Source organism: Hyla sarda, chromosome 1 (genome assembly GCF_029499605.1).
Source record: "Hyla sarda isolate aHylSar1 chromosome 1, aHylSar1.hap1, whole genome shotgun sequence".
NCBI classification, from domain to species: Eukaryota; Metazoa; Chordata; class Amphibia; order Anura; family Hylidae; genus Hyla; species Hyla sarda.
In genome coordinates, this window is record NC_079189.1 from 599,454,796 (window position 1) to 599,526,884 (window position 72,089).

General features: G+C 42.1%; 1 protein-coding gene across 1 annotated transcript; it reads right to left on the reverse strand.

Moving 5' to 3' along the window:
* Positions 1 to 30,224: 30,224 nt before the first annotated feature.
* On the reverse strand, positions 30,225 to 42,970 carry LOC130290714 (gastrula zinc finger protein XlCGF26.1-like). Its single transcript, XM_056538766.1, has 3 exons — positions 42,709 to 42,970; positions 33,485 to 33,763; positions 30,225 to 31,872 (listed from the first exon to the last, which is right to left on the reverse strand). The coding sequence occupies exons 1-3, from the start codon at positions 42,968 to 42,970 to the stop codon at positions 30,590 to 30,592; spliced, it is 1,824 nt and encodes a 607-aa protein (XP_056394741.1). The 3' UTR covers positions 30,225 to 30,589.
* Between the last annotated feature and the right edge of the window lie 29,119 nt (positions 42,971 to 72,089).

Consider the following 72,089-nt stretch of genomic DNA (forward strand, 5'->3'; position numbering starts at 1 on the left):
ACAATGCAATAGAACTTAATTTAAAAAATCTGTCTTTTTCACTCATTTTTGAGCCACAAAACGACCATTGTGCAACCCAATAAATAATGGACAGAGAAATAAAATATTTCTTGCAAAAATGCAATAGTCTGTTATAAGTTCAGGTCTCTGTGTATATATTATGGGTGCAGCGTTCTATCTTAGGCAATATTATCAGTATTATCCTCTTCGTCCATTCAGCGGTCAGGATTTCACATTAACAGAAATGTGTATTAATTATAAGAATTGGTGGAAATACCTCGCATGCCGCTGGGCAGGAAGATAAACCTTTATTAACGCAGCATGAACACTGGGACTCAAGTCCATATACTATTCTTTATCGAGGAGTCGGTTCATCGACATAAAGCATAGCAAAAGGTGGCTGAATGGCTATACGTGTATTCAGTTTAAGGGGGTGCTCACATTGACCAAAGGCACAGTTCATTTCGAAAGTCAATTCCAACAAGAAAAACGAGAAATAATGGAGCACTCACCCTGGTCTTGTAGTTTCAAAGGATGTGTTTATTCCATACTGGACATCACAAGACACGATAAGGAGCAAGGTATACAGGTGCGGACATGAGGCAGGGGTAGACAAACAAACGGAGGAGCAAAAATTGTTGCACACTTGGTTAGCGCTTCATCTGGCTCCTGACTCAAGCCCGCTCCATACTCGGCGGCCCCCGGCTGATAAAAGTTTAAAAACACCCATTAACCCCTTCCATATTAGAGGTACATTCACACGGACGGATTTATTTGCAGGTTTCCCGCTGCGTATTTGAAAGGGGGCGGTATCTTCTCTGCTGTCCGCAGCAGATTTTCCACTGCGGAATTTCCGCTGTGGAAAATTTGCCACAGACCCTTCTGACTTCAATGGGGCTTGCGGCGGATTTTCCACAGTGTAAATTCCGCCTCAGAAAATCTGCTGCGGACAGCCGAGAAGAGCCCGCCCCCTTTCAAATATGCAGCGCCCGTGTGAACATACCCTAAAAGTTCATATCACCCCCCTTTTCCATATAAAAATATGTAAACATAATAAAAATAAACATATTTGGTATTGGCACATGCATAATTGACTGAACTATTAAAAAATAACATTTTAAATCCCGTAAGGTAAATGGCGTTAACGTAAAAAAAACATACCCAATCACAGAATAGCTTTTTTATATGTTTCTAACATCATATCCCAGAAAAAATGAAGTAAAAAAGTGTTCAAAAAGTTCAATGCCAAAATGGTACCGATACAAACAGCATATTATGGCCCAAAAAATTTGCCCTCATATAGCCCAGTATACGGCAAAATACAAATATTATAGAGGTCAAGGATTTTCTTTTTTAAATAAAAAAAAATTATTATTAAAATGTGACGGAAACTAAAATTTGGTATTGGTGCAATCAGGCCGACGTAAAGTATCAAAATAATATGTAAGTTTGGCCACAGGGTGAATGGTGAAAAAAAGAAAACCTCTAAATTTGCATTTTTTTTCAATTTCACCTCACAAATATTTTTTTTTTGTTTCAGAGCATAAGTTATGGAAAAATGAAAAGATGTCATTACACAGTATGCTTCCCCGCAAAAAACAAGCCTCATACGGGTCTGTAGATGGAAAATTTGAGTTATGGCTATTATAGGACGAGGAGGAAAAAACAAAAGTGTGGAAACTAATAAAGACCCTATTTTCGAACTATTTTGGTTGAAATTATTTTATCTATCAGGACAAGTGGATTTTCTTGAGGGACAAGTAGATTGTGTTCCGCTTTAATCCCTTGGACAAGTAGTTTTTTTTTTTTTATTTCCACACCCCTGGGTTATAGGAGAAAATGCCCCCCAAAATTTGTAACCCCATCTCTTCTGAGTATGGAAGTACCCCATGTGTGGACGTCAAGTGCTCTGCGGGTGCACTACAATGCTCAGAAGAGAAGAAGTCACATTTGGCTTTTGGAAAGCAAATTTTGCTGAAATGGTTTTTGGCGGGCATGTCGCATTTAGGAAGCCCTTATGGTGCCAGAACAGCAAAAAAAAAAAAAAAAAAACACATGGCATACTATTCTGGAAACTACACACCTCGAGGAACATAACAAGGGGTCCAGTGAGCCTTAACACCCCACAGGTGTTTGACAAATTTCCGCTAAAGTTGGACAGGAAAATGAAAAATTAGATTTTTTTCACTAAACTGCTGATGTTAAATTTTTCATTTTCACAAGGGGTAATTGGAGAAAAAGCCTCTCAAAATGTGTAACCCCATTTCTTCTGGGTATGGAAATACCCCATGTGTGGATGTAAATTGCTCTGCGGACGAGCTACAATGCTCAGAAGAGAAGGAGCGCCATTGAGCGTTTGATGAGAGAATTTGGTTGGAATGGAAGTCAGGGGCCATGTGCGTTTACAAAGCCCCCCGTGGTGCCAGAACAGTGGACCATGTGGAGAGGCCACATGTGACCCCATTTTGGAAACTATACCCCTCACAGAATTTAATAAGGGGTGCAGTGAACATTTATACCCCACTGGCGTTTGACAGATCTTTGGAACAGTGGGCTGTGCAAATGAAAAATAAAATAAAATTAAACTTGTGTACTTCTTAGCAGCGCCGTACATTTACTGCGCATGTCCTTAAGGGGATAAGTGATATTTGATATTCAGGTGATTTTTCTGTTGTTCTATTATTTCTTATGGGCCTGCGGTTTGAATATCCTATTATTCTCCATCTTCCCAGGCTCAGATTTGTATTTGTGTGTATATGGATTTTTTATTATATTTATTAAATATCAGTTACCCCATCTTTATTCTAAGTAACCTGGAGGTTCAATATGACTTTTTGTATTTCATGTTATAAATTAAATAAAAATATGATGAAGAAATAATATTCCTACCTTTGCTGTCCATCATAGTGATGTCACTTGGTTCTGGATTCTCCCAGAATACATAAGGCTTCTGAGGCCGTTCTTCCTCCTCTCCATCAGCCTTTACGATTTTCCTCTCAGGTGTATCAGCCTCTCTGTCCTTCTCTTTAGACGCCATGTTATCTGTTACAGGGGAAACCGGGAGATACAGAAATCACATGAGGATTGTGGAAATCTAAAGGAGGGGTCTGTCTATATACTTAATAAAGAGGAGGGGGTCTGTCTTTATACTTAATAGAAAGGAGGGTGTCTGTCTATATACTTAATAGAAAGGAGGGGTCTGTATATATACTTAATAGAGAGGAGGGGTCTGTATATATACTTAATAGAGAGGAGGGGGGTCTGCCTATATACTTAATAGAGAGGAGGGGGTCTGCCTATATACTTAATAGAAAGGAGGGTTCTGTATATATACTTAATAGAGAGGAGGGGTCTGTTTATATACTTAATAGAGAGAAGGGGGTCTGTCTATATACTTAATAGAGAGGAGGGGGTCTGTCTATATACTTAGAGAGGAGGGGGTCTGTATATATACTTAATAGAGAGGAGGGGGCCTGACTATATAATTAATAGAGAGGAGGGGGTCTGTATATATACTTAATAGAAAGGAGGGTGTCTGTCTATATACTTAATATAGAGGAGGGGGACTGTATATATATATATATATATATATATATATACATACAATTTATCTCCCACATTCCTCTCCTGAAATACTCTGTGCTGCTGTGTACCCTGCTCCTTCTACAATGTATCTCCCACACTGATCTCCTGAAATACTCTGTGCTGCTGTGTACTCTGCTCCTTCTATAATGTATCTCCCACACTGTTCTCCTGAAATACTCTGTACTGCTGTGTACTCTGCTCCTTCTACAATGTATCTCCTATACTCCTCTCCTGAAATACTCTGTGCTGCTGTGTACTCTGCTCCTTCTATAATGTATCTCCCACACTGTTCTCCTGAAATACTCTGTACTGCTGTGTACTCTGCTCCTTCTACAATGTAACCCCCACACTCCTCTCCTGAAATGTTCTGTACTGCTGTGTACTCTGCTCCTTCTATAATGTATCTCCCACACTCCTCTCCTGAAATACTCTGTGCTGCTGTGTACTCTGCTTCTTCTACAATGTATTTCCCACACTGATCTCCTGAAATACTCTGTGCTGCTGTGTACCCTGCTCCTTCTACAATGTTTCTCCCACACTCCTCTCCTGAAATACTCTGTGCTGCTGTGTACCCTGCTCCTTCTACAATGCATCTCCCACACTCCTCTCCTGAAATACTCTGTGCTGCTGTGTACTCTGCTCCTTCTACAATGTATCTCCCACACTGATCTCCTGAAATACTCTGTGCTGCTGTGTACTCTGCTCCTTCTACAATGTAACCCCCCACACTGTTCCCCTGAAATCCTCTGTGCTGCTGGCATCCCTGTTGTGGCTTCTAACTTGTTTCCATTCCCACCATTGTCCATGCCCCATCAGTCTCTTTCCTCTTCACTTAAACACTCTGTGCTTCTGGGACTCCCTAGTAGGTTTCCTCCCTGACCTTGGCTACAGGTGCAGACAGAGCACTTACCTGTAATTTGGAATGGCGGTACATCCAAGGGAGAGCAGCGGCCGTCAGGTGGGTCTGTCCTCGCCGGACGCCCTGATCTTTCTTGGCCGTCATCTCCCCTGATCTCGTCTCTGTTCCTCTCTTCCATTTTCCCTTCTTTTTGCCTTCATTTTATAAGAAAGATGATAAAGTCTACAGAAAACGGCAGCCATGGGCGGTGAGGAGTCATGTGACTGTCCTGAGCGCTAGAGAGCCAATGAGAGATTGGAGGCGGAGTCACCTGTGGTCTGTGGTGATATCACAATGCTCCAGTGTTCTACATACGAGAGGGGAGAAGTATATGGACATATAGTAAATATACAGTATATATATATATACCTCGATGTCTACCATATATCCCATTACATCACAAAAAGATTTCCCATTTTTTTCCATATAAAACATTAAAAAGAAATGTATAAATTATGGGAGGGGTCTGCCTAAATATCATGGTGGTGGTGGTGGTGGGGGGCTATATACATAATGGGGACAGGCCTGCCTATATACATTATGGGGAGGGGGGGTCTGTATATATATCCTATGGGGAGGGGGTCTATATACATTATGGGGACAGGTCTGCCTATATACATTATGGGTAGGGGGGTCTGCATATATATATATATATATATATATATATATATATATATATCCTATGGGGGGGTGTCTGTCTTTATATATTATGGGTAGGGGGGGTCTGACTATTTACATTATGGGGAGGGGTTGGCTACTAAATTACGGCTCCCAGCATAGATATTACTGCTACTACTACTGAAGAACTACTGCTCCCAGCATAAATATTACTACTACTCATGAAGAACTACTGCTCCCAGCATAGATATTACTACTACTACTGAAGAACTACTGCTCCCAGCATAGATATTACTACTACTCATGAAGAACTATTGCTCTCAGCATAGATATTACTACTACTACTACTACTACTACTACTACTAAAGAACTACTGCTCCCAGCATAGATATTACTACTACTACTACTACTAAAGAACTACTGCCCCCAGCATAGATATTACTACTACTCATGAAGAACTACTGCATCCAGCATAGATATTACTGCTACTACTACTGAAGAACTACTGCTTCCAGAATAGATATTACTACTACTACTACTACTGAAGAACTACTGCTCCCAGCATAGATATTACTACTACTACTGAAGAACTACTGCTCCCAGCATAGATATTACTACTACTACTGAAGAACTACTGCTCCCAGCATAGATATTACTACTACTACTGAAGAACTACTGCTCCCAGCATAGATATTACTACTACTCATGAAGAACTACTGCTCCCAGCATAGATATTACTACTACTACTGAAGAACTACTGCTCCCAGCATAGATATTACTACTACTACTGAAGAACTACTGCTCCCAGCATAGATATTACTACTACTCATGAAGAACTATTGCTCTCAGCATAGATATTACTACTACTACTACTACTACTACTACTACTGAAGAACTACTGCTCCCAGCATAGATATTACTACTACTACTGAAGAACTACTGCTCCCAGCATAGATATTACTACTACTACTACTACTGAAGAACTACTGCTCCCAGCATAGATATTACTACTACTACTGAAGAACTACTGCTCCCAGCATAGATATTACTACTACTACTACTGAAGAACTACTGCTCCCAGCATAGATATTACTACTACTACTGAAGAACTACTGCTCCCAGCATAGATATTACTACTACTACTACTACTGAAGAACTACTGCTCCCAGCATAGATATTACTGCTACTACTGAAGAACTACTGCTCCCAGCATAGATATTACTACTACTACTGAAGAACTACTGCTCCCAGCATAGATATCACTACTACTACTGAAGAACTACTGCTCCCAGCATAGATATTACTAATACTACTGAAGAACTACTGCTCCCAGCATAGATATTACTACTACTACTGAAGAACTACTGCTCCCAGCATAGATATTACTACTACTACTGAAGAACTACTCCTCCCAGCATAGATATTACTAATACTACTGAAGAACTACTGCTCCCAGCTTAGATATTACTACTACTACTACTGAAGAACTACTGCTCCCAGCATAGATATTACTACTACTACTGAAGAACTACTGCTCCCAGCATAGATATCACTACTACTACTACTACTGAAGAACTACTCCTCCCAGCATAGATATTACTACTACTACTGAAGAACTACTGCTCCCAGCATAGATATTACTAATACTACTGAAGAACTACTGCTCCCAGCATAGCTGCATGAAATGGCCTAAAAGACATCCCAACTAAAAAACACCTGATGCCAAATAAATAGGGAGTAACTCCTGTGTAGGGGCAATACTGGTGGTGAATACTGTAGAGGCCGCTAATGGGAATAACTATTGTCCAGGGGCACTGATGGGGTTAATGACTGTGTGGGGCACCACTGGGGGTAACTACTGTCCAGGGGCACTGATGGGGGTAATGACTGTGTGGGGCACCACTGGGGGTAACTAGTGTGCGGGTATTACACTTTTCATACCCCCCCTCCCAGAATGTAGATGTTCTGCTCTGATACCAGTGAGATTATCAGCCTCATTTATCACAACCGTCTCCTTGTTGCCCCTAGCAACCAATCACAGCTCAGCTTTCATTTCTTAACCTCCTCTGGTAAAATGAAAGCTGTGCTGTGATTGGTTGCTATGGGCAACACAGATCCTTTTCCTATTAGACAGTTTCCATATATCTGCCCCATAGTGTGTTACCTGGAGTCCTGTGGTAACAATGAGAACCTTCTAGAAGAAGATGATGGAGGTTGTAGTTCCTCCATGGCGTCCATCAGATGGCGGTCGCTCGGTGCAGGGAGGTCCATCAGATGGCGGTCGCTCGGTGCAGGGAGGTCACTTACACTTCTCCTCTTACAGGTCATCCAGGCCCAAAATATAGGTGAGAAAGTCTATAGAAAACGGCAGCCATGGGCGGTGAGGAGTCATGTGCCTGTCCTGAGCGCTAGAGAGCCAATGAGAGATTGGAGGCCGAGTCACCTGTAGTGATGATGTCATCAGCTGTCACATGATGTCACAATGCTCCAGTGTTTTACTGGAGAGAGGGGAGAAATGTATGGACACATAGTAAATATACAGAAAAAAAAGAAAGAATATAATTATATATGTTTACAGTGCTATATACCACTCTGCCATAAACTACGGTAAATAATCAATAAATATGTTTAAAAATATGAAAAAAAATTGCCCCTATTATCCCCCAAAACTCCCCTGATTCCCCCATAACCCCACATAATAGCCCCTAAAATCCCTCCCATAATCCCCATAGCCCCCCTAAAGCCGCATGTGAGCGCCGTCAATTTTAGAAAAATACCAAATGCCAAAACACATCACATCACATGTCACAAAAGAATGGAAGAAAAGGTGATTGAAAAGTCAGATCAATGCCAAAATGGCACCAATGAAAACTACAGATTATGGCGCAAAACATAAGCCTCCTCCCCCATACAGCTTCATAGACAGAAAAATAAAAATGGAATAGGGGTAAGAAAATAGAAATGTATTATTTATGTATTTCTAAAAGTAGCAAAAAATTATAAAAATGTTACAAATTTGGTGTCATTGTAATGGAACCGATCTGAGGAATACAGATAACATGGACATTTTACTGCACATAGAAACGTGTAAAACGGAACCCCCCCCCCCCCAATCAGCATAAATGCATTATTTTTATTTTCCATTTTACCTCACAAATAATTTTTTTTGTTTGTTTCTCCAAATAATCCAAAAAATTTCTCCAAAATTTTATGATGAAATGAAAGTTGACCTTACAAAGTAGAATGAGTCCCTCATACGGGTCTGTGATGGGAAAGGGACAGATTTGGGGTTGGGTCACATGTGCCGTATTTTGCTGCGTGTTGACTTCAATAGGTAGGAAAATCCGCAGCAGCAAATACGCTGCAAAATACGGCACGTCTGACCCGACCCGAATGGGTCTTAGAAGATGAGGAGAAGAAAATGCAAAAATTTATAACTTTTAGCAATTCCCCCACAGACCCATAATAGGCTTCTTGTTTATTGTGTGACCTATTGTACTTTGTAATGACACCTTTCCTTTTACCATAAAATGTTTGGCCACAGCCTTTTAGCCTTTCTCAGTGCCATTATTAGCTCTTAAGTGGCAGAAACCTCACCTACCCTTGGGGGAATATGTCCCGCTTGCAGCAAAAGAGAAAGAAGCAACTATCTCAGCGATTATCTCAGTCTATAACTGATTTGTTTCGGACCTGGACATGCTCCAAGATGGCGCCATCTTGCTTAAGCTCTGCTGACCTCTCTGAGAAGCTCCCAGACCCTACAGACCTCACTCCTGACACCATGTTTCAGAACATCAAGCAACTCTTCCAGACCGAACTGTCTAAGGCTGCTACCAATCTTTCATCTCAGTGGCGAGAGCTGGGGCAGAGGGTAGCAGACTCTAAGGCCAAGTTTGACGACTTGGCGGACGCGATAAGAAACAACCTCCGTGTCTTGGAGGATCCCTTGACACAGCTACAGGCCCTTAAGCTGAAACCCGAGGACCTCGATAACCGCTCTAGACGAGTGAATTTGCGGATCCGTGGCTTACCGGAGGAGGTGACAGAGGTCTCTTAGACGATTTCCTCCCTGTTCTATGAGCTGGTCCCACAATTGTCTGTTTTGTCCGCATACACAGGGCCCTGGCTAGACCCAAGAATCCTGATCTACCGCGGGTCGTGATCCTAAAACTTCATTATCCTGAGGTTAGAAACCTTATTTTACAGGCTGCTAGAAATGTCCCTGCACTCCCTGGTGCCCCCCCCCCCCCCCCCAGTGCATATCTACACTGATCTAGTTCCTTCCACCCTAGCTTGGGACTTTCACCCAGTAACGTTGGTGCTACAGTGGGGAGGGGTGTGGTATAGATAGGGATTCCCCTTCTCCCTCTCCTTTCAAGTGAATGGCCACTCCCACACTGTTCGCTCCCTGACTGATGCCAAGGATGTGCTCTCCCAGGAACGCATTAAGCTAGTAGACCAACCACCTTTGCCCGAGTGTTTAGGCTGCTTGATTCGTACCTGGATACCTGTTGCTAAGGACCGGTGTTCATCTCTCCCTCCTTCGGTGGACCCTCTTCCTCCTTGAAAGCTGAATACTGACTGTATTGTTACACCCTGTTACCTCTGTTGGGACGCTGCTCTGTTTTCTTCAGCTTGGATGGACATTCCTGTAGTCTCCCGATGGACTAGTGCACTTTACACCCTGGACATGTCATTGGACTGCCCCCTCTTCCCCTCTACCCCCCCTAGTTGGTCGGTTGTGGTCACCCACTCCCTTTCTTCAGGAGTCTTGTCTGCGGTCCAGAATACTGTTTTCCACCATCCCTCACTGGGAATTAGGAAGAATGTCAGACAACTCTCTCCGGCTGCCCGTCTCTCCTATTCTATGGTTTTGTTTACATTTTGTCTTTTTTTGTGTTTTTGTTTATTTTTTGTTTATGCAGGCATGGTATTATATTGCATGGATGTTCCATTTTTATGTCCTGGGTGCATGCCACCATTATTCCTGTAGTAGTCTTTTGCATGGCATCTAGGCCTTCATTTTTCATAGGTCGTATAAAAGGTTTTACTGCTTTTCGTTCACATCTAAATGTTGCAGGGTGAGGACTCTCCTGAGTAACCCATTCCCACTCTCTGTACAACATGAATATATGGACCCTGAGGTGTTTTTTGATATTACTAGGTACTCTGTATGATAAGGTTTTATGTTTGGTTAATACATATGCTCCTACTGACTCTCCCCTGACATTTTTTGGGAAGATGTGATGACTTACGATACTTTGATTTGGGCAGGTGATTTTAACATTTAGCAAACTAGATAATTCTAACTTGGCCCCATTTCGCAGGTCAGGGGCTCAACAACGCCTGCTTTAGTAATTGTTTATAGATCATGGTCTGACGGACGTTTGGCGTGAGCATAACGGAACAGCCAGGGTTTATTCTTATTATTCCCCTGCTCAGCTACATTTCACCAGGATTGAATGGGTGTTGACCACCCGCAGGACCTTACCTTCTCTCTGTCTGTTGGCGTGGTCCGACCATGATATGGTATGTGCTGTGTTCAATTTTATGACTCCTTTCACATCCCCTTTTTGGTGGCGTTTGAATGAGTCCCTATTTGCCTAGGGTCAAACAGCAGTTGGATTCAGATCTGTCCTCCTATTTCACCTTCAATGTTGACTCTGATACTGCCCCTGAATGGGGATGGTTGGCCCACAATTCTTACATTCATGGACAAATCATATCTTTAGCCACAGGCATCAAGCACGACCGTAAAAAACGCAAGCAGCCCTTAGAGGCTAAATTGCAGAGACTTACATTTGTGGTCAGGGCTACCAACGTGAATAAGCTGCCTGAAAATAACAACAATACCTAATAATGATAACAACCATAATATTAGTAACGACAATAGTAATAACGATCATAGTTATAACCATTATAACGATACCTTATGACTATTAAATCTAACAACAACAACAAGGATAATGATAACATACTTACAGTGGTTAGAATTGTGACCAAAACCGCGACCGTGGGCATGCCTATAGAGGGCCAATAATTAAGCCGATTTCTTCTAAAGGTATGGTGTTCAGACGTACATTGTCTGAACACCATACCTTTAGAAGAAATCGGCTTAAGTATTGCCGAATACTAGGAACCCCATAATGACACCCCCCCCTGCTTTGAGGGGCAGGGGCGTACAAATGCCCGTGTCTCATCCGCTCGGCTGGTTGTAATTTATATATCCGTACTTGTATGATTGCTGTTACTTAACATGCTAAAGTATAGTAAGTCATAACCTCTACCAAGGGTCTGCCTATAAAGGGCCAAAAAATACACACAATATCCTTTTGATTCCCTACCACCACCTGAGCCAGCGATGTTATTACTCTGAAGCCGTGTCAGAACAACAAATATGCAGTGCATCCCCTTGCGGACGTGGCAGGCATAACTGGTATACTACCGCCTATGAGCCAAAATATAATTGCTCTGAAGCCGTGGCCGTAACCATGATTATGCAGTGCATCCCCCTGTGGACGTGGCAGGCATAACGGGTAAACCACAGCCTATGAGTCATGATATTATTGCTCTGAAACCGTGTCAGTAACAATACTTATGCAGTGCCTCCCCCTGCAGACGTGGCAGGCATAACAGGTATACTACCGCCTATTTGTCATGATATTATTTCTCTGAAAATGTGTCAGTAACAATAATTGCGCAGTGCAACCCCCTGCTGATGTGGCAGGCATAACAGGTATACTACTGTCTAAGTGTAGATATTATTACTCACAGGAATGAGTAATAATAATAACATAATTTGCAGTGAATCCCCCTGCAGACATGGCAGGTAAACCGGTAACATAACACCTATGTGAGGATAGCTCTGAAAACAATTTCGCAAGAAATATTACTTAGATGACTTACCAGTAGCAATAATTACACATTGCGACCACTTGCAGACATGGCAGGCATACAGAGTATACTACGAATTTGGGTTGTGAATATTGTTGCTCTAAAGACGTGCCAGTAACAATAATTACGCATGTGCATCCCCCTGCAAATGTGGCAGGCATGATGGGTATCCAACCTCCTATGAGTCATAATGTATTAATTCTGAAGACAGTTGTGAAGTAGAGGCTAAATGTAACATGACAAGTTAATCAGACTGCTAATAATGATCGTAACTGATTTTAATTGTTTTTATTGGCTGTAGTAATACATGTCTGCACCTATGTATCGCACAAATGCTATGAGCGTATCACCAGTATACAGCTGCGAATGTATGAGCCGCGTTAATTAAGCGCATGCACCCACCATAAATGCTGTGTGTATGAACAGTATAAATGCTATGAGTACACGTACAGTATAAAAACTAGAAGCGGATGTGCAGTATAAAACTAAGAGCAAATGTACAGTATAAATGCTAAAAAAGTGCAGAGCTGTAGCCAGCTCCTTTTGCGCCCAAGGCAAGCCCAGAAAACTGCAACCCCCCCCCCCCCCCCCAAAAAAGAAAAAAGGTCAAAAAGTGGTTCTGGAGTATAATACAGGATATAACTCAGGATCAGTACGGAATAAGTAATGCAATGTATGTGTTACGCCGAGCGCTCCGGGTCCCCGCTCCTCCCCGGAGCGCTCGCTACACTCTCGCTCCCGCAGCGCCCCGGTAAGATCCACTGACCGGGTGCGCTGCGATACCGCCTCCAGCCGGGATGCGATTCGCGATGCGGGTGGCGCCCGCTCGCGATGCGCACCCCGGCTCCCGTACCTGACTCGCTCTCCGTCGGTCCTGTCCCGGCGCGCGCGGCCCCGCTCCCTAGGGCGCGCGCGCGCCGGGTCTCTGCGATTTAAAGGGCCACTGCGCCGCTGATTGGCGCAGTGGTTCTAATCAGTGTGTTCACCTGTGCACTCCCTATGTATACCTCACTTCCCCTGCACTCCCTCGCCGGATCTTGTTGCCATTGTGCCAGTGAAAGCGTTCCCTTGTGTGTTCCTAGCCTGTGTTCCAGACCTCCTGCCGTTACCCCTGACTACGATCCTTGCTGCCTGCCCCGACCTTCTGCTACGTCCGACCTTGCTTCTGTCTACTCCCTTGTACCGCGCCTATCTTCAGCAGTCAGAGAGGTTGAGCCGTTGCTAGTGGATACGACCTGGTCACTACCGCCGCAGCAAGACCATCCCGCTTTGCGGCGGGCTCTGGTGAATACCAGTAGTGACTTAGAACCGGTCCACTAGCACGGTCCACGCCAATCCCTCTCTGGCACAGAGGATCCACCTCCTGCCAGCCGGCATCGTGACAGTAGATCCGGCCATGGATCCCGCTGAAGTTCCTCTGCCAGTTGTCGCCGACCTCACCACGGTGGTCGCCCAGCAGTCACAACAGATAGCGCAACAAGGCCACCAGCTGTCTCAACTGACCGTGATGCTACAGCAGCTACTACCACAGCTTCAGCAATCATCTCCTCCGCCAGCTCCTGCACCTCCTCCGCAGCGAGTGGCCGCCTCAGGCCTACGACTATCCTTGCCGGATAAATTTGATGGGGACTCTAAGTTTTGCCGTGGCTTTCTTTCACAATGTTCCCTGCACTTGGAGATGATGTCGGACCAGTTTCCTACTGAAAGGTCTAAGGTGGCTTTCGTAGTCAGCCTTCTGTCTGGAAAAGCTCTGTCATGGGCCACACCGCTCTGGGACCGCAATGACCCCGTCACTGCCTCTGTACACTCCTTCTTCTCGGAAATTCGAAGTGTCTTTGAGGAACCTGCCCGAGCCTCTTCTGCTGAGACTGCCCTGCTGAACCTGGTCCAGGGTAATTCTTCCGTTGGCGAGTACGCCGTGCAATTCCGTACTCTTGCTTCAGAACTTTCCTGGAATAATGAGGCCCTCTGCGCGACCTTTAAAAAAGGCCTATCCAGCAACATTAAAGATGTTCTGGCCGCACGAGAAATTCCTGCTAACCTACATGAACTCATTCATCTAGCCACTCGCATTGACATGCGTTTTTCCGAAAGGCGTCAGGAGCTCCGCCAGGATATGGACTTTGTTCGCACGAGGCGTTTTTTCTCCCCGGCTCCTCTCTCCTCTGGTCCTCTGCAATCCGTTCCTGTGCCTCCCGCCGTGGAGGCTATGCAAGTTGACCGGTCTCGCCTGACACCTCAAGAGAGGACACGACGCCGCATGGAGAATCTCTGCCTGTACTGTGCCGGTACCGAACACTTCCTGAAGGATTGTCCTATCCGTCCTCCCCGCCTGGAAAGACGTACGCTGACTCCGCACAAAGGTGAAACAGTCCTTGATGTCAACTCTGCTTCTCCACGTCTTACTGTGCCTGTGCGGATATCTGCCTCTACCTTCTCCTTCTCCACTAAGGCCTTCTTGGACTCCGGATCTGCAGGAAACTTTATTTTGGCCTCTCTCATCAACAGGTTCAACATCCCAGTGACCAGTCTCGCCAGACCTCTCTACATCAATTGCGTTAACAATGAAAGATTGGACTGTGCCGTGCGCTACCGCACGGAACCCCTCCTAATGTGCATCGGACCTCACCACGAAAAAATTGAGTTTTTGGTCCTCTCCAATTGCACTTCCGAAATTCTCCTTGGACTACCCTGGCTTCAACACCATTCCCCAACCCTGGATTGGTCCACAGGGGAGATCAAGAGTTGGGGTCCCTCTTGTTTCAAGGACTGCCTTAAACCGGTTACCAGTACTCCTTGCCGTGACCCTGTGGTTCCCCCTGTAACCGGTCTCCCTAAGGCCTATATGGACTTTGTGGATGTTTTTTGCAAAAAACAAGCTGAGACTCTACCTCCTCACAGGCCTTATGACTGTCCTATTGACCTCCTCCCGGGCACTACTCCACCCCGGGGCAGAATTTATCCTCTCTCTGCCCCAGAGACTCTTGCTATGTCTGAGTACATCCAGGAAAATTTAAAAAAGGGCTTTATCCGCAAATCCTCCTCTCCTGCCGGAGCCGGATTTTTCTTTGTGTCCAAAAAAGATGGCTCCCTACGTCCTTGCATTGACTACCGCGGTCTTAATAAAATCACGGTAAAGAACCGCTACCCTCTACCTCTCATCTCTGAACTCTTTGATCGCCTCCAAGGTGCCCACATCTTTACCAAACTGGACTTAAGAGGTGCTTATAATCTCATCCGCATCAGAGAGGGGGATGAATGGAAAACGGCATTTAACACTAGAGATGGACACTTTGAGTATCTGGTCATGCCCTTTGGCCTGTGCAACGCCCCTGCCGTCTTCCAAGACTTTGTTAATGAAATTTTTCGTGATCTCTTATATTCCTGTGTTGTTGTGTATCTGGACGATATCCTGATTTTTTCTGCCAACCTAGAAGAACACCGCCAGCATGTCCGCATGGTTCTTCAGAGACTTCGTGACAATCAACTTTATGCCAAAATGGAGAAATGTCTGTTTGAATGTCAATCTCTTCCTTTCCTAGGATACTTGGTCTCTGGCCAGGGACTACAAATGGATCCAGACAAACTCTCTGCCGTCTTAGATTGGCCACGCCCCTCCGGACTCCGTGCTATCCAACGTTTTTTGGGGTTCGCCAATTATTACAGACAATTTATTCCACATTTTTCCACCATTGTGGCTCCTATCGTGGCTTTAACCAAAAAAAATGCCAATCCTAAGTCATGGCCTCCTCAAGCGGAAGACGCCTTTAAACAGCTCAAGTCTGCCTTTTCTTCAGCTCCCGTGCTCTCCAGACCTGACCCATCTAAACCCTTCCTATTGGAGGTTGATGCCTCCTCAGTAGGAGCTGGAGCGGTCCTTCTACAAAAAAATTCTTCCGGGCATGCTGTTACTTGTGGTTTTTTTTCTAAGACCTTCTTTCCGGCGGAGAGGAACTACTCCATCGGGGATCGAGAGCTACTAGCCATTAAATTAGCACTTGAGGAATGGAGGCATCTGCTGGAGGGATCAAGATTTCCAGTTATTATTTACACCGATCACAAGAACCTCTCCTATCTCCAGTCTGCCCAACGGCTGAATCCTCGCCAGGCCAGGTGGTCTCTGTTCTTTGCCCGATTTAATTTTGAAATTCACTTTCGGCCTGCCGATAAGAACATTAGGGCCGATGCTCTCTCTCGTTCCTCGGATGCCTCGGAAGTAGAGCTCTCTCCGCAACACATCATTCCTCCTGACTGCCTGATCTCCACTTCTCCAGCCTCCATCAGGCAAACTCCTCCAGGGAAGACCTTCGTCTCTCCACGCCAACGCCTCGGAATCCTCAAATGGGGTCACTCCTCCCATCTCGCAGGTCATGCGGGCATCAAAAAATCCGTGCAACTCATCTCTCGTTTCTATTGGTGGCCGACTCTGGAGACGGATGTTGTGGATTTTGTGCGAGCCTGCACTGTCTGTGCCCGGGATAAGACTCCTCGCCAGAAGCCCGCTGGTCTTCTTCATCCTCTGCCTGTTCCCGAACAGCCTTGGTCTCTGATTGGTATGGACTTTATTACAGACTTACCCTCATCCCGTGGCAACACTGTTGTTTGGGTGGTCGTTGATCGATTCTCCAAGATGGCACATTTCATCCCTCTTCCTGGTCTTCCTTCTGCGCCTCAGTTGGCAAAACAATTTTTTGTACACATTTTTCGTCTTCACGGGTTGCCCACGCAGATCGTCTCGGATAGAGGCGTCCAATTCGTGTCTAAATTCTGGAGGGCTCTCTGTAAACAACTCAAGATTAAATTAAACTTTTCTTCTGCTTATCATCCTCAATCCAATGGGCAAGTAGAAAGAATTAACCAGGTCCTGGGTGATTATTTACGGCATTTTGTTTCCTCCCGCCAGGATGACTGGGCAGATCTTCTACCATGGGCCGAATTCTCGTATAACTTCAGAGTTTCTGAATCTTCTTCCAAATCCCCATTTTTCGTGGTGTACGGCCATCACCCTCTTCCCCCCCTCCCTACTCCCTTGCCCTCTGGTGTACCCGCTGTGGATGAAATAACTCGTGATCTTTCCACCATATGGAAAGAGACCCAAAATTCTCTCTTACAGGCTTCATCACGCATGAAGAAGTTTGCTGATAAGAAAAGAAGAGCTCCCCCCATTTTTTCTCCCGGAGACAAGGTATGGCTCTCCGCTAAATATGTCCGCTTCCGTGTTCCCAGCTACAAATTGGGACCACGCTATCTTGGTCCTTTCAAAATTTTGTGCCAGATTAATCCTGTCTCTTATAAACTTCTTCTCCCTCCTTCTCTTCGTATTCCTAATGCCTTTCACGTTTCTCTTCTTAAACCACTCATCATTGTTACGCCGAGCGCTCCGGGTCCCCGCTCCTCCCCGGAGCGCTCGCTTCACTCTCTCCGCTGCAGCGCTCCGGTCACGTCCTCTGACCCGGGGCGCTGCGATCCCGCTGCCAGCCGGGATGCGATTCGCGATGCGGGTAGCGCCCGCTCGCGATGCGCACCCCGGCTCCCCTACCTGACTCGCTCCCCGTCTGTTCTGTCCCGGCGCGCGCGGCCCCGCTCCCTAGGGCGCGCGCGCGCCGGGTCTCTGCGATTTAAAGGGCCACTGCGCCGCTGATTGGCGCAGTGGTTCCAATTAGGGTAATCACCTGTGCACTTCCCTATATTACCTCACTTCCCTTGCACTCCCTTGCCGGATCTTGTTGCCTTAGTGCCAGTGAAAGCGTTCCTTGTGTGTTCCTTGCCTGTGTTTCCAGACCTTCTGCCGTTGCCCCTGACTACGATCCTTGCTGCCTGCCCCGACCTTCTGCTACGTCCGACCTTGCTTCTGCCTACTCCCTTGTACCGCGCCTATCTTCAGCAGCCAGAGAGGTGAGCCGTTGCTAGTGGATACGACCTGGTCACTACCGCCGCAGCAAGACCATCCCGCTTTGCGGCGGGCTCTGGTGAAAACCAGTAGTGGCTTAGAACCGGTCCACTAGCACGGTCCACGCCAATCCCTCTCTGGCACAGAGGGTCCACTACCTGCCAGCCGGCATCGTGACAGTAGATCCGGCCATGGATCCCGCTGAAGTTCCTCTGCCAGTTGTCGCTGACCTCACCACGGTGGTCGCCCAGCAGTCACAACAGATAGCGCAACAAGGCCAACAGCTGTCTCAACTGACCGTTATGCTACAACAGTTACTACCACAGCTTCAGCAGTCATCTCCTCCGCCAGCTCCTGCACCTCCTCCGCAGCGAGTGGCCGCTCCTGGGATACGCTTATCCTTGCCGGATAAATTTGATGGGGACTCTAAGTTTTGCCGTGGCTTTCTTTCCCAATGTTCCCTGCATCTGGAGATGATGTCGGACCTGTTTCCCACTGAAAGGTCTAAGGTGGCTTTCGTAGTCAGTCTTCTGTCCGGAAAAGCCCTGTCATGGGCCACACCGCTCTGGGACCGCAATGACCCCGTCACTGCCTCTGTACACTCCTTCTTCTCGGAAATCCGAAGTGTCTTTGAGGAACCTGCCCGAGCCTCTTCTGCTGAGACTGCCCTGTTGAACCTGGTCCAGGGTAATTCTTCCGTTGGCGAGTATGCCGTACAGTTCCGTACACTTGCTTCAGAATTGTCCTGGAATAATGAGGCCCTCTGCGCGACCTTCAAAAAAGGCCTATCCAGCAACATTAAAGATGTTCTGGCCGCACGAGAAATTCCTGCTAATCTACATGAACTTATTCACCTAGCCACTCGCATTGACATGCGTTTTTCTGAAAGGCGTCAGGAACTCCGCCAAGATATGGACTCTGTTCGCACGAGGCGTTTCGTCTCCTCGGCTCCTCTCTCCTCTGGTCCCCTGCAATCTGTTCCTGTGCCTCCCGCCGTGGAGGCTATGCAGGTCGACCGGTCTCGCCTGACACCTCAAGAGAGGACACGACGCCGTATGGAGAACCTCTGCCTGTACTGTGCTAGTACCGAACACTTCCTGAGGGATTGTCCTATCCGTCCTCCCCGCCTGGAAAGACGTACGTTGACTCCGCACAAAGGTGAGACAGTCCTTGATGTCTTCTCTGCTTCTCCACGTCTTACTGTGCCTGTGCGGATGTCTGCCTCTGCCTTCTCCTTCTCTACGGTGGCCTTCTTGGACTCTGGATCTGCAGGAAATTTTATTTTGGCCTCTCTCGTCTACAGGTTCAACATCCCGGTGACCAGTCTCGCCAGACCCCTCTACATCAATTGTGTAAATAATGAAAGATTGGACTGTACCATACGTTTCCGCACGGAGCCCCTTCTTATGAGCATCGGATCTCATCATGAGAGGATTGAACTTTTGGTCCTCCCCAATTGCACCTCAGAAATTCTCCTTGGACTTCCCTGGCTTCAACTTCATTCCCCAACCCTGGATTGGTCCACTGGGGAGATCAAGAGTTGGGGGTCCTCTTGTTCCAAGAACTGTCTAAAACCGGTTCCCAGTAACCCTTGCCGTAACTCTGTGGTTCCTCCAGTAACCGGTCTCCCTAAGGCCTATATGGACTTCGCGGATGTTTTCTGCAAAAAACAAGCTGAGACTCTACCTCCTCACAGGCCTTATGATTGCCCTATCGACCTCCTCCCGGGCACTACTCCACCCCGGGGCAGAATTTATCCTCTCTCTGCCCCAGAGACTCTTGCCATGTCCGAATACGTCCAGGAGAATCTAAAAAAGGGCTTTATCCGTAAATCCTCCTCTCCTGCCGGAGCCGGATTTTTCTTTGTGTCCAAAAAAGATGGCTCCCTACGTCCTTGCATTGACTACCGCGGTCTTAATAAAATCACGGTTAAGAACCGCTACCCCTTACCCCTCATCTCTGAACTCTTTGATCGCCTCCAAGGTGCCCACATCTTCACTAAATTGGACTTAAGAGGCGCCTATAACCTCATCCGCATCAGAGAGGGGGACGAGTGGAAAACGGCATTTAACACCAGAGATGGACACTTTGAGTATCTGGTCATGCCCTTTGGACTGTGCAATGCCCCTGCCGTCTTCCAAGACTTTGTCAATGAAATTTTTCGTGATCTGTTATACTTCTGTGTTGTTGTATATCTGGACGATATCCTAATTTTTTCTGCCAATCTAGAAGAACACCGCCAGCATGTCCGTATGGTTCTTCAGAGACTTCGTGACAACCAACTCTATGCCAAAATTGAGAAATGTCTGTTTGAATGCCAATCTCTTCCTTTTCTAGGATATTTGGTCTCTGGCCAGGGACTACAGATGGATCCAGACAAACTCTCTGCCGTCTTAGATTGGCCACGCCCCTCCGGACTCCGTGCTATCCAACGCTTTTTGGGGTTCGCCAATTATTACAGGCAATTTATTCCACATTTTTCTACCATTGTGGCTCCTATCGTGGCTTTAACCAAAAAAAATGCTGATCCCAAGTCCTGGCCTCCTCAAGCAGAAGACGCCTTTAAACGACTCAAGTCTGCCTTTTCTTCGGCTCCCGTGCTCTCCAGACCTGACCCTTCCAAACCCTTCCTATTGGAGGTTGATGCCTCCTCAGTGGGAGCTGGAGCTGTTCTTCTACAAAAAAATTCTTCCGGGCATGCTGTCACTTGTGGTTTTTTCTCTAGGACCTTCTCTCCAGCGGAGAGGAACTACTCCATCGGGGATCGAGAGCTTCTAGCCATTAAATTAGCACTTGAGGAATGGAGGCATCTGCTGGAGGGATCAAGATTTCCTGTTATTATCTACACCGACCACAAGAACCTCTCCTACCTCCAGTCTGCCCAACGGCTGAATCCTCGCCAGGCCCGGTGGTCTCTGTTCTTTGCCCGATTTAATTTTGAGATTCACTTTCGTCCTGCCGATAAGAACATTAGGGCCGATGCTCTCTCTCGTTCCTCGGATGCCTCAGAAGTTGATCTCCCTCCGCAACACATCATTCCACCTGACTGCCTGATCTCCACTTCTCCTGCCTCCATCAGGCAGACTCCTCCAGGAAAGACCTTTGTTTCTCCACGCCAACGCCTCGGAATCCTCAAATGGGGTCACTCCTCCCATCTCGCAGGTCATGCGGGCATCAAGAAATCTGTGCAACTCATCTCCCGCTTCTATTGGTGGCCGACTCTGGAGACGGATGTTGGGGACTTTGTGCGAGCCTGCACTATCTGTGCCCGGGATAAGACTCCTCGCCAGAAGCCCGCTGGTTTTCTTCATCCTCTGCCTGTCCCCGAACAGCCTTGGTCTCTGATTGGTATGGATTTTATTACTGATTTACCCCCTTCCCGTGGCAACACTGTTATTTGGGTGGTCGTTGATCGATTCTCCAAAATGGCACATTTCATCCCTCTTCCTGGTCTTCCTTCTGCGCCTCAGTTGGCTAAACAATTTTTTGTACACATTTTTCGTCTTCACGGGTTGCCTACGCAGATTGTCTCGGATAGAGGTGTCCAATTCGTGTCTAAATTCTGGAGGGCTCTCTGTAAACAACTCAAGATTAAATTAAATTTTTCCTCTGCATATCATCCCCAGTCCAATGGACAAGTAGAAAGAATTAACCAGATCTTGGGTGATTATTTGCGACATTTTGTTTCCTCCCGCCAGGATGACTGGGCAGATCTCCTTCCATGGGCCGAATTCTCGTATAACTTCAGGGTCTCTGAATCTTCCTCCAAATCCCCATTTTTCGTGGTGTACGGCCGTCACCCTCTTCCCCCCCTCCCTACCCCCTTGCCCTCTGGTCTGCCCGCTGTGGATGAAATTTCTCGTGACCTTTCCATTATATGGAGAGAGACCCAAAATTCTCTCTTACAGGCTTCTTCACGCATGAAGAGGTTCGCGGATAAGAAAAGAAGAGCTCCCCCCGTTTTTTCCCCTGGAGACAAGGTATGGCTCTCCGCTAAATATGTCCGCTTCCGTGTCCCTAGCTACAAGTTGGGACCACGCTATCTTGGTCCTTTCAAAATTTTGTGTCAAATTAATCCTGTCTCTTATAAACTTCTTCTTCCTCCTTCTCTTCGTATCCCTAATGCCTTTCACGTCTCTCTTCTCAAACCACTCATCCTCAACCGTTTTTCTCCCAAATCTGTTCCTCCCACTCCTGTTTCCGGCTCCTCGGACGTCTTCTCGGTCAAGGAAATTTTGGCTGCCAAAAAGGTCAGAGGGAAAAATTTTTTTTTTAGTAGACTGGGAGGGTTGTGGTCCTGAAGAGAGATCCTGGGAACCTGAGGACAACATCCTTGACAAAAGTCTGCTCCTCAGGTTCTCAGGCTCCAAGAAGAGGGGGAGACCCAAGGGGGGGGGTACTGTTACGCCGAGCGCTCCGGGTCCCCGCTCCTCCCCGGAGCGCTCGCTTCACTCTCTCCGCTGCAGCGCTCCGGTCACGTCCTCTGACCCGGGGCGCTGCGATCCCGCTGCCAGCCGGGATGCGATTCGCGATGCGGGTAGCGCCCGCTCGCGATGCGCACCCCGGCTCCCCTACCTGACTCGCTCCCCGTCTGTTCTGTCCCGGCGCGCGCGGCCCCGCTCCCTAGGGCGCGCGCGCGCCGGGTCTCTGCGATTTAAAGGGCCACTGCGCCGCTGATTGGCGCAGTGGTTCCAATTAGGGTAATCACCTGTGCACTTCCCTATATTACCTCACTTCCCTTGCACTCCCTTGCCGGATCTTGTTGCCTTAGTGCCAGTGAAAGCGTTCCTTGTGTGTTCCTTGCCTGTGTTTCCAGACCTTCTGCCGTTGCCCCTGACTACGATCCTTGCTGCCTGCCCCGACCTTCTGCTACGTCCGACCTTGCTTCTGCCTACTCCCTTGTACCGCGCCTATCTTCAGCAGCCAGAGAGGTGAGCCGTTGCTAGTGGATACGACCTGGTCACTACCGCCGCAGCAAGACCATCCCGCTTTGCGGCGGGCTCTGGTGAAAACCAGTAGTGGCTTAGAACCGGTCCACTAGCACGGTCCACGCCAATCCCTCTCTGGCACAGAGGGTCCACTACCTGCCAGCCGGCATCGTGACAATCATCAACCGTTTCTCTCCTAAACTTATCTCTCCCACTCCTGTCTCCGGTTCTTCTGACATCTTTCCTGTAAAGGAGATACTGGCCTCCAAAAAGGTCAGAGGAAAAACCTTCTTTTTGGTTGACTGGGAGGGCTGTGGTCCTGAAGAGAGATCCTGGGAACCTGAGGACAATATCCTAGATAAAAATCTGGTCCTCAGGTTCTCAGGCTCCAAGAAGAGGGGGAGACCCAAGGGGGGGGGTACTGTTACGCCGAGCGCTCCGGGTCTATCAACCTATAGATCCCTATACATAGGAATCCAAAAAATCCCTAATTTCCCATATATATATTATCTTTATGGTGAACCCACAAGCTTTATTAAGGTAATTGTGCATAGACATATAATGAAGACTCACGTAGATTAAAAATTAAGCAGAGCGGCAGCCTCGCATATAAACTAATATCTATATACTGTGCATCAGGCCAGTGTACTCCAGCCTATTCTGATTGGCTATACTGGGGTGAAGATGCCCGGCGTGCCTGCAGTGCACGCTGAGCTATTTTCTAAGCTGCCGCCTTGCTTTCTATTAAAATTGAGTCCCTACTCTGCCCCCCTCGAGATGTTTCGCTGCCTCTGCAGCTTTATCAAGAGGTAGCGGGCATATGAGCGCGGGCGTTCTCTGAGTTATATTTATAGATTACCTGGATGTTCGTTTGATATCCTGGCAGCCTATCGCGAAGTGCCTAAATCACTATTCACATCATGATTGGACAGGGCTATGAATGGCACCTCTGATGGACCATTCAGAGGTAAGAGGATATCTACCAATCATGTAGATATCCTCGCTACACTCTCGCTCCCGCAGCGCCCCGGTCAGATCCACTGACCGGGTGCGCTGCGATACCGCCTCCAGCCGGGATGCGATTCGCGATGCGGGTGGCGCCCGCTCGCGATGCGCACCCCGGCTCCCGTACCTGACTCGCTCTCCGTCGGTCCTGTCCCGGCGCGCGCGGCCCCGCTCCCTAGGGCGCGCGCGCGCCGGGTCTCTGCGATTTAAAGGGCCACTGCGCCGCTGATTGGCGCAGTGGTTCTAATCAGTGTGTTCACCTGTGCACTCCCTATGTATACCTCACTTCCCCTGCACTCCCTCGCCGGATCTTGTTGCCATTGTGCCAGTGAAAGCGTTCCCTTGTGTGTTCCTAGCCTGTGTTCCAGACCTCCTGCCGTTACCCCTGACTACGATCCTTGCTGCCTGCCCCGACCTTCTGCTACGTCCGACCTTGCTTCTGTCTACTCCCTTGTACCGCGCCTATCTTCAGCAGTCAGAGAGGTTGAGCCGTTGCTAGTGGATACGACCTGGTCACTACCGCCGCAGCAAGACCATCCCGCTTTGCGGCGGGCTCTGGTGAATACCAGTAGTGACTTAGAACCGGTCCACTAGCACGGTCCACGCCAATCCCTCTCTGGCACAGAGGATCCACCTCCTGCCAGCCGGCATCGTGACAGTATGTACACAGTGACCTCACCAGCAGAATAGTGCATACAGCTCTGGAGTATAATACAGGATATAACTCAGGATCAGTACAGGATAAGTAATGTAATGTATGTACACAGTGACCTCACCAACAGAATAGTGAGTACAGCTCTGGGGTATAATACAGGATATAACTCAGGATAAGTACAGGAAAAGTAATGTAATGTATGTACTCAGTGACCTCACCAGCAGAATAGTGAGTACAGCTCTGGAGTACAATACAGGATATAACTCAGGATCAGTACAGGATAAGTAATGTTATGTATGTACACAGTGACCTCACCAACAGAATAGTGAGTACAGCCCTGGGAGTATATTACAGGATGAGGATGCCCATACTACATTATAGAAAAAAAAAACCTGTACTCACCTCCAGTGCTCCTATTGTGCCCATCTCCGGTCCCCCGGTGTAATCCTGAGCTGAAGAATGTTTTGGGCCCGGAGTGACATTGTGGCCCACTGTGTCATACTGCTGCTAAGCCTCCGTAGTGATATCCCACCTCGGCCAGCTAAGCAGCAGCATGGCACACTGGGTCCCGATGTCACTCTGGGCCTAAGTGTCACACTGCAGCTCAGGAAGAGGACTGCACCCGGGGACCGTAGCAGGGCACAGCGGGAGAGCTGGAGGTGAGAACAGATTTTTTTTTTATAAACCTGTAGTATGGACATTCATCTAAAATGTCCTCTGAGCTGACCAGGTCCACCGACGCAAAATTGCGGTGTCCTGATCAGTTCACACGGGGAGCGGAGGGTCCCTACCTGCCTCCGGTTTATCCTATCAGCCCCTAAATATAAATAAGCCCCTTCCCTAATTAACGTTCTGATCAGCCTCCCTTTACCCATTTTTAAAATAAAATAATGTAAATAAAAATAAACGTGGTGTCGCCTCATGCGTAAATGTCCGAACTATTAAAATATAACAATAATTAAATAAACCACACGGTCATTGGCGTAAACATAAAAAAATGCCAAAGTCCAGAATTGATGATTTTTGGTCACTTTATATAACATAAAAAAAGACAAAAATGGTAAAGCTAAAAACTACAGATCATGACACAAAAAGGGAGCCCTCGTACAATATTATAATAAGGAGGCATATTTACAAATGAGAGGACACAGTGGGCATTATTATTTATTTATACATAAGGGGACACAAAAGGGCTTATGAGGGGGCACGAGGGCATATTTAAAAAATTAGGAGGCATCGTAAATATGAGGGGGACACAGAGGGCACATTTTTATATGAGAAGAACATAAGGCAATATATATATTGCCCTCCTGTTCTTCTCATATAAAAATGTGCCCTCGGTGTCCCCCTCATATATATAATGCCCCACAGTGCACCCTCATATATATAATGCCCCACAGTGCACCCTCATATATATTTGATTGTGTGTCTTGGCCTTACCTGTTCGCACTGTTGTCTAAATTTGGTTTCTTGGGTCCCTTTATTCTGATTTTGACTAATTTGTACTCAGCGCCGACTGCATACTTGTCGCCAGCTCTTTTCGCGTTAGTGATAAAGCTTTTGGCAGAGTTGATTAGGGATCATCCTGACATCAGTTGCATGACAATTGGCTCGTCTGTGTATAAGGTGAAACTTTTTGAAGATGGCCACTTGTTGACTCTTACGAATCCCCTTGTGTCCTTGCTGAATATTTTTCAACTTTGTGATGATTTCGCCCAGTGGTTGGAGCTACGTGTAAATATAACGAAATCTGAGAAACTCTATTGTAATGTCCCGCCTCTTACACAACAGTCTATTGCCTATACATTTGGCTTTAAAGACTTTCTCTGGTTTTTCCTATTTGGGGATTAAATGGACATCCTCCCTTCAGTCCCTCTACGGGGTTAAAGGGTAACTCTCATTAAAATAAATTTTTGCTATTGCACTCCTTATGGTAAATAAAAAATATTTCTAATATACTTTGTTTAAAAAAAATTAAGTTATCTATGTTTTAATTGTGCTTAAAAAAGCCCAAGAGCACATTTTCCCGCATCTTATACACAGACTTAGGACCGAGGTCCAAACACAGAAAGTGCAGCCTGGAGTGCTGCTTTCAGCAGCCAGGGAGCCGCCGGTAATGGCCGACATCCGCAATCATGTGGATGTCCGCCATTTAAGGGGTACTCCGGTGCTTACACATCTTATCCCCTATCCAAAGGATAGGGGATAAGATACCTGACCGCGTGAGTTCCGCCGCTGGGGACAGCTATCACGCCCCCTGCCGTAGGCTTGCATTGAGTGGCAGAGCGTGACGTCACACGCCGCCGGCCGTGTGGTCGTCGGTAATCAGACATGGAGCGAACACGCTCCGGGGACTGATTACAAACGGGGGTGCGCGTGCAAGATCCCGGGGGTCTTTTGGATAGGGGATAAGATGTGTAAGCACCGGAGTATTCCTTTAACGTCAGATGCAGTGATCAATATAGATCACGGCATCTCCGGCAGTGGGGTACTTTAATTGGATGATGGGATCACCTGCAGCGGATGATTTACATTTTTATTGGGGGGAGGGGATATTTCACATTCTTTTTTAAAGCTTTAATAGTCTCCATAGGTGATTATTTGTAGAAATCATTTGATTGCTAATACTGTTCAGTGTCATGCATAGGGCATAGCACTGATCAGTGTTATCAGTCATCTTCTGCTCTGGTCTGCTCGATCTCAGACCAGAGCAGAAGACCCCAGGAGACGGACGGAGGAAGGTGAGGGAATCTCCATCCGTCTCCTGGGGTCTTCTGCTCTGGTCTGAGATCAAGCAGACTAGATCAGAAGATGACCGATAACACTGATCAGTGCTATGCCCTATGCATAGCACTGAACAGTATTAGCAATCAAATGATTGCTACAAATAGTCCCCTATGGAGACTATTATAGTGTAAAAAAAAAAAAAAAATGTGAAAAAATCCCCTCCCTCAATAAAAATGTAAATAATTAGTTTTCCCATTTTACCCCCAAAAAAGAATAAAAAATTAATTAATAAACATGTTTGGTATTGCCGCATGTGTAAAAATCTGAACTATCAAAAAATATTGTTTTCTCAATCTCATATGGTGAAAGGCGTAAATGTAAAAATATTTTATTCCCAAATTTTTTTTTATAAAAAAACTTAAATATAAACAAATGTGGTACCGATACAAACTACAGATCACAGCGCAATAAATGAGCCCTCATACCGTCCTGTATACAGTAAAATAGGAAAAGCTATAGGTGGTCAAAATAGAGCAGTTTCAAACATACTAATTTTGTTAAAGTAGTTTGAGATTTTTTTAAAGCGGTACAATTCTAAAAAGGCATATAACATGGGTATCATTTTTATTGTATTGACCCACAGAATAAAGATGTCATTTTTACTGTAAAGTGTACAGCATGAAAACTTAAAAAAAATAGAAAAATTTGCTACATTGCGGTTTTCCCACATAAACAATATTTTTTTGGTTGCGCCGTACATTTTATGGTGAAATAAGTGATATCATTATAAAGTAAAATTGGTGACGCAAAAACAAGCCCTCATATGGGTCTGTGGAAGGTAATATAATAGAGTTATGATTTTTAGAAGGCAAGTAGTTAAAAACGAAAATGAAAAAATAAAATCGGCCTTGTCCTTAAGGGGTAAGAACTGCCTCCACTGAGACCACCACTTTTGTAAAAGTGTGTGGGGCTGAAGAAATGCCAAACCGGAGGGCTACAAACTGAAAATGTTTTAAGACTCCCTTGACCTAGAATGCGATCCTCAAAAATCTTCCGGATCCAGGATGGTTGGGAATATGGAGGAAGGCTTCCTTGAGATCCAAGGTAGTCAGGAAATCTTCCGGCAAAATAAGATTGGTTACTGACTTTATAGCTTCCATCCGAAAGTGATTGTGCTTCATGTACTGATTAAAAAATCACTACGTACTGAGCCTTATGTGACCCTGCTCTAAGGATACGTTTACACATGCATATTTTTGCTGCCGTTGACCTAAATGGGTAGCAAAATCTGTTACGGCAGACCTGCAGCAGAAAATATGCACGTGTGAACGTACTCTAAAGGTCTTGTTCACATGAGCGGATTTCCTTTCAAACCTGCTGTGAGTTCGAAAGACGGCGGCTCTCCACTGGCTGCCAGCAAAAATTTGTTGGCCATTTTTGAAGTCAATAGGGTCTGTGGCGGATTTTCAACAGCGTAAACCCGCTGCTAAAAAAAATCTTCTGCTGACAGGCCACAGAGACCCCGCCCCCTTTAAAATTTGCAGCAGGAAATACAAGTTTGAAAGGAAACCCGCTTATGTGAATGAGCCATAAAGGTTGGAGTTTTTCCAGATTTACTCCTGTGCCGGGTAGTACTCTGTAAAGCTGAGGTTGGTGCTCTCAAATCACCCAAGTGCAAGTAAAAAGTGCAAACGTGTTCACACAAAAACCGTGCATGAGGATGCAGTCCATCACAAGCCCTTCACCGAAAGGAGAGAGGCCCCCCCCACCCAACAAAACCCTTAACCTCCAAGCCTTAAGGCACCTGCGAGGCTCCAGGAACAATGTCCCTTTTCGACAAAGCTACTCAGGGACCTAAAAGTGTTCCCGGGGGGCAACTAGGCGTTAACCAGGTTGCCACGAAGGAACCAATAAAACCGGTTTGGTACTCATGCCAAAGCAGGAATACCACGGGGTATGGCAGGGAGGTGACACACGTCCTCTAGATCGGCAGGAGGAACACCCAGAAGGGCAACCGCACCCTACCAAATTCTTGTGACACATAAAGAACACAAACGTGAGCACAGTGACAAAAACCATATAAATAAATAAGTGAATGTGCGCTGCGTAAAACTGCCCGGACATCCTTCCGGATCTATAGAAATTACTCTGCAGATCAAAAGCCAGAAGGCCGGAACAGTAGAGGTGAGTGCTTGGAAGAGTGAGAGATAACGTGCGTGCTTCGTGCCATCTGTCAAGTGGGGTTGCCAATACCAAATGAGTTCCGGCACCCTGGGGTCACCACTGGAGGCTCTGCTTTATTAGACTTTCTGCATGTCAAAATTAGCACAGAACAAGGAGTGCTTACAAATGCCATGGCAATTTTCTTCTGCAGGTCAGTACAATTATGGCGAAACCTAATACATATACTTTTTAGAATGGTTCATTACAGTGACACTATAAAATGTATTTTTCGTTAAAAAAAAAAAAGTTATTTTTGTGCATCTCCATGGTTTGAGAGCCATCTTTTTTCACTGACGCAACTTTTGGAAATTTTGCAATTGTTTAGATACTTTGTATGTTAGGATTGTGCCTAAATAATAATTGTGAATTGAAATTTTGTGAAAGATATTTTGTATGTAAAAATTTTACAAAAGAAAAAAAAAAGAAAAGAAAAAGAAACCTCGGCACTCAGGATTTCCTTTGAATAATCCTCTGTGTTTTATTCACATGTAAATCACAATGTAACACAGTGTTTCTAGTCAATTTACTAATTATTTGTGATTTTTTTCACACGCCCCTTCCCATAGATTTGCACTGAAGGGGTGTGGTGTGACATCTCGAAGGGTGTGGTGTGACATCTCGAGGGGCGTGGCGTGATGTCACGACCCCACAGCCCGCACCCAGCGTTTGGAACAAAATATTCTGAACACTGGGGCAGTGGAGTACCCTATTAAGTATGCGAGAAATACACAACAAACAAATAGAATACTATTGGATTTGTGTGTGTCTGCACAAAATACGGCCACTTGGGCAAATATTTTGCCCAAAAATTACTATCCACTGCATCTGCCAGAAAAGTAGACCCACACTAAGAAAGTGTGGTAGATGAAAAGTCACAAAAAAAAAACCTGCAACCATGTTCACTACGCAATAAATGCAACTTATAAACACAAAAACAAGTGTAAAGAAAATAATAAAATTCCCCCCATTTTGCTTCTTATATAACAGGCATTTTCAATCATAATTTATTCCTCTAAATGGCTTTACTGTAACAATTGTGTTAATTATTTTACTGTATTATTTGCCAATAAAAAAGTTAAATTAAAAAAGGCTGCTTCACTGCCTGAATTCTTTGGTATTTATGAAGATGTGATTTGTGGATAAAAACGTTTCCCACATTCTGGTTATTATGACTTCTTCCGTGTGTGAATTCTCTGATGTTCAACAAGATGTGATTTCTGAGTAAAGCATTTGCCACATTCTGAGCATGAATATGGCTTCTCCCCAGTGTGAGTTCTATGATGTAGAACGAGACGTGATTTCACAGCAAAACATTTCCCACATTCTTGGCATGAAAATGGCTTCTCTCCTGTGTGAATTCTATGATGTTCAACAAGCTTTCTTTTCTCCAAAAAACATTTTCCACATTCTGAGCATGAAAATGGCTTCTCGCCTGTGTGAGTTTTTTGATGTTCAACAAGCTTTGATTTCAGATAAAAACATTTCCCACATTCTGAGCATGGAAATGGTTTCTCCCCTGTGTGCGTTCTATGATATTCAACAAGCTTTCCTTTCTCCGAAAAACATTTTCCACATTCTAAGCATGAAAATGGCTTCTCGCCTGTGTGAATTCTTTGATGGCGAATCAAATCTGTTCTCTCCCTGAAACATTTTTCGCATTCTGAGCATGAAAATGGCTTCTCTCCTGTGTGAGTTTTTTGATGTTTAACAAGAGCTGATTTTGGATTCAAACATTTGCCACATTCTAAGCATGGAAATGGCTTTTCTCCTGTGTGAATCCTCTCATGGTCAAGAAGATTTTTTCTTATAGAAAAACATTTCCCACATTCTAGACATGAAAATGGCTTTTCTCCTGTGTGAGCTCTCTGATGTTCAACGAGGTTTGATTCAACTGTAAAACATTTCCCACATTCTTGGCATGAAAAAGGCTTCTCTCCTGTGTGAACTCTCAGATGTGCAACAAGCCTTAATTTCAAAGTAAAACATTTCCCACATTGAGAACATGAAAATGGCTTCTCCCCAGTGTGAATTTCTTGATGGCGAATAAGATTTACTTTCTGCCTATAACACTTCCCACATTCTTGGCATGAAAATGGTTTCTCCCCTGTGTGAATCCTCTGATGGTCAACAAGATATGATTTCATAGTAAAACATTTTCCACATTCTTGACATGGAAATGCCTTCTCCCCAGTGTGAATTCTCTGATGTTGAACAAGATGTGATTTCATAGTAAAACGTTTCCCACATTCTTGACATGAAAATGGCTTCCCCCCTGTGTGAGTTCTCACATGTCTATCAAGCTGTGATTTGAAAATAAAACATTTCCCACATTCTTGGCATGAAAATTGCTTCTCCTCTGTGTGAATTCTCTGTGTATCTTGTGTGGTATGATCATCTGCTTTATAATATGAAGATATAAGATTCTCCTCTGATCTCCTGGTACTGTCATCTGCCAAGGATAAAACAGTTTATGTTATTTATCAGTAATAGAACCTTAAACATTTTGCCCACATGTACAGTCAGTCACATGTACAGTCAGTCAGTCACATGTACAATTAGTGCTGAATTATTTCATTATTTGACATCATAGAACATTCTCACTATCTGATCTAATAATCTTCTCTCCCCCATCTCCTGCAGTAAGACTGAGATCGCAGTGATCATTTTTTCTTTTTCTTCTCGCCTTCTTAAAACCACCACTCATACCCATTCACAGACCAATACGAGGGCTTGTATTTTGCAAGACCAATTGTACTTTGTACTGACACCCTTCATGTTACCATAAAGTATACTGGAAAATTGAAAAATATGTAATTTTGGATGCTTTAGTTTTTACAATACAGTGGTCCCTCAACATACGATGGTAATCCGTTCCAAATGGACCATCAATTGTTGAAACCATTGCATGTTGAGGGATCAGTGCAATGTAAAGTATAGGACAGTGGTCTACAACCTGCGGACCTCCAGATGTTGCAAAACTACAACACCCAGCATGCCCGGACAGCCGTTGGCTGTCCGGGCATGCTGGGTGTTGTAGTTTTGCAACATCTGGAGGTCCGCAGGTTGTAGACCACTGTTAGAGGAAGTTGTACTCACTGTTAGAGGAAGTTGTACCGTCACCGCTGCCCTGGATGTCGCCGTCCATCGCTGTCGCCGCGTCCCCTAGGTGTCCCCGATGCTCCGGCAAGGCATCTGCTTCCCCGGCATCCGTGCTCTCCATCGCCGCCATCACGTTGCTACGCACGCCGCTCCTATTGGAAGACGGGACGGCGTGCGCAGCGACGTGATTATGTCGATGGAGAGCGCCGACGATGCAGGGGATCCCAAAGAGGACGCGCCGGAGCCCCGAGGACAGGTAAGAGACATCACCGGAGCTCATGGGGCACCGTAAACGGCTATCCGGTGGCAGCTGAAGCAGTCTGCGCTGCCGGATAGCCATTTATACGATGGCCCCGACATAAAAAAGCATCGTATGTTGATGCTGCCTTCAATATGACCTCTGAGAGGCCATCGCATGTTGAAATTATCGTATGTCAGGGCCATCGTAGGTCGAGGGGTCACTGTACTTTTTTTTATTCTATGTGTCAGTACAATTTCATCTATGACTTTAATCTTATCGACCCATAGAATAAAGAGGACGTCAACTTTACTCTAAAGTACAATGTAAAAACTAAAGCATCCAAAAAATGTTTTCATTTTACTACTGTTAGGATTAGCTACTGTTAGTAGTTGTTATTTAGTCTAGGATGTGCACAGGAGCTGAACCATCTATAAGTCTGCAGCTGTTGCTTATATTTCAGCAAATCTTCTATCTCTTTCTTTCTTCTATATATAATTGGAGTTAATAGCTCATTTGTCCAAAAATTGTGAAAATACTTTTTCCTCATCAGCAATGTCACATTTTTACCCATATTTTATTTATTTTTAGGCTGAATAGGAAATGTACAGAATAAAAAGTAACAGCAGATGTACACCAATTTTTTGAATTTTTTAGAAATTCCCTTTGAAACTGACTAAATAACATCTGTGACTCCACTCTGCATTTAATGGTTACTACTCACCTGGACAATAACCTGTAGGAATGTCCTCTTTATACTGTTCATCACTGCTCACATCTGTCTCCTCTTCTTCCTTTATGTCTGTAGTATTAATATAGTTCAGATCTTTCCCTGTAGGAATGACCTTCATATACTGCTCATGACCGCGCACATCTGTCTCTTCTTCTTCTTTTACCTTTATGTTTGTAGCATTAATATAGATCAGATCGTTCCTTGTAGGAATGTCCTCTTTATACTGCTGATTGCCCCTCACATCTGTCTCTTCTTCTTTTACCCTTTTGTCTGGAGTATTAATAGAGTTAAGATATTTCCCTGTAGGAATGTCCTTTTTATACTGCTCATCACCACTCACATCTGTCTCTTCTTCTTCCTTTATGTCTGTAGCATAGATAAGATCTTTCCCTGAAGGAATGTCCTTCATATACTGCTCATCACTGCTCACATCTGTCTCTTCTTCTTTCTTTATGTCTGTAGTGTTAATATAGTTCAGATCTTTCCCTGTAGGAATGTCCTCCATATACTGCTCATCACCACTCACATCTGTCTCATCTTCTTCTTTTACCCTTTTGTCTGGAGCATTAATAGAGTTAAGATCTTTCCCTGTAGGAATGTCCTCCTTTAATTGCTCATCATTGCTCACATCTGCCTTTTCTTCTTTCGTTATGTCTGTAGCAAAAATAGAGTTCAGATCTTTCCCTGTGGGAATGTCCTCCTTATACTGCTCATCACTGCTCACATCTGTCTCTTCTTCCTTTATGTCTGTAGCATTAATATGGAGCAGATCTTTCCCTCCAGGAATGTCCTCCTTATACTGCTCATCACTGATTACATCTGTCTCTTCTTCTTTTACCATTCTGTCTGGAGCATTAATATAGATCAGATCATTCCCTTGATTCAAAAGCTGTAAAAGAAATATTGTAAAAGTCATCAGACAGTAAAGTCACCTGGAATATTTTTAGGGTGAAAAAAAATTATAAAAGCACGGCTGTCTTTTGGGTAATGTATCAGGATAATCTACTTTATGTGGGAGTGTACATAAGGAGTAGCATTTTTTCAAGCCATTATATACTGTACCTTATATATTGCATGTTTCACCAGGTTTCTGCTCAATCTTAAATTTTTAGTTGTCTCTAAGCTGGTGGGTGCACCCTAGCCTCTATGATGTCTTCCATACACTGGATACACAGACAAGAGGATCCTGTTCTTCTGTCTCTTTATAGTACACACTAAAAATCAGCAGTAGCATGGAGAACATTATAGAGAAGTAGTGAGCAGTCTACGGCTAGGCTCTTTTAATAATGTCGGTGTATCTGATTAGGTCTGTGTGACTTTTCTGTCTTAACTTTAGACCAGTGTTTCCCAACCAGGGTGCCTGGCTACCCAGACATGCTGGAAGTTGTAGTTTTGCAAAACCTGGAGGCACCCTGGTTGGGAAACACTATTTTAGATAGCTGACTTAGAATGCCTTTCTCTGTACGCACATGCACCAAGAGATTCATTAGTCTTCCTCCCTAACGGAGGTCCTTTTCCTTAATATTCCTTTGTAAAAACTGAACAGAAGTATTCATTTAGACAGTCAGCTAGCCCATTTTAAATTACATTTTATTATCATAATGCCCAAAAATGACATAACAGGAGGTGTTATCTCAGCCTTATAGCTGCAGGTCTCCAAGAACAAGGGTTCTCAACCAGAGGTAAGCGTACCCCTAGGGGTATGCCAGGAGTTATGCGGGGATACAGCATTTCGCTGACAAATACCGGCCATGCATTTGCCAGTATTTGTCATCGCAGGGCGGGGATTGGACACCACAGTCACCGCGGCAGCTCACTATAGTGTACCGTGAGCTGCAGTGGCTGCTGGGCCTGATGTATGACATCCCTGACAATGTGCGGAGCCGGAAGGACAGCGCAGAAGGATGTCACTCGTCAGTGCGGCCCTCTGACTCCCGCCGAACGGCATAGACAAAGGCCTGGGAAGAATGTTAAACTAAGTGTAACACCGCAATATGGGAGGGTGTTATTGTATGTATCTCATATATTGGCCTAGGGGGATCGGAGAGGAGAATAATGGCACAAGGGAATTAATATGGGGGGGGGGTGAATAATGGCAAAAGGGGATCAGAGGGAGGGGGGAATAATGGCAAAAGGGGATCAGAGGGAGGGGGGGATAATGGCACAGGGGGATTCATATGGAGGAGGGGGATAATCCTTATCCCCCCCCCTCTCAATCTTAATCCTTTTATCCGATTATGGCAAAAGGGGATCAGAGGGAGGGTGAAATAATGGCACAAGGAGATTAAGTTTCGCATTAGAAAGGTAAGTACACGCCATTATGAAATTAAGTACTTTTATTACTTATTTTGTCCACGGGTACGCCTCGCATGTAAGTTCTGCACAAACTTACGCGAAAGGGGTACCTGCGGACATACTTTCACCCATTGGGGGTACAGTTGCGAAAAAGGTTGAGAACCACTGTCCTAGAAGCTGGAAATTAAGATAATGGATCAATAACAACCTCAGGACCCTCGTACACATGTATATCCGGCATGGCTAGACAGGCTTCAGGTTGTGTCAGTGGAGGAGATCAGAAAGAAGTCAGATCGGAAAAGGGACAAATTCCTTTGTGATAAAAGCAATTACGACACAGACGCAGTGTTCACTTGGAGAAATCAAAAACCTGCAGGAGTTAATCAAAAAGGGAGAAGGAGAAAATTTCTAAAGAAAAAACAGAAGTCCTGACTATTGGACCACAGACTCTGATACGAGTGCATCGGATGAAGCCAACAAGGAAACAACTAGGGATCAAAAGTCGAAAGATAAAAAAGATGAAGCCCCTTTAGGAGAAAGATTAGGAGGGGGAAGCATAAGAGGAGGAATGAACAGATACCAACAGAAGGGAAAGACAGTGTCGTGGCAGGAGTAACTAGTACAGACAATGTCATCAATATCGGAACAAAAAACAACAGAGCGCTTCTGTGTGCGATCTTCCAGACCAAATGGGATAATGTGGGATAATGAGGAACGCACTCACCTGGTCAGGTTGTGCATATTCCAGGCACAACGCTGATGTGGGCTTAATGTAACAACTGCTGCGGCTTCCCACGCTGGATCCACCGGCGTGTAAGAGACAGTGAAGGAGGAGGAAATCGGAAGCTGAGATCGCGCTGTTGCAGAGAAGATTCAAGGATACTGGTAGAAGTCTTAATTTCTTTTATTCTATTCACACAACGCGTTTCTGGATATTAATAATCCTTTCTTCAGGCGTGATACAAAACACAGAATGCAGGAGATATATATATAAGGGAAGTGACGTATCGCACCTGGATAACAACACGCCCACAATTCTCACACAAGTAAACATAATGGATATTATTAATGCTACATATAATCACTAAATAATAAATCCACTATATTCCACAATAGATAATAAACCTGTCCAATAACAGAAAGGATTATTTTACAAAAAAATGCAATAATGTACAAATGCATAAAAACACATTGATACATAAAAAACACACAATAAAACCTACATTAAAAGGCCGTTTTTTCTATACACTCATTTAACCCCTCGGGCCACCCGCCCTGTCCTCACCCATACCACCACGATAATACCTATTATCAGTCCGAAGCGGGACACACTACCGCATTATTTCCCACTGAAACATCGACTGTCTACAGTCACCAAATCAATAGCCACGTCATCTCTCTCTTTGATTCCACATCTGGAAATAAATTCACCAACATTAAAAAGTACAAAAAGAAAAATAGACCACGGGGATGCAGGGGGGGCCGCAAAAAAGGAAACATATTTAACATATCATCACATGTATTGGGTGATAATGAGATTTCCCTTTTAGCCAAGGGACTCTCATTTTGTCCCTCTACTGCTCCGGACCCTTTTCAGTTGTTTTTGGATTTGAATGAATATATTCGCAAATTGGCCCTCACACGTTTTTTTTGTTTTTAAGGAAAACAAAACAGGTAAACTTGAAGCAAATATTCCGACTAATGTTGATGACCATGACAATATTGATATTTTAGATGCACGTGGTAAACATATGGATGTGCACAAAAAATCCACTTTTTTTCCTCTGGGACACAGAGGCAATTTTGTGGAGACATTTTACTCATTGGTGGGGAATGATTTTAGGAACATTAATGAAACTCCCCGTTTGACTCATAAGGATAATTTATCCTTGGAAGAACGAAAAGCGCTCAAATCATTAAGAAATAATGAGAATATTATAGTGAGACCCGCTGATAAAGGGGGGGGGGGGTACAGTCATTTTAAATAGATCGGATTACATTAAGGAGGCAATGCGAATCCTTTCGGATATGAATTATTATGAAGTCCTGTCAGATGATCCCTCTGTAAAATATTTTGAGGATTTTTTATTCTTTATCAAGAATGCCTTTGACATTCAGGTGCTAAATAAAAATGAATATGCATTTTTAAAGATCAAAAATTACCAACTCCCCACCTTTTATTATTTGCCAAAGGTCCACAAGGATCAAAGTAATCCCCCCGGGAGACCAATTATCTCTGGGGTTGGTGCTATTAGTTCCCACCTATCCCATTTTGTGGACCTTTTTTTTACAGCAATATGTGTTGGAACTGCCTAGCTTTTTAAGAGACTCCACCCAGCTCATTCAAGAATTTTTTAGAAATATTGATAATAATAATTATTTATTTATAACCTTGGATGTTAGTGCTTTGTATTCCAACATTTTAAAAGAAAAAGGGCTTGGTGCAATCAGATACTATTTGGAACAAGATGCTGCTATATCTAGTGCCCAGTTGGAATTTCTTCTTTATTCCATTGATTTTATTCTTGAGCACAATATTTTTTCTTTTAATGGACACATTTTTAGACAGACCCTCGGTTGTGCGATGGGGACTCGATTTTCCCCAAGTTATGCAAATTTATATATGGGGCATTTCGAGTCCCTTCGCATTTTAAATCCGCACATCATATTTTATAAGCGTTTTATAGATGATTTATTTATACTTTGGAATGGCACTGAAGATGAAGCAACACTTTTTATTAATGAAATTAATCACAATGATTGGGGATTATTATTTACTCCAACTATTTCATCTACCAGTTGCGTGTTTTTAGATTTGGAAGTTTTTAAAAATAACACAGATGAAATACAGACACGCACACATTTCAAAAAGGTAGATGTGAATAGCTTTTTGAACTTTAATAGTTGTCATTATCCGAAATGGATTTTAAATGTCCCATATGGACAATATCAGCGTGTGCGGAAAAACTGCAGTTCTGATGCAGATTTTCTTGTGCAATCTAAAATACTGCAGGAAAGATTTTTAGAAAAGGGTTATTCCAAAAAAATAGTGTCCACTGCTTTTCAGAAAGCAAGCACCTTAGAACGCAAGGAGTTGGTACATAAAATAAATAAAAAGACAAAAGGAAGGAATGCTGTGATCCAGAATATTAATAATAAAAGGAAATTTAATTTTATTACCACTTATAACAATAATCCTGATCGGATCCGGGGGATACTGACTAAATATTGGGGAATCCTGCATGCAGATCCGATTTTAAAACAAGTTTTACCAAAGAGACCTAATTTAACATTTCGAAGGGCAAAAACCCTTAGAAATCAGTTAGCCCCAAGTAGGCTAAAAATATTGAATAATGATGTAATCTCTAGAGATATTACAAAAAATGCAAAATCAGGTACCTTTAAGTGTGGGACCTCGAGATGTCTGTGCTGCAAATGGATCCCCTGTAAGAATACATCCCTACTAACATCTTTTTCCACTCAGGAGGTAATAAAGTGCAGGGATAGTGCAAATTGTGCATCTTCTTTTGTAGTTTATTTACTAATATGTAGATGTGGGATCCAATATATTGGGCGCACAGTGCAAAGTTTGCGAGCTCGAATGAACAAACATCGCTCTAATATTGCAAAAAAATTTATGTAGCACAGTGTCTCGAGACACATAACCTTAAGTCACCCTGATAATATCGACTGTCTGTCAGTTTTTGTAATCGAACAAATTCCTGCTAATAATCCTAATCGGTATCAACAGTTAATTAACCGAGAATCGTATTGGATTTTTAGATTTAATACTATGTGGCCCGAGGGGTTAAATGAGTGTATAGAAAAAACGGCCTTTTAATGTAGGTTTTATTGTGTGTTTTTTATGTATCAATGTGTTTTTATGCATTTGTACATTATTGCATTTTTTTTGTAAAATAATCCTTTCTGTTATTGGACAGGTTTATTATCTATTGTGGAATATAGTGGATTTATTATTTAGTGATTATATGTAGCATTAATAATATCCATTATGTTTACTTGTGTGAGAATTGTGGGCGTGTTGTTATCCAGGTGCGATACATCACTTCCCTTATATATATCTCCTGCATTCTGTGTTTTGTATCACGCCTGAAGAAAGGATTATTAATATCCAGAAACGCGTTGTGTGAATAGAATAAAAGAAATTAAGACTTCTACCAGTATCCTTGAATCTTCTCTGGAACAGCGCGATCTCAGCTTCCGATTTCCTCCTCCTTCACTATCAATATCGGAAGTCATTGCCGTCTTGTCCAAGGGTCTTAATTATGGACGGCATGAGGGGTTCGACTTCCCCCAGTTTGAAGTCGACCTCTTCAAAGCAGTCAGGAAAATAAATCTGCATAAAATATTTAACAATAAGGAAGATTCGATCTTTCGTTAACAAAAAGAAAGTCACCAATATGCATAGGCCTATTAGGTTTTAGTGTAGCTTCAGGTCTTGATGAAAGGGAATCCGATGATGTGAGGATATTGGCTGCGTTAGCTGCAGACTCTTCATTCGTAGAAAGTAAAGAGATATATACAACTAAATTCTCAGGGGGAAAGCCGTCAACTTTTAACCCCCAGTATGCCCAGGCACTCCATTAGATCTCTTCACTACTGCGGTGCTTAGCGATACGAGATGCTTAGTTCATCCAGAGAAAGATCTCAATACAGAAGAGAAAAAGGCCTTTGATTGGGTCAGTAATCAACCTCACTTAACCCCTTAAGGACGCAGCCCTTTTTCACCTTAAGGACGCAGCCCTTTTTCACAATTCTGACTACCGTCACTTTACGCATTAATAACTCTAAAACGCTTTTACCGAATATTCTGATTCTGATATTGTTTTTCATGACATATTCTACTTTATTTTTGTGGTAAATTTTTGTTGTTACTTGCATCCTTCTTTGGTGAAAAATCCCAAAATATCATGAACATTTTGAAAATTTAGCATTTTTCTAACTTTGAAGCTCTCTACTTGTAAGGAAAATGGATATTCCAAATACATTTTATTTTTCTTCACAAATACAATATGTCCACTTTATGTTGGCATCATAAAATGGACATATTTTTACTTTCTGAAAAAATTAGAGGGCTTCAAAGTAGAGCAGCAATTTTCAAAAATGTCATAAAAATTGCAAAATCTGAAGGGACAGATGTTACAGAACTACAACTCCCAGCATGCCTGGGCAGTCTTGGCATGCTGAGAGTTGTAGTTTGGCAACATCTGGAGGGCTACTGTTTGGGCACCACTGTAACAGTGGTCTCCAAACTGTGACCCTCCAGATGTTGCAAAATTACAACTCCCAGCATGCCTGGGCAGTCTTGGTATGCTGGGGGTTGCAGTTTGGCATCCACTAGGAAGGTCAGCAGTAAAAATCGCTTACTGCCCCTTCCTTCCCCCCCCCCCCACCTTTGTTTCCCTACCTGCGCCGTGATCGGCTGTCTCCAGCGACGATCCCCACGGCATCTTGTCCTCAGGTACCGGCCTCCATCTTCTCCCCCCGTTCTGCCTGACATCCAGGGGTGGGCAGAATGGGGGGCTGCCATGGCAACCCACTGTCCTGCGCTGCCATTGGTGAGAATCAGTTCTGGCCAATGGCAGGGGATAGGAGAAGATCGCAGCACTGTGACCTCGCTCCTATCACTCAGGATGATTGGGGCTGTCACTGACAGCTCCGATCATCCCTATTTTCCGGGTGATCGGGTCACCAAAGACCCGATCAGCCCGCAATAGCAGAAAATTGCATGTCTGAATTGACATGCGATTTTCTGTGATCGCCGACATCCCCCCCTCGGCGATGTGTCCCGGGATGCCTCGGCGATGTGGCGGGATGCCTGCTGAATGATTCCAGCAGGCATCCCGTTCCGGTCCCCAACCGGCTAGCGGCGGGGACCGGAATTCCCACGGGCGTATGCATATGCCCTACGTCCTTAAGGACTCGGGATGCAGGGCATATGCATACGCCCTACGTCCTGAAGAGGTTAAAGGGGGAATTCCATGCAAAAACATATTATCCCCTATCCAAAGGAATAGGGGATAAGATGTCTGATCGCGGGGGGCCGCCTTGATCTCCCTGCAGCACCTGCATTCTATGCTGGGCTGCGTCTCCAGTTTCGGAAACCTCCGGGTTTCCAGGACTGGGGACATGACGTCACGCTACACCCCCTCCATTCATGTCTATGGGAGGCCGTCACGCCCCCTCCCATAGACATGAATTGAGGGGGTGTGACGTCAGGGAACGCAGGTGCTGCAGGGAGATTGCGGGGGGTCTCAGCAGCGGGCCCCCCACGATCAGACATATTATCCTCTATCCTTTGGCCCCCACAGCGCTTCTATATATGCCCCCCCCCTCCCCGACGTGGGGGGGGGGGGCATATATAGAAGCGCTGTGGGGGCCAAAGGATAGAGATATAAATGTGCTGCGGGGGGCAAGATATATAGAAGCGCTGTGGGTCCAGACATATAACCCCCCCTGCGATTCAGCAACCAAGTAGACGCAGCAGCACTCCAGCGTAGTGAAAATAGTGACTTTTATTTATCACCAAGATGCAATAGCGACGTTTCAACCACCTCACGTGGCCGTCCTCAAGCAGTGTGAGTTACATAATACGTGCTTTAAATAAGGGAAGACAATGTGACCTCACTTCCTGTGGGCGTACAATAATTAGCATGTGTAAACAAACAAGTAGGTTCACAGTAATAGACGTCTATACATCCCATGTACAGGGAACCCTGTTCTACTGCAAAATTAAGTGTAACATCAAATAAAGTGTAGAAAAACAAAACACTCGTGCTAAACACACAATATACAATTACTATGCAGTACAGTGTTATATATAAAACAATGTTCCGTGTCAATCAGTCCATACCTCCAGTCCCGGACGTGGGACCCGAACATAGAGATCTCAAACATACCCCTGACTCCTCCATAGGAACGAAAAAAAGCAATATCATAGGTGATCGGCGTTCTTGCCGACTGTAGTGGTTTCCGGTGACCGGATCCAAGCTTCCGGTTCGCAGGCCTGTGGTATTCCAATTTACACATGCGTGGTGTTCCGGCTGGAGACTTCAGGTCATCTTGGATGTTGGCAGGCCCTCTCTCGGGGTATTGGCGCCTGCGCACTTGTCGACCGAGCTCGCGCCTGCGCCTCGGCACCTTGAGCTCCCGGTCCGCCATCTTAGGTGCTGGAAAGTGGACAGTTTAAGGCTTGACATAGTCCCTGTGTTGCCAGTACTTCTCCCAGAGGGCCCACGGTGTCAGTGCAACTGGTGATTGGCTCCCCACTATTTGGGGTTGTTCACCAGTGTACCGTAACTTTTGCTAGACCACCTAAACGGTACGGGCATAGCGGAGAAAACACCGGCCCCTGATATGGAGATTTAATGTACCTCATGAATGTCTAGCCCGTCCACAACATCCAGTTCTCCATGACAGGTAGACACCACTCTAGTTAAATTGGAGTCCACATCTTGGCCCAACACAAATTGTGAAAAGAAAATGTTTTTAGAAAAAGAGAGTAATCCTAATGGAGGTTTCAACTTTCAGGTGGATGATGGAGATCTGGTCGGGTTTCCACGTCGGACCTGGATCGGAACACAAAAAAAAGTATTACTAATGTGATATAGTGTATATATAAAAAAATATTCAATTAGGAAAACACTTATTACACAGATCAGGATGTGTCATTGTTATCTCAAGCAGTTAGGCGTTACAATTAGCATGTGTTACCTTAAAGTCAACATTCAGACCCTCTGGTTTGAGGGTATGGAGTTGGAAAATCCATTTAAGTTCCTTCTTTCTTAATAGACTTACACGGTCCCCGCCCCTTTTAAGGGGGGGGGGGGGGGGTGACGTGATCAACTAGCATAAATTTCAGGTCCTTTTCTCCATGGCCTGCCTCTAGAAAATGCTTCGGAACTGGTAGATCTTGTTTTTGTTTCCGTATAGTGTAACGGTGTTGATTTATACGTGTTTTGAAGTCAAAGGTTGTTTCCCCTACATATAGTTTTTTACAAGGGCACCATAGTATATAGATGACAAAGTCACTCGTACATGTCAAGTAATATGGAATTTTGTATTTTATGCCAGTAGTAGGGTGTTGAAAAAAACTGCCTTTCACCATGTAGGTGCAATTCACGCATCTTCTACATGGGTAAGAGCCAGTGTTTTCCACTGTCAAAAATCTCTGAGTCTGTTTCCTCAGGGATACGTCCGCCTTGATGATTTGGTCTTTCAGATTCCTAGGGCGTCTGTAAGCCATCAGTGGTGGTATTTGAAATTCAGGAATGTTTGGGTACTCCTTCAGGAGCAGCACCCACAATTTCCTCAATATGGTGGATATTTTTCCAGAAGTATTATTGTATGTTGACACAAACGCTACTCTTTTGTTCGTGGAAGCGTGTTTAGTGGGATTCAAAAGATCATGTCTAGAGGTTGCTTGAACCTTATCCCGGCAGCTGGAAATGAGTTTCCTCGGGTACCCTCTCTGTAAAAAATTGTCTGCTATTTTATTCATAGCTGGTTCAAGTTTGTCAGGAGTGCTGACGATCCTTTTTTACCCTCAATAATTGACTGGTGGGAAGAGACCTCAGCATCGACTTAGGATGGCAGCTGTCATATTTCAAAATAGAGTTACAATCCGTATCCTTAGTGTAGAGGTCAGTGGATAAGCAATTACCGCTGACTTCTACCCAGGTGTCCAAAAATTGGACACCAGACTTAGAAGAGGTAAGAGTAAATTGTATGTTCTCATGGATGGTGTTTAAATATGCATGGAAGTCCCCTAGCTGGCCTTGGGAGCCCGCCCATACGATAAAAATATCGTCAATGTACCTCCATCACCCCAGTACATGGCTAAAGTGGTGGGATACATAGATGCGTTGCTCCTCAAGACCAGCAACGAAGAACAGATTTGCGTAGGTCGGCGCCACATTGGTGCCCATTGCGGTGCCGACCTGTTGAGTAAAGTATTCATCATTGAATACAAAGTAATTCCTAGTAAGCACCAAGGTTAGCAAGTCTATCAAAAAAGAAACTTGTTCAGTAGTGAAATCCTCAATAATGGTCTGTTGTACACATTGTATTCCCTCTCTGTGTGGTATAGAGGTATAGAGACTAGTTATGTCCAGAGATGCCAGTATAGTCCCTTCTGGAATGAAAATTTTCTCAATCTTATTAATGAAGTCAGCTGTATCCCTTAAGTAAGATTTCGCATTATATACATAAGGGCGGAGTACCTTGTCAAGAAAAATGGAAAGGTGGCTCGTCACTGAGTTAGTGCCCGAAACAATCGGGCGTCCAGGCGGGTCCACTAGGGACTTGTGGATTTTCGGTAGTAAGTAAAGTACCGGAGTACTAGGATGTGTAACAGTGAGAAAATTGAATAGGGGTTTATCAATCAAGTTACTCTCTAGTGCGTTTTCAAGTCTGTTCGTTGCTGGTCTTGAGAAGCAACGCATCTATGTATCCCACCACTTCAGCCATGTGCTGGGGTGGTGGAGGTACATTGACGATATTTTTATCGTATGGGCGGGCTCCCAAGGCCAGCTAGGGGACTTCCATGCATATTTAAACACCATCCATGAGAACATACAATTTACTCTTACCTCTTCTATGTCTGGTGTCCAATTTTTGGACACCTGGGTAGAAGTCAGCGGTAATTGCTTATCCACTGACCTCTACACTAAGGATACGGATTGTAACTCTATTTTGAAATATGACAGCTGCCATCCTAAGTCGATGCTGAGGTCTCTTCCCACCAGTCAATTATTGAGGGTGAAAAGGATCATCAGCACTCCTGACAAACTTGAACCAGCTATGAATAAAATAGCAGACAATTTTTTACAGAGAGGGTACCCGAGGAAACTCATTTCCAGCTGCCGGGATAAGGTTCAAGCAACCTCTAGACATGATCTTTTGAATCCCACTAAACACGCTTCCACGAACAAAAGAGTAGCGTTTGTGTCAACATACAATAATATTTCTGGAAAAATATCCACCATATTGAGGAAATTTTGGGTGCTGCTCCTGAAGGAGTACCCAAACATTCCTGAATTTCAAATACCACCACTGATGGCTTACAGACGCCCTAGGAATCTGAAAGACCAAATCATCAAGGCGGACGTATCCCTGAGGAAACAGACTCAGAGATTTTTGACAGTGGAAAACACTGGCTCTTACCCGTGTAGAAGATGCGTGAATTGCACCTACATGGTGAAAGGCAGTTTTTTTCAACACCCTACTACTGGCATAAAATACAAAATTCCATATTACTTGACATGTACGAGTGACTTTGTCATCTATATACTATGGTGCCCTTGTAAAAAACTATATGTAGGGGAAACAACCTATGACTTCAAAACACGTATAAATCAACACCATTACACTATACGGAAACAAAAACAAGATCTACCAGTTCCAAAGCATTTTCTAGAGGCAGGCCATGGAGAAAAGGACCTGAAATTTATGCTAGTTGATCACGTCCCCCCCCCTTAAAAGGGGCGGGGACCGTGTAAGTCTATTAAAAAAGAAGGAACTTAAATGGATTTTGCAACTCCATACCCTCAAACCAGAGGGTCTGAATGTTGACTTTAAGGTAACACATGCTATTTGTAACGCCTAACTGCTTGAGATAACAATGACACATCCTGATCTGTGTAATAAGTGTTTTCCTAATTGAATATTTTTTTATATATACACTATATCACATTAGTAATACTTTTTTTTGTGTTCCGATCCAGGTCTGACGTGGAAACCCGACCAGATCTCCATCATCCACCTGAAAGTTGAAACCTCCATTAGGATTACTCTCTTTTTCTAAAAAAAATTTCTTTTCACAATTTGTGTTGGGCCAAGATGTGGACTCCAATTTAACTAGAGTGGTGTCTACCTGTCATGGAGAACTGGATGTTGTGGACGGGCTAGACATTCATGAGGTACATTAAATCTCCATTTCAGGGGCCGGTGTTTTCTCCGCTATACCCGTACCGTTTAGGTGGTCTAGCAAAAGTTACGGTGCACTGGTGAACAACCCCAAATAGTGGGGAGCCAATCACCAGTTGCACTGACACCGTGAGCCCGCTGGGAGAAGTACTGGCAACACAGGGACTATGTCAAGCCTTAAACTGTCCACTTTCCAGCACCTAAGATGGCGGACCGGGAGCTCAAGGTGCCGAGGCGCAGGCGCGAGCTCGGTCGACAAGTGCGCAGGCGCCAATACCCCGAGAGAGGGCCTGCCAACATCCAAGATGACCTGAAGTCTCCAGCCGGAACACCACGCATGTGTAAATTGGAATACCACAGGCCTGCGAACCGGAAGCTTGGATCCGGTCACCGGAAACTACTACAGTCGGCAAGAACGCCGATCACCTATGATATTGCTTTTTTTCGTTCCTATGGAGGAGTCAGGGGTATGTTTGAGATCTCTATGTTCGGGTCCCACGTCCGGGACTGGAGGTATGGACTGATTGACACGGAACATTGTTTTATATATAACACTGTACTGCATAGTAATTGTATATTGTGTGTTTAGCACGAGTGTTTTGTTTTTCTACACTTTATTTGATGTTACACTTAATTTTGCAGTAGAACAGGGTTCCCTGTACATGGGATGCATAGAGGTCTATTACTGTGAACCTACTTGTTTGTTTACACATGCTAATTATTGTACGCCCACAGGAAGTGAGGTCACATTGTCTTCCCTTATTTAAAGCACGTATTATGTAACTCACACTGCTTGAGGACGGCCACGTGAGGTGGTTGAAACGTCGCTATTGCATCTTGGTGATAAATAAAAGTCACTATTTTCACTACGCTGGAGTGCTGCTGCGTCTACTTGGTTGCTGTATCTAATTGGGGCTCGAGGACCAGGGCCCATCCACAGCCTGCACCCACTGCACCTATTTTCATTCGAGAGTGCTGCTCCACCTGCTTTTCCCCCCTGCGATTCTATATATCTTTCCCCACCGCAGCGCTTCTATTTGAAAACCCCGCCGGGAGCCCTGAATGGCCCCTCAGTACCGGACATTCAGGGCTCCCGGCGGGGAATTTAAAAATTAAAGTAAAATACATCGTACATTGCAGGGGAGCACAGCATGCCGCCCTCCCCCCTGTTTAATAACTTCTAATCGCAATGGGTCTCAGAAGTGAGATCCGGTGCGATCATTCCCTCAGCTCCTGTACTACAACCCCCATCATGGAACAGAGTCTGTTCCATGATGGGGATTGTAGTACAAACACTAATTTAGCCTCCACAGCCATATATGTAGTGTTTTACCCTTTATTTTGTGTTAGTGTAGTGTAGTGTTTTTAGGGTACATTCACACTGGCGCAGGTTTACAGTGAGCTTACCGCTAGGAGTTTTCGCTGCGGCAGAAAATTTGCCGCAGCTCAAACTTGAAGCAGGAAACTTACTGTACTGTACCTGTGTGAATGTACCCTGTTGCAAACCTCCAGCTGTTTCAAAACTACAACTGCCAGCATGTACTGACAGACCGTGCATGCTGGGAGTTGTACTTTTGCAACAGCTGGAGGCACACTGGTTGGAAAACCTTCAGTTAGTTTCTGTTACCTAACTCAGTATTTTCCAACCAGTGTGCCTCCAGTGGTTGCAAAACTACAACTCCCAGCATGTACTGATCACCAAAGGGCAGGCTGGGAGATGTAGTTATGCAACAGCTGGAGGTACGCAACTACAACTTCCAGCATGCCGAGACAGCTGATTGCTGTTTGGGCATGCTGGGATTTGCAGTTTTGCAACATCTGGAGGGCTACAGTTTAGAGACCACTGCACAGTGATCTCCAAACTGTGGACCTCCAGATGTTGAAAAACTACAAATCACAGCATGCCCAGACAGCAAACTGCTGTGTGGGCATGCTAGGAGTTGTAGTTTTGCAAGATCTGGAGGACTACAGTTTATAGATCACAGCAAAGTCATCTCCAAACTGCAGCCCTCTAAATCTTGCAAAACTACAAATCCCAGCATGCTCAAACGGCTGTCTGGGCATGCTGGGAGTTGTAGAATTGCAACATCTGGGGGGGGGGGCTACAGTTTAGAGAGCATTGTATCGTGGTCTCCAAAGTTTAGCCCCCCACCAGATATACCGGTTTCTGTAGTCTTCATAAGGGATCCACACGTCATCGCCGCCCGCCGCAGTCGGTCAGGTAAGGGACCACCACCGGTCACTCTACAGTTCCCCCGTTCTGCCCGGAGTACCGTCAGTGGGCAGGACGGGGGAACCGAACTTTAACCCCCTTGCCCCCGATCTGTTATTGGTCGTCGCGTCTTGATGACTAATAGCAGGCATAGGAGGGGTGGCACCCCTGTCACCTAACTCCCATCCCTTCAGGGGGACCGGGGGTGTCTTGGACCCCTGATTTTCCGGGTCACCCTAGACCGGTATAACCCGTATCCGCCGAAAATCCTCGGTCTGAATTGACCGTCTTAGGACCCCCCTGGGCATATGCAAGGGATGACTGCTGATAGGGGACTGGAATTCCCACGGACGTATCCATACGCCCCACGTCCTTAAGGACTCGGGATGCAGGGCGTATGCATACGCCCTGCGTCCTGAAGAGGTTGATAATGGATGAATACTCATAGTGTGAAAGGAGCCTTAGGAGAAAAGCGGTACGGAAGACAACGGCCGTGTGAACCTAGCCTTAGAAGGTGATGAGGGAAATACAAAAATAAACATTTGTTTCATTAAGGCCAAATCTACCTGCATCATTAAAGGGTTAATGGTAACAATGGAGGAATCGCTGCTGTTTACATCCACAAATACAAAGTAAATAAAAGTTCTTCAATAATTTCTATGTCCCCCGTAATGACGTCACCGAGAACTGCGACTCCTCCTGATGACATCACAATCCTCACATGTGACCACAATATATATATATATATATATATATATATATATATATATACACTACATACCTCCACTGTGGAGCTGTGTATGTGTGTGTTATATATGTCTGCAGCAGAGATGCGTGTAATGTGCATGTAGCTGAGCTGTATGTGTACACAGTAGAGCTGTATATGTGTAATGTGCATGTAGCTGAGCTGTATGTGTACACAGTAGAGCTGTATATGTGTAATGTACATGTAGCTGAGCTGTATGTGTACACAGTAGAGCTGTATATGTGTAATGTACATGTAGCTGAGCTGTATGTGTACACAGTAGAGCTGTATATGTGTAATGTACATGTAGCTGAGCTGTATGTGTACACAGTAGAGCTGAATATGTGTAATGTGCATGTAGCTGAGCTGTATGTGTACACAGTAGAGCTGTATATGTGTAATGTGCATGTAGCTGAGCTGTATGTGTACACAGTAGAGCTGTATATGTGTAATGTACATGTAGCTGAGCTGTATGTGTACACAGTAGAGCTGTATGTGTGTAATGTACATGTAGCTGAGCTGTATGTGTACACAGTAGAGCTGTATATGTGTAATGTGCATGTAGCTGAGCTGTATGTGTACACAGTAGAGCTGTATATGTGTAATGTACATGTAGCTGAGCTGTATATGTGTAATGTACATGTAGCTGAGCTGTATGTGTACACAGTAGAGCTGTATATGTGTAATGTGTATGTAGCTGAGCTGTATGTGTACATAGCAGTGCTGTATATGTGTAATGTACATGTAGCTGAGCTGTATGTGTACACAGTAGAGTTGTATATGTGTAATGTACATGTAGCTGAGCTGTATGTGTACACAGTAGAGTTGTATATGTGTAATGTACATGTAGCTGAGCTGTATGTGTACACAGTAGAGCTGTATATGTGTAATGTGCATGTAGCTGAGCTGTATGTGTACACAGCAGAGCTGTATGTGTAATGTACATGTAGCTGAGCTGTATGTGTACACAGTAGAGCTGTATATGTGTAATATACATGTAGCTGAGCTGTATATGTGTAATGTTTATGTAGCTGAGCTGTATGTGTACAGAGTAGAGCTGTATATGTAATGTACATGTAGCTGAGCTGTATGAGTACACAGTAGAGCTGTATATGTGTAATGTACATGTAGGTGAGCTGTAAGTGTACACAGTAGAGCTGTATATGTGTAATGTACATGTAGCTGAGCTGTATGTGTACACAGTAGAGCTGTATATGTGTAATGTGCATGTAGCTGAGCTGTATGTGTACACAGTAGAGCTGTATATGTGTAATGTGCATGTAGCTGAGCTGTATGTGTACACAGTAGAGCTGTATATGTGTATTGTACATGTAGCTGAGCTGTATGTGTACACAGTAGAGCTGTATATGTGTAATGTACATGTAGCTGAGCTGTATATGTGTAATGTACATGTAGCTGAGCTGTATGTGTACACAGTAGAGCTGTATATGTGTAATGTGTATGTAGCTGAGCTGTATGTGTACATAGCAGTGCTGTATATGTGTAATGTACATGTAGCTGAGCTGTATGTGTACACAGTAGAGTTGTATATGTGTAATGTACATGTAGCTGAGCTGTATGTGTACACAGTAGAGTTGTATATGTGTAATGTACATGTAGCTGAGCTGTATGTGTACACAGTAGAGCTGTATATGTGTAATGTGCATGTAGCTGAGCTGTATGTGTACACAGCAGAGCTGTATGTGTAATGTACATGTAGCTGAGCTGTATGTGTACACAGTAGAGCTGTATATGTGTAATATACATGTAGCTGAGCTGTATATGTGTAATGTTTATGTAGCTGAGCTGTATGTGTACAGAGTAGAGCTGTATATGTAATGTACATGTAGCTGAGCTGTATGAGTACACAGTAGAGCTGTATATGTGTAATGTACATGTAGGTGAGCTGTAAGTGTACACAGTAGAGCTGTATATGTGTAATGTACATGTAGCTGAGCTGTATGTGTACACAGTAGAGCTGTATATGTGTAATGTGCATGTAGCTGAGCTGTATGTGTACACAGTAGAGCTGTATATGTGTAATGTGCATGTAGCTGAGCTGTATGTGTACACAGTAGAGCTGTATATGTGTATTGTACATGTAGCTGAGCTGTATGTGTACACAGTAGAGCTGTATATGTGTAATGTACATGTAGCTGAGCTGTATGTGTATACAGTAGAGCTGTATATGTGTAATGTACATGTAGCTGAGCTGTATGTGTACACAGTAGAGCTGTATACGTGTAATGTACATGTAGCTGTGCTGTATGTGTACACAGTAGAGCTGTATATGTGTAATGTGCATGTAGCTGAGCTGTATGTGTACACAGTAGAGCTGTATATGTGTAATGTGCATGTAGCTGAGCTGTATGTGTACACAGTAGAGCTGTATATGTGTAATGTGCATGTAGCTGGGCTGTATGTGTACACAGTAGAGCTGTATATGTGTAATGTGCATGTAGCTGAGCTGTATGTGTACACAGTAGAGCTGTATATGTGTAATGTGCATGTAGCTGAGCTGTATGTGTACACAGTAGAGCTGTATATGTGTAATGTGCATGTAGCTGAGCTGTATGTGTACACAGTAGTGCTGTATATGTGTAATGTGCATGTAGCTGAACTGTATGTGTACACAGTAGAGCTGTATATGTGTAATGTACATGTAGCTGAGCTGTATGTGTACCCAGTAGAGCTGTATTTGTGTAATGTACATGTAGCTGAGCTGTATGTGTACACAGTAGAGCTGTATATGTGTAATGTACATGTAGCTGAGCTGTATGTGTAATGTACATGTAGCTGAGCCGTATGTGTACACAGTAGAGCTATATATGTGTAATGTACATGTAGCTGAGCTGTATGTGTACACAGTAGAGCTGTATATGTGTAATGTACATGTAGCTGAGCTGTATGTGTACACAGTAGAGCTGTATATGTATAATGTACATGTAGCTGAGCTGTATGTGTACACAGTAGAGCTGTATATGTGTAATGTACATGTAGCTGAGCTGTATGTGTACATAGTATAGCTGAATATGTGTAATGTACATGTAGCTGAGCTGTATATGTGTAATGTACATGTAGCTGAGCTGTATGTGTACACAGTAGAGCTGTATATGTGTAATGTGTTTGTAGCTGAGCTGTATGTGTACATAGCAGTGCTGTATATGTGTAATGTACATGTAGCTGAGCTGTATGTGTACACAGTAGAGCTGTATATGTGTAATGTGCATGTAGCTGGGCTGTATGTGTACACAGTAGAGCTGTATATGTGTAATGTGCATGTAGCTGAGCTGTATGTGTACACAGTAGAGCTGTATATGTGTAATGTGCATGTAGCTGAGCTGTATGTGTACACAGTAGAGCTGTATATGTTTAATGTGCATGTAGCTGAGCTGTATGTGTACACAGTAGAGCTGTATATGTGTAATGTGCATGGAGCTGAGCTGTATGTGTACACAGTAGAGCTTTATATGTGTAATGTGCATGTAGCTGAGCTGTATGTGTACACAGTAGTGCTGTATATGTGTAATGTGCATGTAGCTGAGCTGTATGTGTACACAGTAGAGCTGTATATGTGTAATGTACATGTAGCTGAGCTGTATGTGTACACAGTAGAGCTGTGTTTGTGTAATGTACATGTAGCTGTGCTGTATGTGTACACAGTAGAGCTGTATATGTGTAATGTACATGTAGCTGAGCTGTATGTGTAATGTACATGTAGCTGAGCCGTATGTGTACACAGTAGAGCTGTATATGTGTAATGTACATGTAGCTGAGCTGTATGTGTACACAGTAGAGCTGTATATGTGTAATGTACATGTAGCTGAGCTGTATGTGTAATGCACATGTAGCTGAGCCGTATGTGTATACAGTAGAGCTGTATATGTGTAATGTACATGTAGCTGAGCTGTATGTGTACACAGTAGAGCTGTATATGTGTAATGTACATGTAGCTGAGCTGTATGTGTACACAGTAGAGCTGTATATGTGTAATGTACATGTAGTTGAGCTGTATGTGTACACAGTAGAGCTGTATATGTGTACTGTGCATGTAGCTGAGCTGTATGTGTACACAGTAGAGCTGTATATGTGTAATGTACATGTAGTTGAGCTGTATGTGTACACAGTAGTGCTGTATATGTGTAATGTACATGTAGTTGAGCTGTATGTGTACACAGTAGAGCTGGATATGTGTAATGTGCATGTAGCTGAGCTGTATGTGTACACAGTAGAACGTTCGCTGGAATTGCTGGACCAGATTAACTTTTTCAGGTGCAAACTTTACACGGCCCTTCACAATTCTTTTACTGTTCACAATGCCGGATAGTATACATTTCTTTACCTCCCCCCCTATTTCACAGGTGTCTTGCAATAAACAGATTTCACTGACAAAGTCCCATACACTTTCTGGCGCAATTTCTTTTTCTGCATCTGTGTGCGAATTTTCAGCAATACAGGACACAGTTAAGACTGGGGGGTACTTTTTGCATAAGGCGCACAACCGTATCCTGCTTGTAGGACGCCAAAAGTTGTGGTAGAGAGTTTGATGGAAAGGGCAGATGTTATTACCCTAGGGGCAGATGGCATTAACCCCTTGTATCCTCTACACCACCCAAAGGTATGGCCGCTTGATCCTGGGCTAGGCACGGGGCAAATAATGACTCCGACGCCAAGTTACGGAACAACGGCTGCTTTACTGAGGTAGACAGATGGAATAGTCTTTACAGCTCAGTTAGGCTCAAGGAAGTGACCAGTGACTGTAGAGACTTGCGGGCTCTCTGGGACTTGTAGTGGACTTGGATTAATTGCTGCAGACCCACACTGAATTTATACAGACTGATCTTGACCATAACTGACTAGACTTCACCACTTGTGTAGCTTACCAGGTTTTGATGTTCACTTGTGGGGCACTTGGTTGGTGGAAGCGTGGCTGCGTGGTTAGGCCTTGGGTCTCATCAGGACACCAGACACTCTCAGGTCTTGACTGTACTCTTCCTCAGCTACGCAACTACTCACTAGCTAGCTCTTCCCTGGGTTTATATGGGGGAGACTTTGGATGGGTCTTATAGGTCACCAACAAGTCACCTGGTCACTGACACCTTCCCTGGTTGCAGAGCTTAGTAACAACATTTAAAGGCATATTACAATATACAGACAATGCAATAGATTATACAAGGCACTTATTAACCATTTATATTACACAGATTAAGGAGGGACTCAGGGGACACTGCAATAGAGTCCGCCAGACAGGACAGCAAGGGTACAGGGGTGCAACTCTTGTACTGGGCCACCACATGTGTATAGGGAGAGGTATTAGCAGTAGAGTGGGAAGTACTCATGGGTGTATAGGGAGAGCTATTAGCAGTAGAGAGAAGTGCTCATGGGTGTATAGGTAGAGGTATTAGCAGTAGAGAGAAGTGCTCATGGGTGTATAGGTAGAGGTATTAGCAGTAGAGAGAAGTGCTCATGGGTGTATAGGTAGAGGTATTAGCAGTAGAGAAAAGTGCTCATGGGTGTATAGGTAGAGGTATTAGCAGTAGAGAAAAGTGCTCATGGGTGTATAGGTAGAGGTATTAGCAGTAGAGAAAAGTGCTCATGGGTTTATAGGTAGAGGTATTAGCAGTAGAGAGAAGCGCTAATGGGTGTATAGGTAGAGGTATTAGCAGTAGAGAGAAGTGCTCATGGATGTATATGGAGAGGTATTAGTAGTAGGGGGGAAGTGCTAATGGGTGTATAGGGAGAGGTATTAGCAATAGAGGGAAGTGCTCATGGTAGTATAGGGAGAGGTAGTAGCAGTAGGGGGAAGTGCTAATGGGTGTATAGGGAGAGCTATTAGCAGTAGAGAGAAGTGCTCATGGGTATATAGGTAGAGGTATTAGCAGTAGAGAGAAGCGCTAATGGGTGTATAGGTAGAGGTATTAGCAGTAGAGAGAAGTGCTCATGGGTATATAGGTAGAGGTATTAGTAGTAGGGGGGAAGTGCTAATGGGTGTATAGGGAGAGGTATTAGCAATAGAGGGAAGTGCTCATGGTAGTATAGGGAGAGGTAGTAGCAGTAGGGGGAAGTGCTAATGGGTGTATAGGGAGAGGTATTAGCAATAGTGGGAAGTGCTCATGGGTGTATAGGGAGAGGGAAGTGCTCATGCAGCTGTAGAGAGCACTGGTGAGACCTCACTTGGAGTACTGTGCGCAGTACTGGAGACCTTACCTTCAGAAAAATATAAATACATTGGAGAGAGTTCAGAGAAGATACTAAACTTGTCCCTGGATTAAAGGATAAAACTATATATATGTATATAGTGTATAGAAGAAAGAGGAGACAGATGGGATATGATAGAAACTTTTATATACATAAAGGGAATCAACAGGGTAAAGAAGGAGAGGAGATTTATATAGAAGAAAAACTACCACAAGAGGACATAGTGTTATATAGAGGATATAGTGTTCTATAGAGGGGAAAGGTGTCTGCAGTAATATCAGGAAGTATTACTTTACTGAGAGAGTAGTGTATGCATGGACTAGCCTTCCTGCAGAAGTGGTAGCTGCTAATAGAGTAAATTATTTTAAGCATTCAAGGCTATCCTTCATATAAGAAAGGGATAGACACAAGGTTATCCTTCATATAAGATAGTACTAGGAATAAGGCTATAATTCATATAAGATAGGGATAGGCATAAGGCTATCCTTCATATAAGATAGGGATAGGTATAAGGCTATAATTCATATAAGATAGGACTAGGTATAAGGCTATAATTCATATAAGATAGGGATAGATATAAGGCTATGCTTTATATAAGATAGGGATAGACATAAGATTATCCCTCATATAAGATAGGACTAGGAATAAGGCTATAATTCATATAAGATAGGGATAGTTATAAGGCTATAATTCATTTAAGATAATAATACTGCTGGCACTAACCTCCAACAGGCCCAGAGTGTATAAATGGTGTTCTTGGGCCTAGGCGTTAAGAGACTGACATTATTTAGGCTGGTTAGGAGCAATTAAAATTTTTGGTCATTTTTCCAAACTAGCCCACCATCAACCTTGCTGGTGCTGCTACCTCCAGCCAGGCCTGTGATATCTGGCTGGCAAAATTGAAAAAAATAAAATTCTTTTGAACCTCCTGCTGTACAGAGGCTACTACATCTCTTACCAGTCTATTACTTCCTTCTGTAGTTGGGCTACTACTAGTCCCTGTAGTCCGCCATCACCCTTGCTGCTGCTGCTGCTACATCAAGCCAGGCCTGGGCCGCCTGGCAAAATTTAATTAAAGACTTAATTAAAAACCATTACCTATTTTTGACTAAAAATTGGTAGCTACTCCCAAAAAGGGGACATTTTTTGAACCCTCGACAAAATCCTTGACACCTTCCTCGCTTGGCAGACTGGAAAACTACTCCCAAAAAGGGACAATATTTTTTAGATTGTTTCAAATTTTTTGTATGGAAAACATTGACTTTATCATGACTGTACAAAAATTCTTTAATTTCCAGCATGTCAAAATCACCATAAGCCAAAGAATTTGACAACCAAAAATTCCAGAATTTTTTTAATGTTTAAGCTTGATTTTAAAATTTTCAAACTTAAATTTAATATTTTCAAACTTTCATCAGGTTCTTCTCTATTTTAAGACAGCATCACCAATCCTGTTGTTACTTTCAAAAAGGCTTATTTTTAGAACGCTTGGAAAATGCTTCTGTATCTTCTTATACTATTGTGTGCATTTTAATACCAACAGTGACCTAGCGTGAACCAGGGATAGTTTAGGCCGCTCTATTTTAGTGTGAATAAGCCTTAAAAATCAGTGAGCGCATTAAAGAAGCTGTTAGTTACCATGGGTTACCACATGTCGCCCTAACTGAGCATTAAAGCCATTTTAAAACTATGTGAATACATTCCTAGCAGTGTTATACAGGGCTTAATAGCTGTTAGGCTGTGTTAGAAATTTGGGGCTTATTTGATTGCCGGTTAGGGTTGAACCGAGCCAAATTGAACTGGTAATTTTGAAAAAGTTTGTCAAAACCGGCAATTTGAACTTTCAAGTGTTTTCTTATCTCTAATCCAAACCATCATTGAAGACCACTATAAATACACTGCCCGGTATCTTGAAGAAGAAGTTGGAGGACTACTACCCCCAATATAGCCCAGTCACCATATCAGTACCTAGAGTGCCGATGGATCCCAGGACACTATTGCCCCACTCCTTATCTTTCTTGGTTATTTTACTACATGATAGTACAGATGGATTGGACCTAGTTGGCCATATTTGTCGCTGACCTGTTACAACCACCAGTTATTGTACGCACTTGTTGAGCTTTTGTCTTCTATACATTTGTCTTAATATGACCATTTGGACCCTCACAACTCTGGGTCCTCAGGAAATTGATGTTAAACTTGGAATATGTCAATTCATTTGTTGTCTGTCAAAGACTTTTCCTTCATTTTCTGTGTTAGTTTTGCCAAAAAATTATTAAAAAATAACAGCGTCCGCCTATTTCTCAAGAAGTTAATGTACTAGGCCGCTGTCTGAACACTGTCCTATTATTATATATGATTCTTCTTGCTGACGATACAAGAAGTATTTACCAGCTAATGGAATAAAGATGGACTCACCGATAGTGACCGCTGTACTGAGCTATTGTTCTCTGGTTTTAGCCAAAAAACACCTTTATACCCCCACAAGTGCGTATTGTATATCTCCGCCAGAGCAACATTACACCACAAAGCAAGTGTTCTCTGATGTCAGCCAAACTATATGGGCTGAATGGTTCTAATGGATTTAACAATGTAAAGTCTATTAAATAAATGACAACATAGACGAGAGAAGAAAAAATACACAACAAGTGGAGGCATAGATACATTTTAATAATTTTATTAATAAGTAAGAGAACAAATAACATTTGACAAATACATTTGGAAACAATAGTATTTTCCCAAATTCACCCGATCCCTCTTAGTTTTGTGTACACATGAGATGGGGAGTAGAGACTTGGTTGGGAAGTATAAAAAACAAGTGTAAAGGTTCAGTACATACAAATTATGGAAATTATTGGGAAATATAAAAAAAAAAAAAGAAAATATGTAAACAACTAAGGGTGCATGATTGGTATACAAATTAGGGACCTGATTGTGATGTGTAAAAATAAGTGTGCAGGATTAGTATATACAAATTAGGGATATATTGGGATGTATAAAAAATATATGATTGGGATATATTAAAAAAATATAGAAAAAAGGGTGCATGGTAAATAAAAAAAACTATGTAAAAAAATAAGAGTGCGTCATTGGTATACAAATTAAGAACATAACTGGGATATAAAAAAAATAAGTGTGCAGGATCAGTATATACAAATTTGGGAAATATTGGGAAATATAAAAAAAAATATGATTGGGATATATAAAACAAATGTGTAAAAAATAAGGGGGTGAATGGTAAATAAAAAAAATTGTATAAACAAAATTAAAAAAACTGTAACAAATAAGAGTGCGTGATTGGTATAAAAATTACGGAAATGACTGGGAAATATAAAAAAAAATAAGTGTAAAGGATTTGGGAAGCATAAAAAATATAAGAAAAATATATAAAAAAAATAAGGGTGCATGATTGGTATACAAATTAGGGACATGATTGAGAAATACAAAAACTAAGTGTGCAGGATCAGTATATACAAATTAGGGAAATGATTGGGATGTATAAAAAATATATGATTGGGATATATTAAAACAAAAAAAAAAGGGGTGCATGGTAAATAAAAAAAACTGTAAAAAATAAGAGTGCTTGATTGGTTTACAAATTAGGGAAATGACTGGAAAATATAAAAAAATATAATTGTTAAGGACTTGGGAAATATAAAAAATAGAAAATATGTAATGGTAAATAAAAATAATTGTATATAAAAAAAATTAAAAACTACCGGTATGTAAAAAATAAGAGTGCATAATTGGTATACAAATTAAGGACATGACTGGGATATAAAAAAAAATAAGTGTGCAGGATCAGGATATGCAAATTAGGGAAATGGTTCAGAAATAAAAAAATATAAGAAAATATGTAAAAAACTAAGGGTGCATGATTGGTATACAAATTAGGGACATGATTGGGAAATGTAAAAATAAGTGTGCAGGATCAGTATATACAAATTAGGGAAATATTGGGATGTATGAAAAATATATGATTGGGATATATTAAAACATTTGTAAAAAAAATATAAAAAAGGGATGCATGGTAAATAAAAAATAACTAAAAAATAAAAGTGCGTGATTGGTATACAAATTAGGGAAATGACTAGGAAATATAAAAAATTAAGTGTAAAGGATTTGGGATTATAAAAAATATAAGAAAATATGTAATGGGAAATAAAAAAATATATATTTAAAAATTTTTTTAAACTATGTAAAAAGTAAGTGCATAATTGGTACACAAATTAAGGACATGACTGGGATATTAAAAAATATAAGTGTGCAGGATCAGGATATACAAATTAGGGAAATGGTTGGGAAATATAAGAAAATATGTAAAAAACTAAGGGTGCATGATTGGTATACAAATTAGGGACATGATTGGGATATATAAAAAAAAGTGTTTGGGATCAGTATATACAAATTAGGGATATATTAGGATGTATAAAAAAATATATGATTGGGATATGTAAAAAATGTGTAAAAAAATATATTAAAGGGGTGCATGAGGGTGCATGGTAAATAAAAAAAACATAAAAAAAACTTCAAAAACTGTAAAAAATAAGAGTGCGTGATAGGTATACAAATTAGGAAAATGACTGGGAAATATAAAAAAAAATAAGTGTAAAGGACTTGGGATATATATATATATTTAAACATCTAAAAAAGGAGGGGTGCATAAGGGTGCATGGGAAATAAATAAAAAAAAGCTATATAAAACATTAAAAAAAGAAACTAAAAAAATAAGGGTGCATGATTGGTATACAAATTAAGGACATGATTGGGAAATATAAAACTAAGTGTGCAGGATCAGTATATACAAATTAGGGATATATTGGGATGTATAAAAAATATATGATTGGGATATAAAAGATTTAAAAAAAAATAGGGTTGCAAGAGGGTAAATGGGAAATAAAATAAAAAAAAATAATATAAAATAACCTATGTAAAAAAAACAAAAGAGCGCAGAATTAATATACAAATTAAAGGAGTACTATGGCGCTTTTTTTATTAACCCTCCGTACCCGGGCTGTAAAATGAAAAATAACAAACTTTAACTCACCTGCCTACATTCCCCCGTTGCTTCGATGTCGGTGTTCCGTTCTCCGGTCCCTGTCTTCTTCCGCTTCCTGCGGGTCGGTGAGTCACGCTGCATTCAGCGTATCACTGGCCGCAGCCGGACACTGCTGCGGCCGCTGATACGATGAGAGCAGCGTGACTCACCCACCCGCAGGAAGGGAAGAAGACAGGGATCGGAGAACGGGACACCGACATCGAAGCAACGGGGAACGTAGGCAGGTGAGTTAAAGTTTGTTTTGTTTCATTTTGCAGCCTGGGCATGGAGGGTTAATTAAAAAAAAGTGGCATAGTACTCCGTTAAGGACATAACTGGGATATAAAAAATTATTTTGCTGGATCAGGATATACAAATTAGGGAAATGGTTGGGAAATATAAAAAAAAATAAGAAAATATGTAAAAAACTAAGGGTGCATGATTGGTATACAAAATAGGGACATGATTGGGATATATAAAAATAAGTGTGCAGGATCAGTATATACAAATTAGGGATATATTGGTATGTATAAAAAAAAGCATATGATTGGGATATGTAAAAAAAGAAATTGTAAATTTTTTTTAAAAAGGGGGTGCATGAGGGTGCATGGTAAATAAAAAAACCATAAAATAATAACTTAAAAAACTTTGTAAAAAAATAAGAGTGCGTGATTGGTATACAAATTAGGGAAATGACTGGGAAATGTAAAGAAATATAAGTGTAAAGGATTTGGGAAATATAAAAAATATAAGAAATGATGTAATGGGAAATATTTTTTTTTTATATATAACAAAATTTAAAAACTGTAAAAATCAAGAGTGCATAATTGGTATACAAATGAAGGACATGACTGGGATATTAAAAAAAAAGTAGTAAGTGTGCAGGATCAGGATATAAAAATTAGAGAAATAGTTGGGAAATAAAAAAAATATAAGAAGATATGTAAACAATTAAGTGTGTGTGATTGGTATACAAATTAGGGAAATATAAAAAAAATATATGAGGGTTGCAAGAGGGTGAATGGGGAAAAAAAATTATAAAAAATAACTTATGTAGAAAAAAAATGAAAAAGAGTGCAGGATTGGTATAAAAATTAAAGGAGTACTATGGCGCTTTAAAAAAAATAATTAACCCTCCATGCCCGGGCCGCAAAATGAAACAAAACAAACTTTAAATCACCTGCCTAAGTTCCCCCGTTGCTCCGATGTCGGTGTACTGTTCTCCGGTCCCTGTCTTCTTCTGCTTCCCGCAGGTCGGTTAGTCACGCTGCTCTCAGTGTATCACCAACTGCAGCTGGACATTGCTGCGGCCGGTGATACGCTGAGAGCAGTGTGACTCACCGACCCGCAGGAAGGGAAGAAGACAGGGACCGGAGAATAGGACACTGACATCGGAGCAACGGGGTAACGTAGGCAGGTGAGTTAAAGTTTGTTTTGTTTCATTTTGCAGCCCGGGCACTGAGGGTTAATGAAAAATAAAAGCGCCATAGTACTCCTTTAAGGACATGACTGGGATATAAAAAATTTGTGTGCTGGATCAGGATATACAAATTAGGAAAATGGTTGGGAAATATAAAAAATATAAGAAAATATGTAAAAAACTAAGGGTGCATGATTGGTATACAAATTAGGGACATGATTGGGAAATATAAAAATAAGTGTGCAGGATCAGTATATACAAATTAGGGATATATTGGGATGTATAAAAAAAATATGTGGGATATATAAAAAAATTAGAAAAAAACATATAAAAAAGGGGGTGCATGGTAAATTAAAAAACAAAAAATTACTTAAAAAACTTTGTCAAAAAAATAAGAGTGCGTGATTGGTATACAACTTAGGGACATAATTGGGAAATATAAAACTAAGTGTGCAGGATCAGTATATACAAATTAGGGATATTTGGGATGTATAAAAAATATATGATTGGGATATATAAAAAACATTTGTAAAAGAATATAAAAAAATGGGGTGCATGGTAAATAAAAATAAAAAATGATGTAAAAAATAAGTGTGTGTGATTGGTATACAAATTAGGGAAATGACTGGGAAATATAAAAAAATATATGAGGGTTGCAAGAGGGTGAATGGGAAAAAAAAATTATAAAAAATAACCTATGTAAAAAAAAGAAAAAGAGTGCAGGATTGGTATACAAATTAAAGGAGTACTATGGCGCTTTTTTTTTTTTTATAATTAACCCTCCATGCCCGGGCTGCAAAATGAAACAAAACAAACTTTAACTCACCTGCCTAAGTTCCCCCGTTGCTCCGATGTCGGTGTACCGTTCTCCGGTCCCTGTCTTCTTCTGCTTCCCGCGGGTCGGTTAGTCACGCTGCTCTCAGTGTATCACCAACCGCAGCCAGATATTGCTGTGGCCGGTGATACGCTGAGAGCAGTGTGACTCACCAACCCGCAGGAAGGGAAGAAGACAGGGACTGGAGAATAGGACACTGACATTGGAGCAATGGGGTAATGTAGGCAGGTGAGTTAAAGTTTGTTTTGTTTCATTTTGCAGCCCGGGCACGGAGGGTTAATAAAAAATAAAAGCGCCATAGTACTCCTTTAAGGACATGACTGGGATATAAAAAATTTGTGTGCTGGATCAGGATATACAAATTAGGGAAATGGTTGGGAAATATAAAAAATATAAGAAAATATGTAAAAAACTAAGGGTGCATGATTGGTATACAAATTAGGGACATGATTGGGATATATAAAAAAATAAGTGTCAGGATTAGTATATACAAATTAGGGATATATTGGGATGTATAAAAAAATATGTGGGATATATTAAAAAAAATGTACAAAAATGTATAAAAAAAGGGGGTGCATGAGGGTGCATGGTAAATAAAAAAACAAAAAATAACTTTAAAAACTTTGTCAAAAAAATAAGAGTGCGTGATTGGTATAATACAACTTAGGGACATAATTGGGAAATATAAAACTAAGCGTGCAGGATCAGTATATACAAATTAGGGATATGTGGGATGTATAAAAAATATATGATTGGAAAATATAAAAAACATTTGTAAAAGAATATAAAAAAATGGGGTGCATGGTAAATAAAAAAAACAAAAAAAAATGATGTAAAAAATAAGTGTGTGATTGGTATACAAATTAGGGAAATGACTGGGAAATATAAAAAATATATGAGGGTTGCAAGAGGGTGAATGGGAACAAAAAATAAAAAATTATAAATAATAACGTATGTAAAAAAAAAAAAGAAAAAGAGTGCAGGATTGGTATACAAATTAAAGGAGTACTATGGCGCTTTTTTTTTTTATAATTAAACCCCCATGCTCGGGCTGCAAAATGAAACAAAACAAACTTTAACTCACCTGCCTAAGTTCCTCCGTTGCTCCGATGTCTGTGTACTGTTCTCCGGTCCCTATCTTCTTCCGCTTCCTGCGGGTCGGTTAGTCACGTTGCTCTCAGTGTATCACCGACCGCAGCCGGACATTGCTGCGGCCGGTGATATGTTGAGAGCAGCGTGACTCACCGACCCGCAAGAAGGGAAGAAGACAGGGACCGGAGAATATGACACTGACATCGGTGCAACGGGGTAACGTAGGTAGGTGAGTTAAAGTTTGTTTTGTTTCATTTTGCAGCCCGGGCACGGAGGGTTAATAATAAATAAAAGTGTCATAGTACTCCTTTAAGGACATGACTGGGATACAAAAAATTTGTGTGCTGGATCAGGATATACAAATTAGGGAAATGGTTGGGAAATATAAAAAATATAACAAAATATGTAAAACACTAAGGGTGCATGATTGGTATACAAATTAGGGACATGATTGGGAAATATAAAAATAAGTGTGCAGGATCAGTATATACAAATTAGGGATATATAGGGATGTATGAAAAAATATATGATTGGGATATGTAAAAAATTTTGCAAACAGAATATAAAAAAGGGAGTGCATGAGGGTGCATGGTATATAAAAAATAACTTAAAAAACTTTGTAAAAAAAATATATATATACAAATTAGGGATATATTGGGATGTATAAAAAATATATGATTGGGATATATAAAAAACATTTGTAAAAGAATATAAAAAAAATAGAAAAATTGGGTGCATGGTAAATAAAAAAAAACAAAAAAAACTATGTAAAAAATAAGTGTGTGTGATTGGTATACAAATTAGGGAAATGACTGGGAAATATAAAAAAATATATATGAGGGCTGCAAGAGGGTGAATGGGAATTTTTTTTTTAAATGATAAAAAAATAACCTATGTAAAAAAAAGAAAAAGGATGCAGGATTGGTATGCATATTAAAGGAATACTATGGCGCTTTAGTTTTTTTTATAATTAACCCTCCATGCCCGGGCTGCAAAATGAAACAAAACAAACTTTAACTCACCTGCCTAAGTTCTCCCATTGCTCCGATGTCGGTGTAGTGTTCTCCGGTCCCTGTCTTCTTCTACTTCCTGCGGGTCGGTTAGTCACGCTGCTCTCAGTGTATCACCGACCGCAGCCGGACATTGCTGTGGCCGGTGATGTGCTGAGAGCAGCGTGACTCACCGACCCGCAGGAAGGGAAGAAGACAGGGACTGGAGAATAAGACACTGACATCGGAGCAACGGGGTAACGTAGGCAGGTGAGTTAAAGTTTGTTTTGTTTAATTTTGCAGCCCGGGCACGGAGGGTTAATAAAAAATAAAAGTGCCATAGAACTCCTTTAAGGACATGACTGGGATATAAAAAATTTGTGTGCTGGATCAGGATATACAAATTAGGGAAATAGTTGGGAAATATAAAAAATATAAGAAAATATGTAAAAAACTAAGAGTGCATGATTGGTATACAAATTAGGGACAAGATTGGGAAATATAAAAAATAAGTGTGCAGGATTAGTATATACAAATTAGGGATATATTGGGATGTATAAAAAAATATATGATTGGGATATGTAAAAATTTTTGCAACCAAAATATAAAAATTGGGGGGGGGCATGAGGGTGCATGGTAAATAAAAAAACATAAAAACTAACTTAAAAAACTTTGCAAAAAAATAAGTGCGTGATTGGTATAAAACTTAGGAACATAATTGGGAAATATAAAACCAAGTGTACAGGATCAGTATATACAAATTAGGGATATATTGGGATGTATAAAAAATATATGGGATATATAAAAAAAACATTTGTAAAAGTATATAAAAAAAATTGGGTGCATGGTAAATAAAAAACAAACCAAAAAAAACTGTAAAAAAATAAGTGTGTGTGATTGGTATACAAATTAGGGAAATGACTGATAAATATAAAAAAAATATATATGAGGGTTGCAAGAGGGTGAATGGGAAAAATAAATTAAAAATTATAAAAAATAACCTATGAAAAAAAAATTAAAAAGGTTGCAGGATTGGTATGCATATTAAAGTACTATGGCGCTTTTTTTTTTAAATAATTAACCCTCCATGCCCGGGCTTTTTTCTTTTATAATTAACCCTCCATGCCCGGGCTGCAAAATGAAACAAAACAAACTTTAACTCACTTGCCTAAGTTCCCCCGTTGCTCCGATGTCAGTGTAGTGTTCTCCGGTTCCTGTCTTCTTCTGCTTCCTGTGGGTCAGTTAGTCACGCTGCTCTCAGCGTATCACCGACCGCAGCCGGACATTGCTGCGGCTGGTGATATGCTGAGAGCAGCGTGACTCACCGACCTGCAGGAAAGGAAGAAGACAGGCATCGGAGAATAGGACACTGACATCGGAGCAAGGGGGTAACATAGGCAGGTGAGTAAAATTTAGTTTTGTTTCATTTTGCAGCCCGAACACGGAGGGTTAATAAAAAAAAAGTGCCATAGTACTCCTTTAAGGACATGGCTGGGATAAAAAAAAAAAATATTGTGCTGGATCAGGATATACAAATTAGGGAAATGGTTGGGAAATGTAAAAAATTATAAGAAAATATGTAAAAAACTAAGGGTGCATGATTGGTATACAAATTGGGGACATGATTGGGATATATAAAAATAAGTGTGCAGGATCAGTATTTACAAATTAGGGATATATCGGGATGTATAAAAAATATGTTATTGGGATATAAAAAAAAAATCTGAAAAAGGGGGAGCATGAGGGTGCATGGTAAATAAAAAAACATAAAATAACAACTTAAAAAAACATTGTTAAAAATAAGAGTGTTTGGTATAAAACTTAGGGACATAATTGGGAAATATAAAACTAAGTGTGCAGGATCAGTATATACAAATTAGGGATATATTGGGATGTATAAAAAATATATGATTGGGATATATAAAAAAAACATTTGTAAAAGAATATAAAAAAAATTGGGTGCATGGTAAATAAAAAAACAAAAAAAAAACTATGTAAAAAATAAGTGTGTGTGATTGGTATACAAATTAGGGAAATGACTGGGAAATATAAAAAAAATTATATAAGGGTTGCAAGAGGGTGAATGGGAATTTTTTTTAAATAAAAAATAACCTATGGAAAAAAAAAAAAGAAAAAGGGTGCAGGATTGGTATGCAAATAAAAGGAGTACTATGGCGCTTTTAAAAAAAAATTTAATTAACCCTCTATACCCGGGCTGCAAAATGAAACAAAACAAACTTTAAATCACCTGCCTAAGTTCCCCCGTTGCTCCGATGTCGGTGTACTGTTCTCTGGTCCCTGTCTTCTTCCTCTTCCTGCGGGTCGGTTAGTCACGCTGCTCTCAGCGTATCACCGACCCCAGCCGGACATTGCTGTGGCCGGTGATATGTTGAGAGCAGCGTGACTCACCCACCCGCAGGAAGGGAAGAAGACAGGGACCGGAGAATAGGACACTGACATCGGCGCAACAGGGAAACGTAGGCAGGTAAGTTAAAGTTTGTTTTGCTTCATTTTGCAACCCGGGCACGGAGGGTTAATAAAAAATAAAAGTGCCATAGTACTCCTTTAAGGACATGACTGGGATATAAAAAATTATGTGCTGGATCAAGATATACAAATTAGGGAAATGGTTGGGAAATATAAAAATATAAGAAAATATGTAAAAAACTAATGGTGCATGATTGGTATACAAATTAGGGACATGATTGGGAAATATATAAAATAAGTGTGCAGGATCAGTAGATACAAATTAGGGATATATTGGGGTGTATAAAAAATGTATATTATTGGGATATGTAAAACATTTTGTAAACAAAATATAAAAAAGGGGAGTGCATGTGGGTGCATGGTAAATAAAAAAACAAAAAATAACTTTAAAAACTTTGTAAACAATAAGAGTGCGTGATTGGTATACAACTTAGGGACATAATTGGGAAATATAAAACTAACTGTGCAGGATCAGTATATACAAATTAGGGATATATTGGGATGTATAAAAATATATGATTGGGATATATTATTTTTTTTTTTTTTTAAATATAAAAAAAAGTGGTGCATGGGAAATAAAAAAACAAAAAAACTATGTAAAAAATAAGTGTGTGTGATTGGTATACAAATTAGGGAAATGACTGGGAAATATAAAAAAAATATATGAGGGTTGCAAGAGGGTGAATAGGAAAAAAACTTATATAAAATAACCTAAGTAAAAAAAAAAAACAATAAAAAGAGTGCAGGATTGGTATAAAAATTAAAGGAGTACTATGGCGCTTTTTTTTTTTTATAATTAACCCTCCATGCTCGGGCTGCAAAATGAAACAAAACAAACTTTAACTCACCTGCCTAAGTTCCTCCGTTGCTCCGATGTCGGTGTACTGTTCTCCGATCCCTGTCTTCTTCTGCTTCCTGCGGGAAGTCACGCTGCTCTCAGCAAAACACCGACCGCAGCCGGACATTGCTGCGGCCGGTGATATGTTGAGAGCAGCGTGACTCACCGACCCGCAGGAAGGGAAGAAGACAGGGACCGGAGAATATGACACTGACATCGGCGCAACGGGGTAACGTAGGCAGGTGAGTTAAAGTTTGTTTTGTTTCATTTTGCAGCCCAGGCACGGAGGGTTAATAATAAATAAAAGTGCCATAGCACTCCTTTAAGGACATGACTGGGATATAAAAAATGTGTGTGCTGGATCAGGATATACAAATTAGGGAAATGGTTGGGAAATATAAAAAAATATAAGAAAATATGTAAAACACTAAGGGTGCATGATTGGTATACAAATTAGGGACATGATTGGGAAATATAAAACTAACTGTGCAGGATCAGTATATACAAATTAGGGATATATTGGGATGTATAAAAATATATGATTGGGATATATTAAAAAAATATTTAAGGTATATAAAAAAAAGTGGTGCATGGGAAATAAAAAAACAAAAAAAAAACTATGTAAAAAATAAGTGTGTGTGATTGGTATACAAATTAGGGAAATGACTGGGAAATATAAAAAAAATATATGAGGGTTGCAAGAGAGTGAATAGGGGAAAAAAATTATATAAAATAACCTATGTAAAAAAAAAAAACAAGAAAAAGAGTGCAGGATTGGTATAAAAATTAAAGGAGTACTATGGTGCTTTTTTTTTTTTTTTTTTTATAATTAACCCTCCATGCTCGGGCTGCAAAATGAAACAAAACAAACTTTAACTCACCTGCCTAAGTTCCTCCGTTGCTCCGATGTCGGTGTACTGTTCTCCGGTCCCTGTCTTCTTCCGCTTCTTGCAGGTCGGTTAGTCACGCTGCTCTCAGCAAAACACCGACCGCAGCCGGACATTGCTGCGGCCGGTGATATGTTGAGAGCAGCGTGACTCACCGACCCGCAGGAAGGGAAGAAGACAGGGACCGGAGAATAGGACACTGACATCGGCGCAACGGGGTAACGTAGGCAGGTGAGTTAAGGTTTGTTTTGTTTCATTTTGCAGCCTAGGCACGGAGGGTTAATAATAAATAAAAGTGCCATAGCACTCCTTTAAGGACATGACTGGGATATAAAAAATGTGTGTGCTGGATCAGGATATACAAATTAGGGACATGATTGGGAAATATAAAACTAACTGTGCAGGATCAGTATATACAAATTAGGGATATATTGGGATGTATAAAAATATATGATTGGGATATATTAAAAAAATATTTAAGGTATATAAAAAAAAGTGGTGCATGGGAAATAAAAAAACAAAAAAAACTATGTAAAAAATAAGTGTGTGTGATTGGTATACAAATTAGGGAAATGACTGGGAAATATAAAAACATATATGAGGGTTGCAAGAGGGTGAATAGGGAAAAAAAATTATATAAAATAACCTATGTAAAAAAAAAAAAAAAAAGAAAAAGAGTGCAGGATTGGTATAAAAATTAAAGGAGTACTATGGTGCTTTTTTTTTTTTTTTATATTTAACCCTCCATGTTCGGGCTGCAAAATGAAACAAAACAAACTTTAACTCACCTGCCTAAGTTCCCCCGTTGCTCTGATGTCAGTGTACTGTTCTCCGGTCCCTGTCTTCTTCCTCTTCCTGCGGGTTGGTTAGTCACACTGCTCTCATCGTATCACCGACCGCAGCCGGACATTGCTGCGGCCGATGATGTGTTGAGAGCAGTGTGACTCACCGACCCGCAGTAAGGGAAGAAGACAGGGACCGGAGAATAGGACACCGACATCGGAGCAACAGGGTAATGTAGGCAGGTGAGTTAAAGTTTGTTTTGTTTCATTTTGCAGCCCGGGCATGGAGGGTTAATAAAAAATAAAAGTGCCATAGTACTCCTTTAAGGACATGACTGGGATATAAAAAATTTGTGTGCTGGATCAGGATATACAAATTAGGGAAATGGTTGGGAAATATAAAAAATATAAGAAAATATGTAAAAAACTAAGGGTGCATGATTGGTATACAAATTAGGGACTTGATTGGGAAATATAAAAAATAAGTGTGCAGGATTAGTATATACAAATTAGGGATATATTGGGATGTATAAAAAATATATGGGATATATAAAAAAAAACATTTGTAAAAGTATATAAAAAAAATTGGGTGCATGGTAAATAAAAAACAAACAAAAAAAAAACTATGTAAAAAATAAGTGTGTGTGATTGGTATACAAATTAGGGAAATGACTGGGAAATATAAAAAAAAATATATGAGGGTTGCAAGAGGGTGAATGGGAAAAATAAATTAAAAATTATAAAAAATAACCTATGTAAAAAAAAAATTAAAAAGGTTGCAGGATTGGTATGCATATTAAAGGAGTACTATGGCGCTTTTTTTTGTTAATAATTAACCCTCCATGCCCGGATTTTTTTTTTTATAATTAACCCTCCAATGCCCGGGCTGCAAAATGAAACAAAACAAACTTTAACTCACTAGCCTAAGTTCCCCCGTTGCTCCGATGTCAGTGTAGTGTTCTCCGGTTCCTGTCTTCTTCTGCTTCCTGTGGGTCAGTTAGTCACGCTGCTCTCAGCGTATCACCGACCGCAGCCGGACATTGCTGCGGCTGGTGATATGCTGAAAGCAGCGTGACTCACCGACCAGCAGGAAAGGAAGAAGACAGGCATCGGAGAATAGGACACTGACATCGGAGCAAGGGGGTAACATAGGCAGGTGAGTTAAAATTTAGTTTTGTTTCATTTTGCTGCCCGGACACGGAGGGTTAATAAAAAAAAAAGTGCCATAGTACTCCTTTAAGGACATGGCTGGGATAAAAATAAAAATAAATTGTGCTGGATCAGGATATACAAATTAGGGAAATGGTTGGGAAATATAAAAAATTATAATAAAATATGTAAAAAACTAAGGGTGCATGATTGGTATACAAATTAGGGACATGATTGGGATATATAAAAATAAGTGTGCAGGATCAGTATTTACAAATTAGGGATATATCGGGATGTATAAAAATATGTTATTGGGATATAAAAAAAAATCTAAAAAAGGGGGAGCATGAGGGTGCATGGTAAATAAAAAAACATAAAATAATAACTTAAAAAAACATTGTTAAAAATAAGAGTGTTTGGTATAAAACTTAGGGACATAATTGGGAAATATAAAACTAAGTGTGCAGGATCAGTATATACAAATTAGGGATATATTGGGATGTATAAAAAATATATGATTAGGATATATAAAAAAACATTTGTAAAAGAATATAAAAAAAATTGGGTGCATGGTAAATAAAAAAAACAAAAAAAAAAAACTATGTAAAAAATAAGTGTGTGTGATTGGTATACAAAAAAGGGAAATGACTGGGAAATATAAAAAAAATTATATAAGGGTTGC

Excerpts from the sequence above, each read along its gene's own strand:
- LOC130290714 (XM_056538766.1), bottom strand. The coding sequence starts at position 42,970 with ATGGCGGACCGGGAGCTCAAGGTGCCGAGGCGCAGGCGCGAGCTCGGT. Across the intron at positions 33,764-42,708 it reads TTCCTATGGAGGAGTCAGGG|ACAAAAGGGTAAAAGAAGAA; the intron begins GTATGTTTGAGA and ends TTAATACTCCAG. Across the intron at positions 31,873-33,484 it reads TCCTACAGGTTATTGTCCAG|ATGACAGTACCAGGAGATCA; the intron begins GTGAGTAGTAAC and ends TATCCTTGGCAG.